Source organism: Geotrypetes seraphini, chromosome 2, assembly GCF_902459505.1.
Source record: "Geotrypetes seraphini chromosome 2, aGeoSer1.1, whole genome shotgun sequence".
Lineage (NCBI taxonomy): Eukaryota > Metazoa > Chordata > Amphibia > Gymnophiona > Dermophiidae > Geotrypetes > Geotrypetes seraphini.
The window spans coordinates 197,787,750-197,859,838 of NC_047085.1; the positions used below are offsets into that span (position 1 = coordinate 197,787,750).

The following is a 72,089-nucleotide window of genomic DNA, read 5'->3' on the forward strand; positions in this document are numbered from 1 at the left end:
CATTCTGGGCTCCTTTGGGAGGCTGGGCTAAATAATTGAATAAATCAATAAAATAAATCAACATCTTTGACTCTCCCCTACCCCCAGTCCAGCATTTCCTTGCAATCTCCTTATTCCATCCTTACATGTCCAGCATCTCCCCTCATCCTTCTTTCTACACACTAAAAAAATGGTCTAATACCTTTACTCTCCTCTCCCCTCCAAAGTAGGAAAGCATCTATATATCTCTTTCTCCTCCCTGTGCAGCATCGCTCCCTTTATCTCCCTATTCCCTCCTTCCCTATGTTCAGCTTCCCCCTCTTCTTTTCCCCCAGTAGTCCTTTCCTAACCTCCCCATGTGATCCAGCATCTCTTCCTTTTCTCATCCCCCTGATTTTTCCCTTTCTCTCAAACCTGTCTGTCTTGACTCCTAATTGCCACACCAATGTCTGCACTAAAAAGAAAAGCAATGCATCACAGTGACGCTTACTTAAATGTGCTGCCAGTATTTTCTGCGTCCTGCTAGTTGGGATCTCAAAGTCCAATCCAGTCGGGTTTTCAGGATTCCCCCAATGAATATGCATTGAAAGCAGTGCATGCACATAGATCTCATGTATATTCATTGGGGAAATCCTGAAAACCAGACTGGATTGCAGCGCTCAAGGAGGGACTTTGAGACCCCTGTAACAACAAACATTTCTTGTCCTCTTTTCCTTTGTCAGAGGAGGTGGAACCTGACAGAGACTTACAGCATGCTTCAGCAGGAGCCATGCATGAAGGCCTGAGGGAAGGAGGAGATTCTGGACAAAAAGGGAAGATAAGGGGAAGATGCTGAACTATGTGGGGAGGAGGCAGAAAGGAATGCCATTCTGCAGCATTCAGGAGAGCAATGCCCCTCCTTCCCTCCAAACTATGTCCATGATACATAACGTACCTGCATATAGGTATAAGTTATATTGTGACTCAGCCCATATTCAGTCTAACTCCACCCTACCACTGATGCTTCGTATATATGGGTCATGAAGTGGTATGCATCTTCCTTGTAGTGCACATACATTTATGCATGTATTCTTGAGGTAATTTTATAAGTGCCCTTATACCTTACATTTCTCTTTCTACACTTAAAACCTTCCTATTTAAAGATACATATGATCTATAATACACTGCCTTTGTGTTCTGTGGGAGATAGTTCAGAGAATGCTGCCATACTTATACACTTTCTACATTTTGCTTTCCTTTCTGTTGATATTTCCTATTCATATTGGTATTTCCTTTACATTTTCTTATTGACTAATTACTGTAAACGGCCCAGAAAAGCAATTGATCTTGTAAACTGTTAACCTCTAATCTCCAACTAAGAATGTTCCATTCAATTTATGGAATTTTTCTAATTCATTGTAAACTGCGTGGAACTTCACGGTCCTGCAGTATATAAACTGTTGTTATTATTATTATTGTTGTTATTATCAGATGTTCACTACTATACTCTGTAATTCATTGTCTGTACAGTTTCTCTTCATTGTAAACCGCCCAGAAGTCGCAAGATTGTTGGCGGTATATAAGAATAAAGTTATTATTATTATTATTATTAGTATATCAAATACTAATAAACTTGAAACTTAAATGCCAGTATTCTTGTTATAAAATTGCCTTTCACATAACTGAGAGTCCTGCCTATGCTCTGCTCATGTGTACATCCAACTATTGAATATGCCCTATGTAAGGTATATGCATATTTATAGAATAGCAGTTAGGTAGATTTCTGTATTTACACGCCTTTGTGCTCACATATGTGTTTATATGCTGGTCTTCTAATCATTTATGCTTAAGTGGATAATCAACATGAAATTTGTCATTGCTCGCTTTCAAGAATTACCTCCAGAAAGGGTACAGGGAAAGGAGAACATCATACTTGCAATAGTTGGAATAAAAGGATCACATGATTCAAAATGGAAGTTAAGATGCTTTTTAGTGTTGTTGATTGCAGAATTATTCATGACTGTTTCTATAAGCCTTTGGTTTTATTTTGTGGATATATTTCCTGAGGATTATTTGTCTGTTTAATTATGTTTTTTATAATTTTATGTATGTAAATCATGTAAACTGTTTAGTTTTAAATGGTATAGAAATTTAAAAAAAAAATTTTAAAAAAATGCTTTTAAAGAAGACATCAGGCACCCTTCACTTGCATTTTCATCTCTAAAGAAAGTTTATTTTGTGCAAGTCTTCCCTAAATAAATTTGTTAATAGCACACTTTGAGATTTATTTTAGATGGTAACTTTAATTAGATTTTTAATTTGAATATGTTTTAGTATTATTATTTTATTTGTGAATCATTATTGTGCTGTATTTGTATTTTATTATGGATGCGGTGTTGTGATCCCACTCAGATTTAGAGATGGTGCAGTATATAAATGTTTTTAAATAATTAAATTCCACCACGCATTTGTGGTTAAAACATAATCATTCTTATAAATCTTAGCAGACTTCAGCAATACCGCATAGGGCTTAATATCTGCCACTAAACATATGGCACCCACCTCTTCATTAGTCCATCTTTTGAACTTATATATTTAAACTGTACTTTTTTGATCTCCACAGTGTTAAATGTTTACTTATCTTTTGTCTCGGGGTGCTTTCACTGTGCCAGGGGGTTAATTACTCAAGTTTGTTTCACCCTAAAGGCTTTATCAAGGAACCCCTGCTAGAACAAAATATTTATCTCTTAAAGATCCAACAATTCACCTCTTTCTCTTCCATATCACAATTTTATCATTTTATTACCTGTTTAATACATCATAGTTTTTCGGCTAGCGTGCGCTAATCTTGTGCGTGCGCTAAAAACACTAGCGCACCTTCGTAATAGGAGCCCTATATTTTCACCTCAAATGCTGTGGTGGAATTATATGATTATTTGAAGTAGATGAAAACTTTTTACTGTGCGAGTGAGATTTTTATATAATTAAATACACATTTGCTGGAGAGGCCCTGCCGCCCCTTTTTACCTGTCTCATTTCCTTCTGCCAGTGAAAGTTGAAATGGGTTCAGAAAACTGTATAGAAGTAAATGGCTCTATGTGTCTAAGCTACAATATTAGAAAAGCAGCTGCGTCCACCTATATATTTGTGGCATGCACAGTTTTCAAGGGAGGTGTCCTGAAAAATAAGTATGTATTTTCAAATAGCGATACAAGCTTTTAGAGATTTGCCCGCTGGCATTTACATTGCTCCAACTCATGCCTATGTATCAGATAACTGCTTGTTTGGAATTAGGGGGAAATTCTATAAGAGAATCATAGTTGAAAAAAAATTTAATTGGGAGATAGGTATCTATTTTCTTAGGCGTAATTCTATAATAATAATAATAATAACTTAATTTTTCTATACCGCCAACACCCAAAAAGTTCTAGGCAGTTCACAGAATAAGAAGGACTGAACATTCCAGTAATAATACAAAGCACACAAAAAGACAGTACAATATTTCAATAATAAAAAGATAAAAGATAGCTACCTAGCAGCACCTAACACCAAAGTTTTCCAGCTCATCCACTTTGATCTGCAGAACAATTAGAGCTGCAAATTCCATCTATGAAAGAGCTGAGGCTAACAATGTTAAGGGATAGTATATTCCGTTGTATAGGGCCTAGGGAATGGAATAGTCTCCCTGAGTTCATGCATCAGCAACAGAATATACAGAAATTTAAAAGATTGCTTAAACGGCATCTTTTTTGCCAGATGAAATACAGGGTATGAGATTGTGTTGTTAATAAGGAAGAGATGTTGACAGTAAGGTGCTGGTCGCCTGTGTATTTTATTGTTTGTATTTTTGCTCTGTGTTGTTCATAGTGTTTTGTATTGTGTGTGTATTTATTGTTGATTTTGTATGTAATTTTGTAATTATGAAATTTATTGTCAATTTTGTTTGTAGTTTTATAACCCACGCTGGGTAAGGGCGGGATATAAATAAATAAACCAAACCAAACCAAAGTAGGCGTGTTTAGGAGTGGAGAAAGACTTAGGCACAGCTAGGTATGATTCTCTAAAGGACTTAGGTGCCTATAAAGTAGGCCTTAAAAACCCTGACCTACATTACAGGTGCCTAAGTTTAAGTTAGGTGCCGCTAAGCGCAATTCTGTAATGAGTGCCTAAGTATGACTTTTTAGGCACCAGACCTTTTTAGGCACCAGTTAGAGAATCTGGCCCTTAGGCTTCATTGGAGCGATGGAGAGGTGAGGGAATTGTGCTTAACTCTGCTGTTTCTTTTTCTTTTATCTTCAAATGGCTATACAAGGTATTAAATACATGGGTTTTCCTCACAGCTTTACAGGTATTTTATAAAAAGGTTCTGCATTCAGTGAGCCTCTTGTAAAATACACTTCACACTGTGAATGTGCAGATGGGGGGGAGGGGGGTCCTTATTCTTACCTCGATGACCTATGCGAAATCTAGCTTCAAGTAAAGAGCAGTCTTTCAACAAACACACCCCAAGCCTTTTATTAAATGTTTCTTTGCAGGTCCTGTGAGAGAGAAGCCTCTGGACTGTGTTGATGAAGTGCCAGAGTCTGCATACTTTGGATACGAAGAGTAAACAGCTATATTTTGGAGAAGTGCTTCTGGCATGTGCCGAGTTGTTGGGTTATTCATACAGCTCAAAGCTTTCAGTTTTCAGAACAGTTTGTTTGCTTGTCTTTTCTTTGGTGTGCTAAAGCAAACTTTTCACAAGGAAAGATAGCAAAAGAGAAAAGAAAACACTCTCTTTGCTGCCAGCCTAGGAACACCCTGTTCTCTGAAACAATGAGGGGGCATATTTCAAAGTATAGCAGCCTAAACATTTTTTCCTTACAAATAGAAAAGAAAATCTGTCTCAAATCACTTTAATTATCACCAGTCCATATATTAGGGAATGCAGAGCAAAAGCTGTTCCATTCAATGTTAGTACAGCTCGGAAAACTAGTCATCAACTAGATACAGTACAAAGAAAAGCAGACAGGGAACCAGAGCACAAGTCACACAGGAAGCAAGACAAAAAAAGCACAAGCGGCCTTCAAGTTCCGCACAATCAAACTCAGATTTATTAGACCTGACACAGGCTGTATTTCAGCATACTCGCCTGTGTCAGGGATCAATCGATATGTCAAACCAAAAAGAAACAGGCGTGCATACGATGTGCAACTGGTAAGTTATTGAGGACACTGTAGGTCCTCACACAAAGCTCCTGAATGCACATCAATCATACAGATCGAGCGAATTAATGGAAAAAACAGCGCCCTCCACCCAGCAAGCCTGAAATGATGCATGTGTGTACTGTAAAGAAATGTCCCGCGCATAGTTTCAGCTTTAGCGTGGTGAGGATGCCGTTTTTTTTTTCCATTGATTTGCTTGATCTGCATGATTGGTGCACATTCCTCAATAACTTACCAGTTGCACATCGTATGCACGCCTGTTTCTTTTGGTTTGACATATCATCAATTGACCCAGACGCAGGTGGGTATGCCGAAACACGGTTCATGTTGGGTCCATCAACTAGATACAACATTAACCCCCCTCCTTTACTAATGCGTAGCGTGAGTTTTAGTGCCAGCAGCAACGGTAACTGCTCCGACGCTCATAGAATTTCTATGAGTGTCGGAGCAGCTACTGCCACTGCCGGTGTTGAAAACTAATAAAGATTTATAAAAAAAAAAAAAAAAAAAGGCCCAGCAGCTTTTGCTCTTTTTGATATTACTTCTAGTCATGAGTGAAATTAGAATGCACTGCCTCCACAGCCTGCATATCCTGAAAATGTGACTGGCTACGGGGCTTGCAGAGCCAGGTTTGGGAACCACTGTCTTGTCCTCAAATCTAAGAGGAATTATGCAGATCCCACTCGGGAAATATTTTTAATCTCTTATGAAATAACACCAGATTATTTTTCTGTTTTGAGTTCTAAGAGTAATTAATTCCAGTACTTAGATCTCACAACAGTAAGAAGGTAAAAATGTTGACATCATTTATTGAGTCACAATAGTTGTCCTATACCTTTTCTTTTTATCTGACCTCCTTACACATCCAGGGTGGGAGGGAGGGAGTTGGGAAAACATTATAATTATTATTTATTATATCTATTTTACTGAAATTATACATGTGGTTTTATTTTCATTAGTTAAAGGGAGGAGGGGGTGGGGGTGAAAATGTTTGTTGTTGAAATATTTGTATATTTAAAGTGCTTTTGTTTGATTCGTTTATGTTTAAATTCACTGTATTGCACTGTTAATAATTGAAAACTAATAAAGATTTACAAAAAAAAAATAAAATAAAGAAGGTGAAAATGTATGCGTGAAGTCTATGCATGTACACATGTTTTATAAAATATGGGGGAACGTTGCTCCCCAACTCCACCCTAACTATCCCCTGGGAATGCCTAAGTGGCCAGTTTCATAAGAGCCTGGTTCCATGTGCAAAACTTACTTGACATCTGGAAAAAGTTTTATAAATGATCCCATCACACATTTGAAAAGTAAAGAACACAGCAGCAGCAAATGCAGCATAAGCCAGTAGTGGTCTGAGTAGATGCTTAATCTTCAGTGAAATAGGATAAAGTTAAATTAGCAAATGCTTGTGCTGGCTGTTTCTTGGTTAAAGAAGAATCTAAAAATATTGCTGTAATGAACGCATATAGACATTAAAAAGAAAAAGGGGGATAAAATTGACTCCTATGCAACTCCACACTCAAGAGTCCAGATGAAGATGATCCACATTCACCCAGTTCAGTGCTCTGTGATGTATCAGTGAGAAAAGATCTCAGCTAAGTCTATCAAGTCTCGTATATCTCCAAATGATGCCATTTATGTGGAAGGTCAAAAGCTGCTGCCAAAGTATTAACAGTGAGAAATAAGCTTGTTACTCTAGAGGTATGATTCTTGCCTAGGGTTTGAGAGGTCCTGGGTTCAAATCCCACACAAGCCCTCTTGGCCTTTTAACTACACTAAGGGCCTGATTCTCTAAATGAGCATCCCGCCATCTGGCAGCCAATTGGGACACACTTTTTTTTTCTAATTGTGCAAGGGAAGACGTCTATATTATAGGCGGCTGTAGCACATTTATGGAGACGCATAAGGATGCTTAAGCATGTGGTTTCACCCAGAAGTGGTCTTGGGCATGCTTAAGCGTCCCTACACATCTCCATAGGCGTGAGACAGACGCCTTATTTGTAGGCCTGCAAAATGCTGACCTACATTTAATGCATTAGTGCTTCTATACTTCAGTGCTTGAATAAATAAATAACTTATTGAAAGATTAATTATTTATTTATTCACGCACTGAAATATAGAAGCTCTAATGCACTAAAGCACTTTATATAAAACATAACGGTCTGATGAGGAGGCTAGTGCCACATAGTATTTGGCCACTCAAACCGATTGGCTAATACTGGCACTTCTGAAGACCAATGAATAAGTAAAAATTATAAATGAACATGTTATGAAGTACTGTTTGTGGAGAACACGAGTGATAGTATAACAGTACAAAGGACTGCTGTACATATTACTTATTCAGCCTACATTTAAGGCATCTGTTCAACAATGTAGAGATGATTCTGTATAGGCCGCTGATATGGGATTGACACATGGTTGGTGGCCGCTTCTTAGGCGGCTGCTGATATCAGCGTCCTTTACAGAATGGGCCCGAATATGCAAAGGGTTGCCTAAGTGTTCTAATTGGTTTTATGTGGTGCAATAATTGGTTGCACCATTCAAAACCAATTAAAACACATTTTTAAAAATTAGGCACCACTAAGCATTCTCTGGGACTGGCACCTGGGTCCATGGTGCCTAGCAGCTCCTTGTGACACTGCAGCTTGGCAGTGGGTATGTTTAGGGACGGCACCAGACTTCGGTGTCACTAGGCACCACTGGCTGTGATTCCACAAGGATCTTAGGTGCCAGAAATGTAGGCCTGTAAAACCCTGGTCTACATTGCTGGCGCCTAGGGTTCTTGCTAGATGCAATTCTGTAAATGGTGCCTGACATAAGAACATAAGAATTGCTTCTGCTGGGTCAGACCAGTGGTCCATCGTGCCCAGCAGTCCGCTCACGCGGCGGCCCTTAGGTTAAAGACCAGTGCCCTATTTGAGTCTAGCCTTACTTGCGTATGTTCTGTTCCAGTAGGAACTTATCCAACCTTGTCTTGAATCCCTGAAGTGTGCTTACCCCTATAACAGCCTCCAGAAGAGCATTTCAGGTTTCTACCACTCTCTGAGTTAAGAAGAACTTCCTTACGTTTGTACGGAATCTTTTCCCTTCTAACTTTAGCGAGTGCCTGTAAGGATGAGCCTGTGGGGGCTCATCCTAACAGTGCCCTCTCGCTCTCTTCACCTTGGAGAGGGTGAACAATCTCTCTGTCTGTACTAAGTCAATTCCCTTCAATATCTTGAATGTTTCGATCATGTCCCTTCTCAGTCTTCTCTTTTCAAGGGAGAAGAGGCCCAGTTTCTCTAGCCTCTCGTTGTAACGGCAACTACCCAATCCCATAACCATTTCTGTCGCCCTTCTCTGGACCTTTTGAGTAGTACTATGTCCTTTTTCATGTACGGCCAACCAGTTTTGGATGCAATATTCCAGGTGGGGGCATTCCATGGCCCAGTATAACAGCATGATAACGTTTTCAGATCTGACCATAAGTGACACGCAATATGCACTCATTTTCCAGGCACTAGCTATGCCAAGTGCCACTTATAGAATCAGATCCTAAAGTTAGTAGTGGGCCTTTTATCATCTGCATCTATTTTGGTCTGAAAGGAATTAACAAGGGCGATAAGCTGCGATGAGTAAGAGCAGGGCCGCCATCAGGGCAGTACTAGCAGCAGTGGCGTACCTAGGGGGGGGCGGGGCCGCCCCGGTACCAGCCCTAAGGGGGTGTTCCGGCCTTGCCGATTCAGTCCCCCGCCACCTCCCCGAAAGGACCGCTCGCCCCACTGACCTTCCTGCACCACCTGTGAAGCAGCCCAAAGCAGATCGCGAAGGTCAGCGTCAGCATCCTGCGCTGCTTCCTGCGCCGCGATCCCGCCCCTCCTCTGACGTCAGAGGAGGGGCGGGACGTGGCGCAGGAAGCAGCGCAGGGATCGCTGACGCTGACTTCGCTATCCTGCTGCGGCTGATCATAGGTGGTGCGGGGGAGGCCAGGGGGCGAGCGGTCCTTCGGGGTGGGTCGGGGCATCAGGCCTTTAGGGTGGGACGGGCGGGCAGGCAAGCAGGCTTTCAAGGGGGAGGGGGGTGACAGGCAGGCAGGCAGAGGAGGGGCGGGGACCGTGGAGCAGGAAGCAGCGCAGGGATCGCTGACGCTGACTTAAGCGATCCTGCTGCGGCTGTTCATAGGTGGTTGCGGGGAGGCCAGGGGGGCGAGCGGTTCCTTCGGGGTGGGTCGGGGCATCAGGCCTTCAGGGTGGGGGCGGCGGGCAAGGCAAGCAGGCTTTCAAGGGGGAGGGGGGTGACAGGCAGGCAGGCAGGCCTTCAAGGGGGGGACAGGGCCTTCGGGGGGGGGGGGTGCAGACCTTCAAGGGGTGCAGGCCTTCAAGGGGGGCAGGCAGGCCTTCAGGGGGGTGCAGGCCTTCGGGGGGGGTGTAGGCCTTTGGGGGGGGTGCAGACCTTCAAGGGGTGTGCAGGCCTTCAAGGGGGGAAAGGCAGGCAGGCCTTCAAGGGGGGGACAGGCCTACAAGGGGGGGGGACAGGCCTTCAAGGGGGAGACAGGCCTTCAAGGGGGGGGGAAAGGCAGGCAGGCAGGCTTTAAAGGGGGGGACAGACCTTCAAGGGGGGGACAGGCAGGCAGGCCTTCAATGGGGGGACAGGCCTACAAGGGGAAGGGACAGGCCTTCAAGGGGGGTGCAGGCCTTCAAGGTGGGGACAGGCAGACCTTTAAGGGGGGACAGGCCTTTGGGGGGGGACCATGATTTAGAAGTACACGGAGGGAAGGGGGTGTTCAAAGAGACATGCATATGCCAAACTTTGGGGGGGGAAGAAATAATGGGTCTGAAAATAGAGGAGAGGGAGAGAGATGATGGACCATGGGATTTAGGGAGGGAAGGAACAGAAAGGGAGAGAAATTGGACACAAGGGATGGTGTGGAGGAGGGATAGAGATACTGGATAGGAGGGTAATTAGGAAAAGAAACGGAGAGATGGTGGACTCTGGATGGTGGGGAAGGAGGGAGAGATGCCGGATGAAAGGGTATTTAAGAAAAGGTGGATCTGTGGAGGGAGATGAAAAAAAAGGAAAGATACCAGACTTCCTGGGAAGGGAAGGGAAATGGAAAGGGAGGACAGAGTTGGCAGATGGATGGTTAGCATGCAGAAAGAAGGAGACCCTGGCAAGCAAGTTATCAGAAGAAAACCAGAGCCTTGGACCAACAAGATTTGAAATATAACCAGACAACAAAAAGGTAGAAAAATTAATTTTATTTTCTGTTTTGTGATTATAACATGTCAGATTTGAAATGTGTATCCTGCCAGAGCTGGTGTTGGACTGCAAACGTGAGCTAGGATTTTTGCACATTTTTGCACTATATGGTGGGTGTATGAGGAGATTCACATTTCCTGCACAGCTAAGTCCATGTGAAGTTACCTTGTGCTGTATTTGACATCTAGCAAGGTCTCTGTTTGAAAGGAAAGATCTAAACTTAAAAATGAAGTGGCCAGAAGTTATGGTAAAAGCAGATAGTGTAGCTGGTTTTAAGAAAGATTTGGACAAATTCCTGGAGGAAAAGTCCATAATCTGTTATTAAGACATGGGGGAAGTGTCTGCTTGCCCTGGATTGGTAGCATGGAATGTTGCTACTCTTTGGGTTTTGACCAGGTATTAGTGTCCTGGATTGGCTACCATGAGAATGGGCTACTGGGCATGATGGACCATTGGTCTGACCCAGTTAGGCTATTCTTATGTTATGTTCTCATCTGTAGGGGCCTTTGTTTTCACTTCTTATTTTAATGTATTTTTTTTCTGGGAACTTATCAGTGTTTTTTATAATGGGAACAAAAATGGAAGAGAATTAATGTGTGTGGAATGGGGGGTAACTAATTTCTTCAGCTAAATAATTCAATCCACTTCAAACAGACATAGGAGAACTTGTGCACCATTCACACACCCTCCAACCAAAAACGTCAAAAGAAAAAAACTGTTCGACAACCTCCTAGCCATTCGAGCTGCAACACTCGACCCCCAACTCTACAACCAATTGATATCAACCACAGACTGCAAAACCTTCAAAAAGAAATAAAAACCCTTCTATTCAAAAAACACATAAAACCGAACTAACACAATCAGAACTGTCCCAAGCATCACCTGCAACTACTCCATATGTACTTCTAATGTCATGACAATTTAGACATAATTTATGTTATGTTATGTTTGGAATAATGGTTACATATATGAGGTTCAATAAAAGAAAATTTTCACTGCCTGTTTCTATTCTGACCATTTATTCCATTTCATGGTTATTGCAAAAAAAAAAAAAAAAAAAAAAACATTTTTTTACACGGGGGGGGGGGGGGGGGTGTGTCAAAAAATGATGGGCCCCGGGTGCCACATACCCTAGGTACGCCACTGACTAGCAGTCCTGCATTCAGGGGTCCGGAGCTGACAGGGGGCCTGGGCTCCCCTAGGGTCGCAAGCATAGTCTCCTCTCCTTCTTCTTACCTACCCTGCCGCAGCACACAGCCGAACGGAAGTCTTCCCGATGTCAGCACTGACGTCGGAGGGAGGGCTTAAGCAAAGCCCTCCCTTCCTCCAACGTCAGCGCTGACATCAGGAAGACTTCCGGTTGGCTGCTTGCGGCAGGGCTGGTAGGGAAAAGGCAGTCGTGTACCGAAGGGGGGGGGGCGGTCTGCCCCAGTGCAGCTATGGGGGGCAGTGTGCACAGCCGGTTAGGTCCCCTTAGCCTTGTGGCGCTTCCCCCGACCGACCGACAACAGGCCTGGCCGACAAACCTCCCTGCCCTGAAGCAGCGAATCTAAATTACCTTCTTACAGAAACTTCAATACTCCAGCTGCTGTAAGAAGGTAACTTAGATTCGTGACTACAGGGCAGGGAGGTTTGTCCGACTGGGCCTGTTCTGTTGTCGGTCGGGTGGGGAAGCGCCACAAAGGTAAGGGGCAGGGAGGGAAAAAGGGATTAAAGGTGGAGTGGAGAAGAAAAGACGCTTTAGGGAAATGGGTAAAACTGAGGGGGGAGAAGGCCGCTGAAAGCACTGGGGAAGACAAAGGGGTGGAGAAGGACGCTGAAAGGACATGGGGAAGACAAAGGGGTGGAGAAGGACGCTGAAAGGACATGGGGAAGATGGGAGGGGGGAGAAGGACGCTGAAAGCACATGGGGAAGACAGAGGGGGGAGAAGGACCCTGAAAGGACATGGGGAAGACAAAGGGGTGGAGAAGGACGCTGAAAGGACATGGGAAGATGGGGGGAGAAGGACGCTGAAAGGGCATGGGGAAGGACAGGGGGGAGAAGGACGCTGAAAGCACATGGGGAAGACAGAGGGGGAGAAGGACCCTGAAAGGACATGGGGAAGACAAAGGGGTGGAGAAGGATGCTGAAAGCACATGGGGAAGATGGGAGGGGGGGGAGAAGGACGCTGAAAGTACATTGGGAAGACAGAGGGGGGAGAAGGACCCTGAAAGGACATGGGGAAGACAGAGGGGGAGAAGGACACTGAAAGCAAATGTGGAACACAGAGGGGGGAGAAGGATGCTGACAGGACATGGGGAAGATGGGGGGGAGAAGGACCGCTGAAAGGAAATGGGGAAGAGAGAGTGGGGAGAGATGCTGACAGGGGAAGAAGACAGATGCCAGACTATGGGGGCAGCGGAGGGAAGAAGATGGGGTGCCAGACCAATTTGGGAGGGGGGAGGAAGGGAGAGGCACAGCAAATGGAAGACGCAGAAAGAAGAGAGACAGTGGATGGAAGGAATTAAATGAGAACATGAGGAAAGCAGAAACCAGGCAACAAAGGTAGGAAAAAAATTCTTTTTTTTTTGCTTCAGGATAAAGTAGTATATTAGTTGTGTTGATAAAAATTTATAAACATTAGAGGCTCTGGTAGAAACCCGTTTACAAAGTATGTATTCTTCCCAATTAATATTTCCAAATTAATAAAGTCTTTTTGCTTATTTTTAAATGGGTTTCTACTAGAGCCTTTAATTCAGTAGCACAATTAAATGAAATAACTATTTCTGTAGTTTATAGGGACGGGCGGGGACGGAGGGGATTCCTCGCGGGGACGGGTGGGGACGGAGGGATTCCTCGCGGGGACGGGTGGGAGTCCTCATGGGGACGGGTGGGATTTCTGTCCCCGTGCAATTTAAACATGCACCTTTCTTCCTCCATCCCATAACACACACAGCCTGGTGGTGATGATTATCAGATTGATTCATGAATATATAATGATGTTATGAGTGTGCACCTCTTCCTTCCCATCCTCCTTAGCATGTCACATACAGCATTGTTACATTACACTGTGTAATGTAACATGCTGTATGTGACATGCTGAGGAGGATGGGAAGGAAGAGGTGCACACATCATAACATCATTATATATTCATCATTAGCTGCATGTTAATGATGTTGCTCATATGCACTTATTTATCATCATAACATATACATCATCATTAATCATGCAGCTGTGGATGTGTAAGGACAGGCTGAGGAGGATTGGATGGGAAGGAAGGAAGGTGCACATATCAACATATCGTTACATTTTTAACATTCATGATGCTATCTATAGGCAAGCTGAGGAGGATGGGATCATACAGATGTGTATGTTCAGATTATGCGCTCAGATGTGTATGTTTAGATATGCGCTCACATATACAGTCAGATGTGTATGTTCAGATATGCGCTCAGATGTGTATGTTTAGATATGCGCTCAGATGTGTAGTTTTTTCTGATATATTTATTAAGCTTACAGTATTTATAAAAACCACATTTAATACTTGTTACAAAAAATATTGTGCAATTGTGATCTACTTCTGGCCTACAAAGGTCAAAAGAAATCCTTAACTGAGATTTTACATTCAAAAGTGAATTATAGCTACTAGCACTATTATTTATTAGTTATTTATTATGCAGATGTTTGTTAGTTTGTTATTAGTTCAGTATTAGACATATGTTAGTTTAGAATAGATAGGTATAGATTAGTTTAGTTTAGTTTAGGTTAGGTTAGGGCCCTGCTGAAAGAGTCTACCTTGACGTGGTTGCAGGCTTACAAATCTTTTGGTCAAAGAGTGCGGCGACAGAGAAAAGTATATGTGTATTCGGCCCATGGAAGAAGGGTGGGGTGGGGGGGAGAAGGTGTGCGTGGGGGGCCCAATAGGATTGCTCAGTAAGGGGCCCAGAAATTTTTGATGGCGGCCCTGAGTAAGAGAGCAACTGTGGTGGGCATGGAAGCCCAGGGCGAGGGCCTGGGTGGAGTTTCAATGGCTGCTTTACCCAAAGGGACCGATGAAGATTTCTTCTCAGGGCCAATAACAGGAGCTCAACACACCATGGCCATTTTTGAGCAGCAGGAGAATATGGGATTGCTGACCATTTACAGAGGTCAACGTTACCATATGAGTTTTGAAGATTATATCTATGTGCATATATACATGAGGATTATTGTGTGTATGGGCACTGACACAGTTGGATTTTTACAGAAGGAGATCCTGATGTAGGCACCACGGCAAAACATCGATTGATGACAGTGCTGCATGGTTCCATGATATAAGATAAGTAATACACTGTTTGTAGTGTTTGAATAACATTCATATGCCTTTGAAGTGTTCTAATCATATCTCTTGCATTGCATAGGTCTTTTTGTTTAGTGTCTTAACAAATGGGAGATTTTTTTTATGATGTGCTATTGACCCCATATTTGTACTGCCCGATCTCTGGAGGGTAGTGGAGGGGCTCTGAGGCTTCTTTGTTCCCATTTTGACTCCAGGCCCTGTGAATGTTGAGTGATATATGGTTATTAGTTTATATTCATTAGAATAAGCACTTGTACACTCTCAAAATTTGAATGTATAAGTAGATCATTGTGTCACATAGCATGGCTCTGTAGCATGGCTTTTCAGTTTATGTTGATTGATTGCTACAATTCTTGGGTTTGAGATTCTAGTCATTTAGGGCCAATAAACTCATCATACCATTAAGGGGGCAATTCTATACCCTGGTGCCTCGTTAGGTGCTTTGATGCCAGGCACTGAGTGCAAATTTTATAATGGCATCTCGGTGCTATGATTCTGTTATAGAATAAACTAAACTAAACTAAACCTTAAGTTTGTATACTGCATCATCTCCATAAAGATAGAGCTCGGCACGGTTTACAGGTAAATTCAATAAATGAGGGAAGGACATAATAAGAAATTAGAGGTTATGAAGAGGATAGCTAGCTTTACATTTTAAATACTAATGAAATACTAGAATACTAGTGAAAGTTAGCCTTGCCATGCCTGTGTGCTATGCAGTGTGCACAACACATAATATCCTGTAAGGCACGTATATATGGTTATCATATGTCTGGGAAAACCCAGACATGTCCTCTTTTTAGAGGACTGTCTGGGTGCCCAGAGGGATTTCCAAAACCCGGAAGTTTGTCTGGGTTTTGGAAATCCTGAGCTTGGAGGCCGCATCTCTAAGCCTTTCTGCATGCTTGGCTGTCACCGTGATAACGTCATATGCACGTGTGCACGCATGTGACATCATTGTGTCGACGTCCACGCATGCGCCAAGGCTTCCTAATGGAGCCTTCAAGCTCTGGGGGTGGGGGTTCGTGTGGAGCCAGATGTCCTCTTTTTTTCAAAGAGGAAATCTGGCAACCCTACACATATATAGTTAAGAGCTGTGCCTGTGCCCTGCCCATGTTCAACCCATGTGTATGCCCCTCTTTGCAGTTGTACACTTTACCTCAGGTTCTATAAGACACCCAAATTTGAGCAATGAAAATTGCACATGATTCTAAGATCTACATGCAAATAAATTAATGAGTCATTAACAATCAATTATTGATGTTAATTGACTCTAATTTGGATTTTCATGAGGATCTGGTTAAACACAATTCTTTAAACATCTGTGCCCAAATGCTCTCACATGCATCCCAAAAGCGAGGGTGGCTATGTGACAGGCATAGGTAAATAAGAAGAATTAAGAACATAAGAACATAAAAAGTGCCTCTGCTGGGTCAGACCAGAGGTCCATCGTGCCCAGCAGTCCACTCGTGCGGCGGCCCAACAGGTCCAGGACCTGTGTAGTAGTCCTTTATCTATACCCCTCTATCCCCTTTTCCTTCAGAAAATTATCCAATCTCTTCTTAAACCCTAATATTGTACTCTGTCCTATCACGCCCTCTGGAAGCGCATTCCAGGTGTCCACCACCCGTTGGGTGAAGAAAAACTTCCTAGCATTGGTTTTGAATCTGTCTCCTTTCAACTTTCCGAATGCCCTCTCATTCTTGTAGTTTTCGAAAGTTTGAAGAATCTGTCCTCTCTACTTTCTCTATGCCCTTCATTATGTGCAGTTTAGCAGAATTTGGGGACTGCATGTCCAAGTTGAGCACCAAGATTCACAAAATCATTAAAAAAATTTTTAATCCCCCACCGCCGGCCCTCCCCCCAACAACCCCCCTGACATGCGGCGACCCACAAATGGCAGGAGGGATGCCCACTCCCTCCTGCCATTGGCCCCCCTGCGCTGAACTGATATGGCAGGAGGGATGCCCACTCCTTTCTGCTGTCGGGACCCCCCCACCCCCGCTGGGACCCCCTTTACCTTTAAGTCAGGAGCAGGAGGGGTGCTCAGTCCCTCCTGCTCCTCCGCCATCCGCCATCAGCAATGTGGGCCTTAGGCACCTCCCCGGTGCATCATGTGATGCATGGGGAGAAGCCTAAGGCCCTGATTGGCTCAGGCGCTTCGGGCTCCTCTCTTGGGAGAGGCCTGAGGCATCTGAGCTAATCAGGGACTTCCTTAGGGAGGAGCCATGAAAAAATAAAAAAACAAAACAAAAAACCGGCAGAAGCCCAGACAGCAGTGACAGGAGGCTGCTTCTCCTGTCACTACTGTCAGGGCTCTGCGCTTGTCTCAATCGCTCACTGAGTGATTGAGTCAGTGAGTTTGAGTCAGTGAGATTGAGTCAGTGAGTTTGCATGCAAATGATATTACCTCCGTGCAATCATTTGCACGCAAACTTGATAGTGAATCAATCGCTTTTTGTAAATCGGCCAGAGAAAGGGCCTTTAAGAGGTATTGGGAGGAGTGCATTTAAGAGACCTCATTACTGGGGTGGGGATGTCAGGTGCCAGCTTCCCTCGTTATTGCCACTGTGCAGTCAAACATGATGGAGTCTTGGTTATAACCATGTATCAACCCTAAGTATTTCTGACAGTATTCAACTTACCAGTCAAGATGTCTTCACCTCCCCACTAAGCTGCACAACAACGTCATTTGCAGCACATGAAAATTAAGTGATCTACAACAATGGAGATTTCAAAGCTTCACCTGTCTTTTGCCATCTGTGGGACACAGACAGTAGAAATCTGTCCAGCATCAGCCTCATTTGCCCCAGCGCTGGAGTTGCTGAATCTTCACCAGTATTTTGCCATTGTTGTTAGGCATTGCAAAATCAAGGATACGAGCCTTACAGATAATGCAAAATACGGCAGCGAGATGGATTGCAGGGATATCGTGGTATGACCATATCTCCTCCGTATTAAAACAATTAGATTGGCTACCAGTATCACAGAGTATTGAATATAAAATACTGATGTCAATTCATCAAGTGGTTTATGGGGAAGCACCATGATTTTTGACACAAATTTTGCAGAAATACACTCTAACTCATACTTTACGATCACATATAACAGTGAGATCGTGCACGGTCCTTAGTTAGTTCAATAGCGGGCCCACAGCTTTGGAATGCCTTGCCAGGTTCTTTGAGGCTGTGTAACAATAAGATGGCTTTCTATTAATGCTTGTAGTGTTTTAGGTGTATGCGTTATTGAGGTTTTGGCAGCCAACTGTTTTCTGGATTTGATTAATTGCATTTTCTGTCTGAGTAACATAACTGCAGCTAACAGCCTGTTAAATTTATTAAGTTTGTGAACCTTTGATGTGGTTTATTTTACATGTAATCTGCTTAGGTTTTAAGCGGAATAAATGTTTTAAATTAAATGCATAAATATTATTTTTCTCCTACAATCCCTAAAAAAGTGAGCTTTTGGAATCTACTTTTGAGTTTTGTTATTTTATTTTCAATTTTGATATTTCTGCATCTTTTTTTCCTTTTCTTGATCACATAAAAATCTTTTAAAGACTTCAGAAGCATTATTGGGTGGTTGATTAATTAATAGGAGCCTCGGATTGACTAGGCCCTTATAAAGAAATTAATTGTCTGTAATGGATTCCCAAATTCCTTAGTTGTTCATTTTCTGATGGTTACGATAAGAATCACCAGGCCAAAAGATCACATGAATAACTGAGTCAAGAATCAATGGCACAAATTAGGTCATTACAAAAAAAATCTGAGTTTCATCAAGAAGTTTCACATTTATAGGTGTCTTAATTACAGCAGAAATGGGAGAATTAAATCGTTCCATAGAAATCAAGCAGTGATCTTTTGGCTGATTTCTTGTTAGACTTATATAGCACAGTTACTTACCGTAATAGGTGTTATCCAGGGACAGCAGGCAGATATTCTCACATGTGGGTGACGTCATCTACGGAGCGGACAGCTTTTCAAGCAAACTTGATTGAAGTTTCAAGCTTGCTATGCTGCACCACGCATGTGCATGCCTTCTCCCTCCACTAGAGGGCGCATCCCCACCTCGTGGTCCTCAGTTCCATAGCCAGCAAAGAAGCCATCCCCGGGAAGGAGGGCGGGTTGTGAGAATATCTGCCTGCTGTCACTGGATAACACCTGTTACGGTAAGTAACTGTGCTTTATCCCAGGACAAGCAGGCAGCATATTCTCACATGTGGGTGACCTCCAAGCCAACCAAAAAAGGGCAGGTGGGAGGATGGCAATTTAGGAAAACAGGTTACACAAAACCGACTGGCCAAACCGGCCGTCGCTCCTGGATAAAGTATCCAGACAGTAGTGGGAGGTGAAAGTATGAACCGAAGACCAAGTGGCAGCCTTACAGATGTCCTCAACAGGTGTAGACCGGAGGAAAGCAACAGAAGCTGCCATAGCCTGGACCTTATGCCCCGTGACTCGACCATGGAGTATGAGACCAGCCTGAGCGTAGCAAAAAGAGATACAAGCAGCCAACCAGTTGGACAAGGTGCGCTTGGAAACAGGACATACCAACTGATTAGGGTCAAAGGACAAAAACAATTGAGGGACCCTCCGATGCGACTGAGTGCGTTGAAGATAAAAAGCCAACGCCCTCTTACAGTCAAGCGTGTGAAGCGCCACCTCGCCAGGATGAGAGTGGGGCTTCGGAAAAAACACCGGAAGCTCAATGGACTGATTGAGGTGGAAATCAGACACAACCTTAGGCAAAAATTTAGGATGGGTGCGGAGAACCACCTTGTCATGATGGAACACAGTAAAAGGTGGATCCACAACCAAAGCTTACAGCTCACTAATCCGTCGAGCAGAAGTGAGCGCAAGCAGAAAGATCACCTTCCAAGTGAGAAACTTGAGATGAGATTTGTCAATAGGCTCGAAAGGAGGCTTCATCAGTTGAGCCAAAACCACATTAAGATCCCAAACTACAGGAGGAGGTTTCAGAGGAGGATGAACATTCAAAAGACACCTCATGAAACGAGTAACCAGAGGATGAAGGGAGAGAGACCTACCCTCGAGATCCCGATGGAAAGCAGCAATAGCACTGAGATGCACCCGAATGGACGTCGTCTTCAGCCCAGACTGGGATAAATGAAGCAAATATTCCAGGACCGAAGTCACCGGAACCGAGCTCGGATCCAGATGGTGCGAGGAACACCAGGATGAAAATCTGGTCCACTTCTGGGAATAGCAAAGCCGAGTCGAGACCTTGCGCGAGGCTTCCAAAACCTCCCTAACAGACTGAGAAACAGGAACCGAAGTCAAGGGGAAAGGAACCAAGCTGTCAGATGTAAGGACTGAAGATCGGGATGCAACATTGAACCCCGACTCTGAAACAGCAGAGAGGGAAAAACAGGCAGAAGCAGAGGCTCCCTGACACTGAGTTGAAGGAACAGGGAGAACCAGTGTTGACGAGGCCAATGAGGCACAATGAGAATCATAGTGGCTCTGGTCGATTTGAGATGCACCAACGTCCTCAAGATCAGAGGGAAAGGAGGAAACACATAAAGGAACCTCCCTCCCCAGTCGAGAAAAAAGGCATCGGCCTCGAGACGATCCGGGGAGTACATCCGAGAACAATAGAGAGGCAGTTTGTGAGTCTCCGGAGAGGCAAACAGATCCACCTGAGGAGTCCCCCAGCGGTCGAAGACCTCGTGCAGGACTCGGGAGTTGAGCGACCACTCGTGCGGCTGGAGAAGACGACTGTCGGCCAGACAGTTCCGCTCTCCTTGAATGTAAACCGCCCGAAGGAAGATGTTCTGAGAGACCGCCCACTCCCAAAGGCGTAGGGCCTCCTGGCACAGGGACCAAGAGCCCGTCCCCCCTTGCTTGTTCACATAGTACATTGCCACCTGGTTGTCCGTCCGCACTAGGACTATCTGATCGTGCAGCAGGTGGCAGAAAGCTCGAGCAGCCAGAAAAATGGCGCGAAGCTCCAAGACATTGATGTGACAAAGACGGTCCTCCGCCGACCACAGTCCTTGAGTCTGCAGACCGTAGTTAGGACCTTGCGATGCGGAGGGACGAGAAAGAGCAAACCCCTGGAAAGATTGGAAGAGTTGGTCCACCAACGGAGCGAGCGTCTCAAGGATGGAGTCACTGTCACAGGGGAGGAGACCGGATCCCGGTCCTGACGCAATTGTGAGGCCAACGTCCACTGAGGAAGCCTCAGGTGCAAGCGGGCAAACGGCGTGACATGAACTGTAGATGCCATGTGGCCCAGCAGAATCATCAGGCGCTGCGCCGATACTGAGGGCAGCAGCGATACCTGGCGACTGAGTCGAATCAGGGCCTCCAACCGTGGAGAAGGGAAGAATGAATGGAGGTGAACCGCGTCCAGCATGGCCCCGATGAACTGAAGGGATTGAGCAGGGCACAATTGAGACTTGGGAAAGTTCACTTCAAACCCCAGACGCTGAAGGAAGATGATAGTCTGTCGGGTTGCTAAGATAGCCCCCTCCCTGGAAGGAGCTTTGATCAGCCAATCGTCCAGGTAGGGAAAGACCTGGGATCGCAGGGCCGCCGCGACTACCACCATACACTTCGTGAAGACTCGAGGGGACGAAGCCAAGCCAAAGGGGAGGACCCGGTATTGAAGGTGCAACTCCCCCACCTGGAACCGTAGAAACTTGCGGAAGGCGGGATGCACCAGAACATGGTTATAAGCTTCCTTTAGGTCCAGGGAGCACATCCAGTCCCCTTCGTCCAGCAGCGGGTACAGGACCGGTAGAGACAGCATACGGAACTTCTCCCGGACAAGGAACTTGTTGAGCCTCTGGAGGTCCAAAATGGGGCGTAAGTCCCCGGTCTTTTTCGGGTCCAGAAAATAGCGGGAGTAAAAACCCTTCCCCCACTGGTCGGGGGGCACCCGCTCCACAGCCCGGAGACCCAACAAGGCCCTGGCCTCTGAAAGGAGCAGGGGGAGCTGCGACCTGTTTGAAGGACACACGCCGGGTGGACTTTCCGGTGGGATTTCCCTGAAGTTGAGGGAGTAACCCTCCGAGACGACTCGGAGCACCCAAGCATCGGAGGTGATGAGAGTCCAGGCCGGATAAAATGCCCTCAACCGACCCCCGATGGGCAGCGGGGTCGACGACAGTGCGGAGGGGGCCCGCCACCATCCGCTCAGAACGTCAAAAAGATGGCGCCGGCTTGGACGCCCCTTGCGCCTGAGGCTTCTGTTGTGGAGCCCTGGCTTGCTGAGGGGGCCACCTGGGAGGAGGCCTGGAGAAAGCCGGCGTGGACTTCTGCGGATAATGCCGCAGTGGAGGCCGGTACGGCTTCGGAGCTGACGACTTCGCCTTGGGGCGGACCAGGGAGGTGAAGGAGCGCTCATGTTCAGAAAGGCTTTTAGTAGTCGCCTCCAGGGACTCATCGAAGAGCTCCGAGCCCACGCAGGGCAAATTTGCCAGGCGCTCCTGCAGATTGGGGTCCATATCTACAATGCGCATCCACACTAGGCGGCGCATCGCCACCGCAAACGCGGAGACCCTTGATGTTAATTCAAAAGCGTCGTAGACAGCATGGAAAAGGAAAAGGCGCAGCTGGGACAGAGAATCCATGAGCTTGCCAAAGTCCCCCTTATGCGAATCGGGCATGACCCCGTGATAACGGGGCATGGACTTGACCAGATGGCGCAGGTACGAAGAGAATGTAAATGCGTAGTTAAGCACCCTATTCGCCATCATGGAATTCTGGTAGAGGCGACGCCCGAACTTATCCAGGGTACGCCCCTCACGCCCAGGCGGAACCGCTGCGGACACGCAAGAAGGCTGGGATTTCTTCAATGACGACTCCACCAGCAAAGACTGGTGGGACAACTGAGCCTTCTCGAAACCCTTACAGGGGACCGTTCGGTATTTCGATTCCATCTTTGAGGGGACAGCCGTAACCGCATAAGGGGAATCCAAATTCCGCAAGAAGGTCTGTTGCAGGACCTTGTTTAAGGGCAGACGTGGAGACTCCCGCGGAGGAGAGGGTAAATCCTGTATCTCCAAAAATTCTTTGGAGTACTGGGACCCTGTCAAAAGGTCCAGGTCCAAAGCCTTCCCCATATCCACCACAAACCTCGAAAACGAGGAGGGCCTCGAGGGAGGGGAAGGGGAGCGAGAGGCCCGCGCCGCCGAGGAGGACGGAGAAGCCTCGCGTGAATATCTGGGCTCACGACCTGTGCCAGCCTCTGACCCCCAGGAAGCCGCCCCGAGGGACCGCGTCGGGGTCGGAGACCTCCGAAGTCCCGAGGAGCCCCTCGGGGAAGTCCCCGGGGTACGGGGTACCGAAGCCTTCCTCCTCCTCCTCGGGGAGGAATCCCTCGATCCCTTCCCCGCAGGGGAATGGAACAGCCGTGGATTAGTCAGGCTGAGTTCTGAAACCTTCAGAGCCTCCGCCTCCCAGGTCGGCGAGGAACGACCACGCTGCCGAGGCGACCCACGAGGGCGCTTGGACTTACGGCGCTTTGCCCGAGGCCGACCCAAGGGCAAGGACCCGCGGGAGGACCTCGTCGAGGACTCGGAAGATGAAATCCTGCGAACCCGGCGCACCTTGTCCCGAGGTCACACGCTCCGCACAGGCTGGTCAATAGCCGAGGCCGAGGCCAAGGCTGGGGCCGAGGCAGGAACAACCACCGGGAACGAGGCCGGAGCTGAGGTCGGGGTCGCGATCGGGGCCGAGGACGGCTGCAGGTTGTCCAGGGCACAGGACAGCTCCGAGGAGATAAGCGCTCGGAGCATGTCCTGAAACACGGGGATGGCCATCATGGACGGCATGTCTGTGGCCAGCGGGTGCTCCCTCGAGGGTGACCTTGGCAGCGAGTATTCCCGCGGAGCACCCGACTTCGATGCCCGGGGCGGGGCCGAGGATGACCCACCCGCCCCCGTCGAGGAGCCCGAGGACGGCTTCTTAGAGGATCCTGGAGTAGAGGAAGGAAGCGGGGACTTACCCGGGGCCAACTTCGGCGTCGAAGACGCAGGCTTCGAAGATGAAGACATCCACGGCGAGGTCGAGGTTGCCGAGGCCGAGGTCAAGGCCGAGGCCGACGTCGAGGCCTTCCCCGCCGCGGGTTCCACAATAAAGAGCTCCGCCATGCGGGCGCGCCGGCGGCGGAGCGCTCGAGGTTGAAAAGTGGAGCACCTAGTGCAAGAGTCCGTCGGGTGATCCGCACCCAGGCAGACAAGGCACCACCGGTGGGGATCGGTGATGGAAAGCAACCGATCGCACCGGGTGCATTTTTTAAAGCCCGACAAGGGTCGGGACATGAACAAAAAACAAGGCCGCGAACGAACGAGGTCCCGCGGCTGCGGCTACCGGGAGCCCCCGGAGCCTGGAACAAAAACTTTTTTTTTTTTCCCGACGGATTTCAACAGCGCGATGAAAGCAAAAACAAAAAAAAGGCACAGCGACTAAGAAATAAACCTCAGCCGCAGTGGCAGAAGGCAATAAAGCACGGAGCAAAAACTCAACAGGGCTTCTGGCTCCGCGGAAAAAACAGAACTGAGGACCACGAGGTGGGGATGCGCCCTCTAGTGGAGGGAGAAGGCATGCACATGCATGGTGCAGCATAGCAAGCTTGAAACTTCAATCAAGTTTGCTTGAAAAGCTGTCCGCGTTGGGGCTCCGTAGATGACGTCACCCACATGTGAGAATATGCTGCCTGCTTGTCCTGGGATAATATGGATTATAACTGTTTATATTCCCTACTGTACTAATGGGGAAAGCTGTAACCTCATTATTTTTATTAAAACACATTTTCTCCACAATACAATCTTTAAGAAAAGGATAAAAATCTTGCAACATTCAATGTCAGTGATATCCAAGTCCATGTCAAAGTCTCTGCCAAGGGGCATGCTAAAGAGGGCATAAACGAGATGGGCAGTTTTATGAAAGCGCTGATTTACTATCGAAGTGGCTTTGAAAATTGCTCTGTGTGTTCATAAACAAGAGAAAGAATGTTTTCTTAGGCTTCCGCAGATGGCATCATAATTGATGCAGTTGTCCGGGTCTCAACGCATATGAGTAGGTAAAACCAAAGTTTCAGCCAGACGCAGCGAGACCCGGACAACTGCAACAATCAAGAGAAAGTATGGTACTAAGGGCTCCTTTTACAAAGGTGCTAAAATGCCCCCCGCGCTAGCCGCTAACGCCTCCTCTTGAGCAAGCGGTAGTTTTTCAGGTAGCGCACGCTAATCTGGTGCATGCGCTAAAAACGCTAGCGCACCTTTGTAAAAGGAGTCCTAATTTAGATTGTTAGAGCTTGGGGACAAGAATAGTCTCAGGACCCGATATTATAAAAAAAAACACAAAAAACCCCAAGGTGAGCCACTAGATTTGTGCTCCTAAATTTGTGCCCTATTTTCAGCCAAATGTATGAATTTTCAGCTGAAAATTCATCTTAAATTTGGAGCTTAAAAGTTATACTTACTAATATAGGACTGACACTCTTTTGCCTAATTTATGAGCTTTGGGCCAGATCCTGTAAATTTAAGTGCCGAAAAGATCCACACTAAGCTGGTATTTTACAAAGAACATATGTCCTTCATGCTTTATGCCTGTTGAAATATGGTATAAAGCTGGTGCCAAACTTAAGCACAGAAATGACATTATACTATAACATCATACTTACATCCCCTGATCTGCCTATGCTCCTCCCATAGTCACACCCTTGTTGAGTTGTGTGCTCTAAAATTCAGGCACAGATGTTATGGACTAATGACTAGGGCATATCCTATCATGGGTGTCTAATATCTGGCAGGGTGCCCGCCTTGGTGACAGTGGGAGTGTGTGGCACAGTGATTAGAGCTACAGCTTCAGCACCCTGAGGCTGTGGGTTCAAATCCCTCGCTGCTCCTTGTGACCCTGGGCAAGTCACTTAATCCCCTCATTGCCCCAAGTACACTAGATAGAGTTTGAGCTCACCGGGACAGATAGGGACACATGATAAAGTACCTAAATGTAAACCACTTAGGATATAGGTGGTATATAAATCTTATATAATAAAACGCTAGCCGCGCATGCGCACTCAGACCTGCGTGATCTATAATCCCTGATCCGTGATCTGTAGGTCCGTGGCCAGAGTGCATATGCGGCGGCTAGACAAAGCGGGAGAAACAGACTCGAGCGCTGTGGCCGACTCAGGATGGGAGGATGCGCCGCAGCAAAGTGCTGCACAGGTACTGGAGGGGGAGAGACATATCGCTTCTGCACATACCAGTACAAACCTCCCTCCAGCAATGGCAGCCGCAGCACGTTAAACAGGCTGCTTCGCGACTTTCTCCAGCAGTTGAGTCCCTCTGCCGCATCACCTATGATGTCATCAATGACGCGACAGAGAGACTCAACGGCAGAAGAAAGCTGTGAACCAGCCTGTTTAGCGTGCTGCGGCTGCCAACACTGGAGGGAGGTTTGTTATTAAAGTCATCTCGCCGGGAGGGTCGCAGAGTCAGCGGGGGTTGGGCTGGGAGGGGAGAGAAGCGTCTGCCTCGGGTGCTTCAGGCAGCAGCAGCGTTTACAATTCGCTGCTGTTGTGGCTTCAGGCCTTCCTCTCTGGCCGGTCCTGCCTACTTCCTGTTTTCATGAACACAGGACCCGCCAGAGAGGAATACCTGAAGCCAGCAAGAGCAATGAATTGTGAATGCTGCTGTTGCCTGATGAAGTAGTTGAAGGAGGAAAGTGAGCAGAAGGGGAGAGAATGGCTTGGAGGGAAGAACAGATGGCAGGGCATGGAGGGAAGGAGGAAGGTATGCCAGACCAAGGGAAAAGGAAAGAGGAGATGGAGAGAGGCCATATGGGACAGAGAGAGAGGGGGCGGACACTGGATGGAAAGAGAAGAGAGGGCAGTGAATGGAAGGGGCAACATAGAGGGTGAACAGTATTCTAGCACCCGTTAATGTAACGGGCTTAATGACTAGTAGTTAAATAAATAACTCATCATACGGTATAGTTTAAGAGATAAAGTAAACTGCAGACAAACAAACTCAAAGTCCTGCATTTCAAGCTGCTCATTTCAGTAAAATGAGAGCATTTCTGAAGAAAGAACCGATTGCCTGGGAGGATATAAGAGAAATGGAAAGACTGTGGTCTAAGCTGAAAAAAGCTATAAAAATGGCAACTCAACTCTAAGTAATTAAAGTTAATAAAAACAAGAGGAAAAGGAAACCATTATGGTTCTCAAAATAGGTGGCTGAAAAAAATAAAGGCAAAAGAGGCAGATTTTAAGGAATACAAAAGTGCGCAAGAAGAGAGGCACAGAAAAGAATGCCGGATAAAACAAAGTGAAAAGAGAACTATGACTGAGGAAAGCGCAGGTGGAAGAAAAACTGGCTAGAGTTATAAAAAGAGGAGACGTCTTTTGTCAGGTATATTGGAGAAAGAAGGAAGACTGGAAATGGAATCGTGAGACTGAAAGATGCTGAGAATCTCTATGTGGAAAGTGATGAAGAAAAAGCAGACATGCTAAATAAATACAGTGGAACCTGCTTAAGTGCAAGCTCTGCTTATATGATAACCCTGCTATTCAAATAATCAGAACATGTGCCTATATACTGCAGTGTATGGAAAACCTGCATAATCCTATTTCTAAATAGCTATAACACAAATAAACACTGTATAAAGCAGTAGCAGATAGATTGCAGAAATTAGATAGTTCAAAGTCTTGATATAGGGACACTGGATCATCTGATTTTCTATTGTCCTTTAATATTTAATTTTTGGAAATCCATATGGGATCAAATAACTACAATTTTGGAAATTCCATTATCATTAACATATGATATAGTAATGTTTGGAACGCTAATAATGCCTAAAAGTCCAATAAATGCAAACAAAAATAAATTGCTTTACATAATGACAGGAGATGCCATACAGTTAATTACAAAAAATTGGGAAAGATTAAATTATAGTTTTTGGTGGGCATCCTTATGTCAAACATAAAAATTAGAACGAATACAAGCAATACAGTCAGGGCAATATAAGGAATTTAGGATAATTTGGGACTCGTTGGCAAAATTTCGTAATGAATGAATATACACTTTTGAATATATACACCTTATCCTGTTAGCTATAACTGCACATCCAGGGAGGGGGGTGGGGGGGAAGATGATTACGATATGATTTTTGGATTGTGATGTGTACATATGCAAGTAATATTATTTGGTTTTCATGAGTGTGTTGTAATAGGGGGAGGGGAGGGGAAGAAAATAATTCTAGGTGGAAAAATTCTATAAAATATCAGTGCTGGTTTTATAACTAGTTTTGTATGTAATCCTATAAGCACTATTTTAGTTTCTTTAAAAATGAATACAGATTAAAAAAAAAAAAAAAAAGCAGTAGCAGAAAATTTTGTACTCATTCCTTTAAATCTGATGTTCTAATGTTCTATTCTACTTTGATGCAAAATAGCCCTGGATTTTTGCCTGCTTTCACATACTTAACAGCTTTGACTACACAACGTTCTCTACTACATAGAATGATGAGAAATCTGGGCAGCTAACGCTTTCCATCCATTGGCGCAGTCTTGAGTGTTTGTCATTTGATCTTCTGGGCCTAGCCAGCCAAGCAGATCTCGTCAATGTCTGGCATACGTGACACTCTGCAGTTGCATCCATTTCAGTGAACTGCTCGAATTCCTCCGTGGCTAAGCTGACTGACGGAGGCAGTAAATCGTCGAGATCATAGGCCTCTGTATCATCTGAGTCAGCATCCGGGTCGTCCTGTTCCTGATGTGCCACAAAGCCGGCCTTGCCGAAGCAGTTAACAATTGTCTGCTGCTTCATGTCTTTCCAAACCTGATGCAGCACATGACCTGCAATATTATTGCTTTTGGAAGCCTGTTTGCTGACAGATTCACCTCACTATTATCAATTTCAGCTATGATTTTTTTTTTTCCCAGTACATTGCGACGGTGGTGGGCCTTCAAATTTCATATGATGCCCCTGTCACAAAGCTGGACGCATGATGTTGTGTTCGGTGGCAGGAAACCTAGGGCTCCTTTTATCAAGCCGCGCTAGCGGGGTTAACGCGCACAACTTTTCATCACGCGCTAACCCCCGCGCTGGCCAAAAACTACCGCCTGCTCAAGAGGAGGTGGTAGCGGCTAACGCGTCCCGCGGTTTAGCACGCGCTATTAAGCGCGTTAAACCACTAGCGCGGCTTGATAAAAGGAGCCCCTAGTTTCATGTGCTGGAGAATTTTGTCAGCATCACTGGGATGAGCAGAACAGTTGTCAACAATAACCACCACATTTCTGCCCTGCCTCTTTGTGCCACAGTCAAAAGCAATTAGCCACTCACAAAAACTATTTGACATCATCCACGTGTTAGAGTTCACATTGTAGGAGACGTCGATATTCGCCGATCCCCGAAAACACCTTGGCGATTTGCTTTTCCAATGACAAGCAGTTTACACTTGTTGGTGCCCATCATGTTTGCACAAACCACCACTGTAACTCTCTATTAATAAATGTTACCCAAAAAGAGAAAAAACGTCTTCAGATAGTTCAGAATACGGCAATCAAATTAATACACAACCGCAAAAAATTTGACCATGTTACACCACTCTTGATCGAATCACAATGGCTCCCTATTACTCATCGCATTACGGTACTTTTAAAATCTTACTTTTAATTTTTAAAACATTGCTTACAAATGATCCCCAATTCATCAATAGATTACTCATTCCATATAGTACTTCACGCTCTTTAAGATCCACTGATCAAAAACTTCTAACAGTTCCATCACTAAAAGTCATTGGAACTCGTCGCACTGACATCTTCTTCTCTGTTATAGCCCCACAATTATGGAACCGTTTGCCCCAGTATCTTAGAGTAGAAAATGATCTGAAACAGTTTAAAAGCAGCTTAGAGTTTCCTTTTTAAAGATGCGTTTGATGTGTGAATTTAATTAAGGATTTTTATTAAAATTTTTCTTTTTTATCTTTTTATTTCCCTGTGATTTCCCTTACCTGATGTATTTTTCCATTTATGTTTTCTTTAATATATACGATTGTAGTTCTACCCTTTCTTTCCCCATGTGTCTGTTAGTTTGTATAACTTTATTTATTATACTGTATGATAATGTGTTAAATTTATGTATTCTTTTATAATTAATCTGTTGTACCTATTTTTTTTATCTGTAAATCGCTTAGCAATTTAAATTAAGCGATTCAACAAGTTAAAAATAAACTTGAAACTTGACCCGCATTTTTGCTGCCTGAAATTGACTCCTTATTGTGTCCCATCTGGCATTGCACAATAATAAATTCTAGTTTTGCAATTATATATCAGACTGGGCAGAACTTCAGAAATCCTGCAATCAGCAGCTGGTTCATCAGCGTCCTTCTTCTCACCGTATACTGTATATGCATGTAGATGATGCCAGTGTGAGTCTTCCATTGATAGAACCAATCAATTGTTGCCTTGAAATCTGGTTTGTTTAGGTTTTTAGCCAATACCTGGACTGTCTTCTGCAGAACTGGTCCACTAAGCAGCATGTCATGACCATGTGAATTAGGGAATCACACTTCCAATGCATTCTCAACATCAGCCGCTTTTCCAACGCATTTACGGGTCCGTTCGGGATTGTCATTACGTTGTCATTGTTTCATCATTTCTTCTTGATTTTTAGCCAGCCTAGAAACTTGCGACTGTGAAATGCCTAGTTTTGGAGCAATCTCATGCTTTTTCTTTAGCATGTTTACTTATTTAACTTTATCACTTACAGTTAAGTCTTTAAAATGTATGTTTTGTCTCCATTTTCAATATTTTTTTTCAAGAATTTTAAGCTACAATCAACATTTGCACACTAGCAATGACAGCAGCAGTAAGGCAGGAAGATGTTCGATGAATTTAGTTAATGGCCCTCCCCCTAGGGCAGGGGTGTCAAAGCCCCTCCTTGAGGGCCACAATCCGGTTGGGTTTTCATGATTTCCCCAATGAATATGCATGAAATCTATTAGCATACAATGAAAGCAGTGCATGAAAATAGATTTCATGCATATTCATTGGGGAAATCCTGAAAACCCAACTGGATTGTGGCCCTTGAGGAGGGACTTTGACACCCCTGCCCTAGGGTGTCATCTGTTGGTTATTCACCTGACAAATAGAAGCTGACAGATGAATGGTCAGACAGATGGCCATGAGTGAGGGGGCATGGGGTGGTCTATTGTAAACTAACAATAGCTCAGGCATGGGCAATTGCTATTAGAAGTGTTCTACTGTTTTATTTATTCAATTTTCTATACCGTTCTCCCAGGAGAGCTCAGAATGGTTTGCCTGAATTTATGCAGGTACTCAAACATTTATCCCTGTCTGTTCCAGCAGGCTCACAATCTATCTAATGTACTTGGGGTAATGGGGGGATTAAGTGACTTGCCCAGGGTCACAAGGAGCAGCGTGGGTTTGAACCCACAACCCCAGGGTGTTGAGGCTGTAGCTTTAACCACTGGACTACACATCTGGACTAGCATTTCCCACTAAAATCCTAATGTTGTTCATTCATAGAACCACATTCTATGCAATAAACCAGGATATCCTTGGCCACTTCAGTATGCTAATAGACAGACTTATTCAGTTAACTGGTATACAAATAAGCAGGCAGGCAGGAAGATACATTTGGACTTGGTTTTTGTGTTGGTATGTGATTAGGCAGATAATGAAATTAAGTGATATGGCCCTACCAGCACCTATGTTATGAGGAAAATGAAGTTTAAGAGTTCTTTTAAAAGAGATTTCCAGTTGCCTACTAGCACCTAAAATACCGGTGCCAAAATTGTGCCTCTGGAGGCACCTACCTATGCCTAACGCGTGGCTAATGCATGAAGTGGCATTAGTCACTGGTAAGCACCTCCATAGCTGTGATTCATATCAAAGGTACTGGAGGCACTGGAAATGTAGGCCAGGGTTTTCATTTCCAGTGCCTTCCTTTGCTGGAGGTGCTATTCTCTGAGTTTAAATGGTGCTGTCACATTGATAGACACACGATCGACGGCTACTTTTAATGTGGCCAACAACAACGTTGCCATTTACAGAATCTGGGCCTCTGCGATTAAGTCTAGAGAAAGACCTCAGAAAAACTCCAAAAATACAACAACAGCGGGAGAGATGTTCTATCTCTTCAGCTGTCAACCAACAACCCCATCCCCTCCAGTGGGAGAGATGCCCAAACTCTCTCGCTGCCCTAAAATCCCCACTGTGATGTGACCCGACCCCCTCCCCCTACAGTGGGAGGGATGCCCACATTCTTCCACTGCCTTAAAATCCGCATCGCGACCTGACCCCTTCCCCTGCAGCGGGAGAGATGCCCACTCTCCCCCGCTAGCAAGTGACCCCCTCCCCCATCTCCGCCATCCCCTCCCCTTACCTCAAATAAATAACCCAGAGGGACGCAGACTCCCTCCTCCCAGCTGCCTGCGTCATCTAAAATGGCCTCTTTTGGATTTGTTTAAAAAATCCATCGAGATGGGAAGATTACATAGGATTGGAAAAGAGTGAATGTGGTCCCTCTTCACAAAAATGATTACAGAGAAGAAGTTGGAAACTACAGACTGATAAGCCTCACTTCGGTGGTTAGAAAGGCTATGAAAGATCTGCTGAAGGAAAGATGGTGAACTACCTGGAATCCAATGGGTTACAAGATCCAAGGCAACATGGTTTCACCAAAGGGAAATCATGCCAAGCAAATCTGATCAATTTCTTTGACAAGATGACCAGAGAATTGGATAGGGGATGTGCACTAGATGCAGTCTACCTGGATTTCAGGAAAGCCTTTGACATGGTTCCTCATAGGATGCTCATTAACAAATATAGTGGGCTGAAGTTAAGACCCAAAGTGGTTACCTGGATTAGAAATTGGTTGACAGACAGATAACAGAGAGTGGTGGCGAATGGAATTTGCTTGGAGGAAAGAAAGGTGACTAGTGGTATGCCTCAAGGATCAATATTGGGGCCTGTTCTGTTTAATATATTTGTGAGTGATATATCTGAACGATTAGAAGGGAAAGTGTGTCTTTTTGCAGATGACATGAAGATTTGCAATAGAGCAGACATGCCAGAGGGAATAGAAAACATGAGAATGTTGGAAGATTATTACCTCTCTACTCCGTTCATAAGGCATTTGATTCTGATAAAATTGTTAACAGCGGGATATGTATTGGCCCGCTCTCTCTCCCCCCACCCCACCCACATCTAAACTCCCCTCCAATAACCACACCACTCACGTATATGGATAAATAGCCGCAGCTCTCTTTATTAACAAACAATTAATTTAACACTTACATAACAAAAACAGTTTCCCGAGCTACACCTTAAACCAATACCAATAATATTCGGCCCCCGACCCTGCCATGCCAGCAAGGGTCTGGGGGGTGGCATGTCCCAACATGCCCCTTAAACCAGAGTACCAGAACCCGGGCAGGGCTCCCTGCAGGCATCCCCGCTCATCTCCTGATGAGCTCTACCATACCGTAGCTCGGGATAACCGCCAACCTAAACTCTGCTACCTACCAAACCAGACAAATAGGGGGTGGGAGGGTGGGCAGGAAAAGCCGCCTCAAAGGAGCCAGGAAGACGCCGGGTCCTCCGAGGTCCCAGCTTTATAAACTCCGCCCCGCCGTTAGCTGCTCGTCTCTCCTATCAGGAGGCAGCCCCGCGGCGGGAAAAAACCCCCGCCTATCGCTAAGCTGCCTCCTGCTCTCCTACACCTCCCCCCCCCTCGTGCGGAGCGCTCGTCTCCATGGGAGGCTGTGCGGGCCCTCCATCCCTGCGTTACAGCCGCCCATCGAGACGAGACTCTCGGGCTCTCCTTTTTACAGTGTCGTCTGATCTTATTGCAGCATTTGATCTAGTTGATTTTTCTTGTCTATTGAGCAGGTTATTTGCCATCAGTTTAACAGATATAGTTTGGAATTGATTTGCATCTTTCTTAGAAGACCATTCATTTGTGGTTAACTTCCAATGGACTTCCTCTTTTCCCAAGAATTGAATCTATGGTGTAGCACAAGGATCCGTTCTATCACCTTATTCAATATTTTCTTAAGTCCATTAAGTGCTATCAATTGAAATGCTGGTATCTCTGCATACTATGCATGTGATATCTTATCATTGCACACTACTGATTCTCATTCTTCTGACATAACCTCATTACAAGACTGTCTCAGATCTGTTAATTCCTGGTTAACAGAACATTTTTTTGCTTTTAAATCCATCTACGACTGTAGCAAATTTCAAACCGTCTTCCACCTCCTTTGACCGCTTCTACACTATCTGGGACTCCTATTCAGGCGGTCCGTTCTTTCAGATATTTAGGCGTACTTCTTGACACCCAACTTACTTTCAAGATTCACATCTCAATTATAAAGAGTTCTTTTCTTATATTCTATAAATTTTGATCTGTGTGTAATCTTCTTTCTCTCTTTGCCCAACAAACAATTTTTTGTGCATTGCTACTTTCAGCACTTAACTATTGCAGCTCAGCTCTTAGGATCTTTCACAAATCTTTCTCAAGAGAATTCAAACTGCACAAAATACAGCAATCAGACGTCTCTATTGAGCATGAAGGCATGACCGTATCTCTCCTCTATTTATTCAACATTACTGGTTATCAATTTGATTTTGCATTCAATTCAAAATTCTAATATTAATTTATAAAACACTGTTCTCTAAGGCTCCTATGTATTTGTCTTCAGATGTTTTTTGAAGGAAGATGGCATGAATGGACAAGAAAGATATCATTCCAGAACGTAAGGCCCATATATTTAAAAAAACCCAAGAAGAAGAAGATACCAGTCTAATCCTGTATGGCATTTGTAACAAACTTCACCGAGATGAGTATAATACCCTACATGGCTCATAAGGGAGTAACATTAAAAAAAATAATACAAAATTGGACCCTCTGGATATAAAGCACAAAAAAGTAAGCATAAAATTTTAAACTGCACCCAACTGTCAATAGGCTACAAGTATAAATCAGACCCTTGCTGGCATGACGTCGACGGTTCGGACAAGAGTATCCAAAGAAGATACTGAGAGGGAAAAATGCTGGGAACAGGCAAGAGACGAACAACAGAAGCTGTTGACCAACAAAAAGGACAATCAGATAAAATTAGAGGAACAGGAGAGATCAGGAAATCAGGATGCAGACGAAAAAGATACACCAAAAAATAAGGAACAAAGGAACAGAAAAGATACACCAAAAAATAAGGAAGAAGGGAACAGAAATGAGGGACCGACAGCCCAAATAGGGGATGGTATGGGGAGCAAAACACATGTAAAACCAGCAGAGAAAAGAAAAGACCAGGGGACTTAAATTGCTTGTACGCTAATGCAAGGAGCCTAAAGTCCAAAATGGGAGAATTAGAAGCCATAGCCATAAAAGAAAACCTAGACATCATTGGAATCACGGAAACATGGTGGAACGAGGATAACCAATGGGACGTAGTGCTGCCAGGGTACAAACTCTATAGAAGAGACAGGACCAACAAGAAGGGTGGAGGAATAGCACTATACATAAAAGACACCATTCCCTCGACCGGAGTGGATATAGAACCAAAGGCAGAAGGACTGGAGTCATTATGGGTCAAATTACCAGGAAAAGGTGGCCTTGAAATAAGATTGGGTCTATACTATCGTCCACCTGGACAAACGGAAGCAAACGACAAAGATCTGGCGGCAGAACTGAGGCGGGAAGGCAACAACAGGAATGTGACAGTAATGGGAGATTTCAACTACCCCGGGATAAACTGGAGTATTGGAAACTCAAACTGTGCGAGGGAAACAGAATTCTTAGAGGCTGTGAGTGACTGCTTTATGGATCAGCTTGTCAAGGAACCAACAAGAGGAGATGCCACTCTTGACCTAATCCTCAACGGATTAGGGGGACCTGCAAAAGAAGTGGAAGTAGTAGGGCCAATAGGAAACAGTGATCACAACATGATCCAGTACAAATTAGGAGTAAGTACAACAAAAGGGAAAAGAACCACAGTGACAACGCTCAACTTCAAGAAAGGGAACTATGATGCTATGAGAGCAATGGTAAGAAGAAAAAAAAACAAAAAAAAAACTTAGAAACAGCTCAAGGAAAACAGAAACTGTAGAGCAAGCCTGGTCTCTATTCAAGGGCACAGTGCAAGAAGCACAACATATGTACATCTCCATATTTAGAAAAGGGTGCAAAAAAAACCGAACAAAAGACCCCGCATGGATAAACAATGAGGTGAAGAAAGCGATAGGAGACAAAAAAAAAAATCATTCCGGAAATGGAAAAAGGACCAGACTGGAGAAAACTGGGATGAACACAGGAAAGGCCAAAGAGAGTGTCACCAAGTGGTTAGGAGAGCGAGGCGAGACGGGACACCGAGAGCCAGCGAGAGCCAGCCCGAGCCGCGCCTCCGCCACACCGCAGTGAGCGCCGGAGCCATGAGTGACCAACAGCTGGACTGTGCCTTGGATTTAATGAGGCGTTTGCCTCCCCAACAAATTGAGAAAAATTTGAGTGACCTCATTGATTTGGTCCCCACCCTGTGCGAAGATCTTCTGTCCTCTGTTGACCAGCCACTGAAGATTGCCAGAGACAAAGTGGTAGGAAAAGATTATCTATTGTGTGACTACAACAGAGATGGAGATTCATATAGGTCACCATGGAGTAACAAGTATGACCCGCCTCTCGAAGATGGAGCTATGCCATCTGCCCGACTACGGAAACTGGAAGTTGAAGCCAATAATGCCTTTGATCAGTACCGAGACCTGTACTTTGAAGGGGGGGTATCTTCTGTGTACCTTTGGGATTTGGACCATGGCTTTGCGGGGGTTATACTGATCAAGAAAGCTGGTGATGGTTCAAAGAAAATTAAAGGCTGCTGGGACTCGATCCATGTTGTGGAAGTCCAGGAAAAGTCAAGTGGTCGCACTGCACATTACAAGCTAACGTCCACAGTAATGCTCTGGCTGCAGACCAACAAGACTGGATCAGGTACCATGAATCTTGGAGGCAGCCTCACTAGACAGATGGAGAAGGATGAGACCGTGAGTGATTCTTCGCCACACATAGCCAATATTGGAAGACTAGTAGAGGATATGGAAAATAAGATCCGAAGCACACTCAACGAGATCTATTTTGGGAAAACCAAGGACATTGTTAATGGACTGAGGTCCGTTCAGACGTTTGCAGACAAATCAAAACAAGACGCTCTTAAAAATGACCTGGTGGAAGCCTTGAAGAGAAAGCAGCAGAGTTAAAATGGTTTCCATTCAAATTGAAGACATGCCATGCACTCATTCTAATTTCTTAGACTTTATTTCTCCCCCCCCCCCTTCTCAGTTGCCTTTTTGTCATGACAGTCCATAAATAAGTTGAATGAATTGAAATGAAATGTCAGAGTCTGCATCAGGTTATCCATCCATTGCCATTGAGTCCTATTAATAAAATTGTAGAAACTTTAAAAAAAAAAAAAAAAAAAAAAAAAAAAAAGGAGAGCGAAAAGAGAATACGAAGAGAGACTGGCCAGGGAGGCAAAAAACTTCAAATCATTCTTCAGATATGTTAAGGGGAAGAAACCGGCGAGGGAGGAAGTAGGACCGTTGGATGATGGAGATAAAAAGGGAGTGATAAAGGAGCAAAAAGAGGTAGCTGACAGGTTAAACAAATTCTTCTCGTCAGTCTTCACAAGCGAGGACACATACAATGTACCGGAACCCGACGTGATCTTCCATGGTGATCAAGAAGAAAAACTGTCGGCAATAGAGGTGAGCCATGAGGATGTCCTCCAACAGATAGATAGATTGAAAAGCGACAAATCACCAGGCCCAGATGGAATCCACCCTAGGGTACTAAAAGAACTAAGAAATGAGATAGCGGAAATACTCCAACGAGTTTGCAACCTATCCTTGAAAACTGGAGAGATACCGGAGGACTGGAAGATAGCAAATGTTACACCTATCTTTAAAAAGGGGTCAAGAGGAGACCCGGGAAACTATAGGCCGGTAAGTTTGACATCGGTTCCAGGCAAGATGGTAGAAGCACTGATAAAGGACAGCATCTGTGAGCACATCGAAAAAAATGGGCTGATGAAAGCGAGCCAACATGGCTTCTGCAAGGGAAGATCGTGCCAAACAAACTTACTGCACTTCTTCGAGGGGGTAAACAGCCATTTGGACAAAGGGGAACCTGTAGACATCATCTACCTTGACTTCCAAAAGGCCTTTGACAAGGTACCCCATGAGCGGTTACTTAGGAAGCTGTGGAACCACGGGGTGGAAGGGGACGTACACAGATGGGTCAAACACTGGTTGGCAGGCAGGAGACAGAGGGTTGGAGTGAAGGGTCACTACTCGGGCTGGAGAAAAGTCACAAGTGGAGTTCCGCAGGGGTCTGTACTTGGACCGCTGCTGTTCAATGTATTTATTAATGATCTAGAAACGGGGACGAAATGTGAAGTTATAAAATTTGCGGATGACACTAAACTCTGTAGAAGGGTCAGAACTACGGAAGAGTGTGAGGCCCTACAAAGAGACCTAAGCAAACTGGAGGAGTGGGCAAATAAATGGCAGATGAAATTCAATGTAGGGAAATGCAAGGTCATGCATATAGGGAGAAAGAACCCGATGTTCAGCTACCAAATGGGGGGATTAGTATTAGAGGGAAGTAACCTTGAAAGAGATTTGGGTGTACTGGTGGATACAACAATGAAGTCAACGGCGCAATGCGCAGCAGCCGCGAAGAAGGCGAACAGAATGTTGGGTATTATTAAAAATGGTATTACGACCAGAACGAAAGAAGTCATCCTGCCGTTGTATCGGGCAATGGTGCGCCCGCACCTGGAGTACTGTGTTCAGTATTGGTCACCGCATCTTAAGAAGGATATGGCAATACTTGAGAGGGTCCAGAGGAGAGCGACACGAATGATTAAGGGTATGGAAAACCTTTCATACAATGAAAGATTGGAGAAGCTGGAGCTCTTCTCCCTGGAAAAGTGGAGACTCAGAGGAGACATGATAGAAACCTACAAGATCATGAAGGGCATAGAGAAAGTGGAGAGAGACAGATTCTTCAAACTTTCAAAACATAAAAGAACAAGAGGGCACTCGGAAAAATTAGAAGGGGATAGATTCAAAACAAATGCTAGGAAGTTTTTCTTTACTCAGCGGGTGGTGGACACCTGGAATGCGCTTCCAGAGGATGTAATAGGGCAGAGTACGGTACTGGGGTTTAAGAAAGGATTGGACAATTTCCTGTTGGAAAAGGGGATAGAGGGGTATAGATAGAGGATTATTACGCAGGTTCTGGACCTGTTGGGCCGCTGCGTGAGCGGACTGCTGGGCACGATGGACCTCAGGTCTGACCCGGCAGAGGCATTGCTTATGTGCTTAAAATAGGTGTAATGTATGCATTTCAAATGAGTGCAGCAAAAACCATGTTTGCTTTTCAGTTTCAAAGCACATAACTTTGTTATCCATTGATATTCTTTTAAAATCATGGCACTTTTCAGGGGTCTTCATACATCAGAATCTTTAATTAATAATCATTTTCTGGCCTTTTTGTATTGTTGGTCAGTTTCCATCGTTCTGCCACGTAAATGTACCGTAATCCCTCTTTCCCCCACCTTGATTTCTTTCCTTCTCTTCACCTCACCTCCCTTTAAGCTAACATCAGCAATCTTTCTACCAATGGCTCTCCCTCTGGTGAGATGCAGGTCAGTTATGGCAGGAAACACGGGAAGCTCATAATGTAAAAGTGAAATGTGTAAAGAGGTCTCTTCTTCACTTTGGTCTGCATTCGACGTCCTGCGGACGTGATGGCTTCGTGACTTTCTTCATGCATTAAGATGATTTTTCAGTGTTAACTTGACACACTCCTTTGAAATGGCCGCCCGCTGCTGCCAAAAAATCTATGATATATTCCCTGTGCCATCCTGAAAAACAAATTGAAATGTAGCACCTTCGATGAACTGTGGGAGTAAACAATTCAGCATGTGTTCTTGTTCATAAACAGTTTCATTTCATCTGAAATGCAGCATGATAGGGCATGACCTGAAAAACTATAGACATCTAGCATACCACAGACTGTTTTATAAAGTACAATAACTTCCTAGAATTCTTGGGGGCAGCACAGCCGGAGCCTTGCAAATCCTGTTTTCATTGCGTTGTTTCCTGCATGTGAATATAATCAGTCTAGCTCCTACTGTAACCATGGCACTCGTAAACAGCATTGAAGTCCTTGATAAGGAACCACTTGCTGTCAAAAATTTTCAAGGTTTTCTCGTAATGGCAACAATAAGGATTCAGAGGCTTGATTGCAGGTTTGGAATGTTTTGTCCTACCAAAAGCAAAAGTTTCCCAGAATGAGGGAAACAGGTAGGATAAGGATCACACGGAAGCTATTTGTAAATCTTTAAATTCTAAGAATATAGGGGAAGATGGGGAGCATACAGAAAAACAAAAGGGACCCTTTTTTGCTGGTTTAGGTTGATGGTAGGCCTGACAATCATTGAAGTGCTGCTTTTCAATACTGGCACGTGACTCATTCTGTAGTGGGTTGGCACAGCAGCCCAGATGGTGGAATACAGGGCTGTGCAACCGCAGCATGCTTTTAAAATATTTTTTCTGTTAATCTCTCAGAGTATGCTTGAGCAAACTGGGTAATGGGCACCCAACATAAACCTAACCTTCCACAGGACCCCACAAAGAAACAGGGCATGCTGAGGAGAATTTTCAGAGCAATTAACCTGAGTAAATAATGATTTACTTAGGTCATTGAGACTGCCCTCCTCAGAGCAGCTGAAGGCTAAAAGAAATTGAAAGACAGAGAATTTAATTTTGTTCAGAAAACTCACAAAATAGCACAAATAATTATACATATTTCAAAGTGTGTATAGAAATACATACCAACAATTTTCTTGGCTCCCTTCTAGCTGTACAAGTTCTTGCTTTAAGAGAATGTTTAATCACAGGTTTAAAGTAAACTCTATTATTGTATATTGCCTTTAAAAATTAGGTACAACACAAGCATCTACTGTATGTGTCTTGACTATGTAGGAGCATTTTTTTCCATAAAAAGTATACTTAACATGTGGGAAATGGTTCTTACTATAGAAACATGATGGCAGAAAAAGGCCAAATGGCCCATCCAGTCTGCCCATCCGCAGTAACCATTATCTATTCCTCTCTCTAAGAGATCCCATGTGCCTATCCCATGCTTTTTTGAATTCAGTCACAATCTCTGTCTCCACCACCTCTTCTGGAAGACTGTTCCATGCATCTACCACCCTTTCTGTATAAAATTCCTTGGGACTTTAAGGGCTCTTGTGCCATTCCGTAATTGATCCCTAACCAGTGAGGTTTATATTCGTTGTGGGATTAAGTGACTTGCCCAGGGTCACAAGGAGCAGTATGGGATTTGAACCCACAATCTCAGGGTGCTGAGGCTGTGGCTCTAACCAGCTTCAGATAATATGGCTATTCCTATAAACATACGGTAAACATAAAAATCCATTTCTATACCACAATACTATTAAGTTCAGTGCAGTTTACAAAAAAGAATAATTGTACAATAAGAACTGGAGATCAATATTATAGATTTAAGATCCTTATCCCATAGTGCTGCTTGGTACGAGTAAAGATGCTGATGATATTTCTTACATTGGCAACCTTTTATTGATGGAAAAAGAAATAGGGCATGTGTACTTCGGAAACACATATAATATGCAAAAGTGAATGAATCTACAAGATTTTTTTTTTTTTGTAATCATGTTTATTAGAAAGGGTAAAACCACAGGGCAACAGGCAAAACAGAAAAGCCAAAGGCGCAAATACAAATAAGCAGTAAAAAAATACAACAGAAAGACACTCTCTGCGTTTAGGTACCGGATCAAGACTGGTATCACGGAGCAACAAAGCAACAAAAGAAAAGGACCGACACCCCCCAGCAAGCTAAGATGCGAAGATAGCTAAAACAAAGAGGTAATAGAGGGGTGTCCCCCAGTACCACATAAAAGACATAGAGAAAGACAGCAAGCCCCATAATCCCCCTATGGGGGAAAGTGGAAATGAAAAGTACATTCCCTGTTACCCAGCCGACCCTTTACATTTTTGGATTTATAAAGCACACAAACATCCCAATCAACCCTCTAGCCATACATTAGACATACAGACACCCCACAAGCGGAAACACACACCCCATTCACTCACCCCTCTAACCCACCCCTGTAATGTGTGACCATGGGTAACTGCAGATACACCTTCCATAGTGCCAGATATGCCAACACCGCAGGATTGAACAAATGCTTGTAATAGCAGAGCTCAAAACAGGCCAATTCAGACATCTGTCCCAGCCAGCTTTCTTGGGGGATGTCCCCAGCCTGTGTCCAGTGATGCAATATAGTTCGTTTGACAGTCAAAAAGATCAAGTAGATAAATCGCCGCTGGGGCACTGAGAGGCCCTGAGCTTCCAGCAAAGACTGGTCCCCCAAAAGCAGCGTCTTATAATCCCACTCCAACTCAACCTGCAAAACCAATCGAAGCTGCGCAAAGGATGAGTTCCACAAAGTGAGTGAGGGACACTCCAAAAAGGAGTGTAAAAGTGTCCCCTGTGCCCCTTCACATTTGGTACATAAGGCATCATCCCAAAGGCCCATCCGGGCGCCCCTCGCCCTGGTAATATAAGCCCTGTGGAGAATCTTGAATTGAGTTTCCTGCCAAGCTGCGGACTTCACGAAGACCTGCAAGGTGTGAAAAAGCTCCTGGAAGGCTTCAGGTGTATAGTAGGCAGACAGATTGTCATTCCACGCAGCCCGCAACTGAGAAAGGAGACCGTTAGAGTTGGCCGTGCCGGCCACCCTATACCAGACAGATAAGGAATCCCCCGCAGCCGGAATACGAAATAGATACTCATCCAAAGGCCCACACAGCCACCCCGGCCCGTGTAGCTGCTGAAGGCTGCAGAAATAATGCTGGGTTTTTGAGCGTTCGGTACGTCCCAGCGCTCCCTGAAATGAGCAAACATGGAAAAGGAGCCCATGGCGCCATCAATCATCTCATGGAGGGTATGGGCCCCACGAGAAGCCCAAACTGCAAAGGGGCTACGTCTAATGCCCGGCAGGAAGTCAGCATTACCCATCAGTTGTAGAAATGGAGAGGCAAAGAGGATTCTATCCTGAGCCCGATGCCACCACCTCCACACCAAGCGAAAAGGTCTCAGAAACCGAAGTTTAGAAGGCAATCCTCCCCCCCCCCTAGTAGCACTAGGGGTATGCAAAAGGTTCAAGAACGTAAAAGAAGCACACCAAGCCGATAGCTACCCCGTGGGGGAAAACCAAGCAAAGCCCGAAATACCCTCATGGATAAAACGGAGAAGAGCCGCAACATTATACACTCTAACATCGTGGAGCCCTAGACCACCCCGCCCCCTAGGGAGGGTCAGCTTGGCATAACTGATGCGCGCCGAGTGATGGCGCCACAAAAATGTAGTAAAAACGGATCAAAGTTTGCCAATATCATGGTGTAAGATCCAGAAGGGCACAGTCTGCAGAGGATAGAGAAGTTTAGGTAAAAGTATCATCTTGATCAAAGCAGCCCGGCCGAGTAAAGACAAGGGAAGGTCCTTCCATGTGCGGCAAAGAAGTCTAATTTTGTCAATGGCATCCACAATGTTATGCTTGTAAAGAACCCGCGGGTCAGGATATAAGTAGATGCCAAGATACCGCATTGGTGTACGTACCGGGGGTATGGGTAAACAGGCGTGCCAGGGCTCCCAGGCAAGGCCCGTGAGGGGCATCAACTTAGACTTCTCACAATTCACCTTGAGGCCCGAGATGACCCCAAAATCCGTCACCAGGCGAAGAGCTACCGGTAAATGAAGAGGGGTCTGATCCATAAAAAGCAAGATGTCATCGGCGAACAGAGTAAGACGGCACTCGGTAGGCCCCACCTGGATCCCTCGCAGCTGAGGGCTTGCTCGGATCTTAATGGCCAAAGGCTCCAGGGCCAAAACAAACAAGAGCGAAGAAAGAGGATACCCTTGATAGGTTCCACGGCATAAGTCAAAGGAGGACGAAAGGCCGCCATTGATAATAAGACGGGCCTGGGGTTTGGTGTAAAGGCCCTCAATCCAGTGCACAAAATTCCCCGACATGCCGTACGCCAGGAGTACCCAGAATAAGTATTGCCAGGATATGCTTTCGAAGGCCTTTTCCATATCAAGACCAGCGATTGCAGAAGTGCCTCTGTCCCCACTGCGATCGTGCATTGCCGACAATGCCTTAAGTAGGTTCATAGAAGCATATCGGTGTGGAACAAACCCCACCTGGTCCTCTCCAATGAGCTGCGGTAAAAACACATTTAACCGAGCCGCCAAGATTGAGGCTAGTAACTTAACATCCTGGTTCAATAAGGAGATAGGTCGATAAGAGCCAACCTGGGTAGGGTCCTTTCCAGGTTTAAGGTGCAAAGTAATATGAGCCAAGTTGCTCCGGGGGCCCGTCGAACTATGAGATAAGTAATGGAAAAAGTCCCCCAGTGGCTGAGCTAAGAGATCAGATAAAAGTTTGTAATACTCAGGGTCATATCCATCTAGGCCTGACGTTTTAGCGAGATGCAGCTTCTTGATTCCCGGGGGAATCTCTTCAGCCGATATAGGCACATTCAACTGTGCTGCCTGAGTCTCCGAGAGCCGCGGAAGAGTAATAGCCTGGAAAAAATGATCCCTCTCCGCCTCAGTGAAATCTCGCCACGCATAGAGTGACCGATAAAACTCCACAAATTGATCCTGGATTTGAGACTCTTGAGTAAAACACGTTCCCTGCTTATTCCGTACCAGTCAGACAAGTTGTTTCTTCCGGAAAGGACTGACTAAATTTGCAAGGAGCTTGCCCGCCTTACTCCCCCACTGATATAGTCTGAACTTCTGATAGTAGATGTTGTGCCGGGCCTTCTGGTCAAGGATATCGCTGATTTGAAGATGAATAGACTTAAGTTGCTGAAGCTCAGCCTTGTCCAAACTGATGTAATGGCACCGATGCAGTGTTGTTAGCTTCCCCGAGAGGGTCATGAGTGCCTCATCCTGGTTCCGTCGCTTAGCAGTAACATACTGAATAATATGCCCACGCATGACCGCCTTAGAAGCTTCCCATAAAATTTCAGGATCCACCCCCGACGAATGATTGTAGGAGTTGTACTCAAGCCATTTAGCTCTAAGATAGGTGTGAAAGTCCTTGTCACCATATAGAGCTGCGGCAAAACGCCATGAGCGCTCCCCTTGCCGGTCCGTGACTCTCAACGTAAGTACCACCGCCGCATGATCCGAAAGCGACGTGTCTTTGATAGTGACGGTGTCAACCCTGGAAAAGAGAGAAGACGACACCAAAAGATAGTCCAGGCGTGAGTACATGGTGTGGGGATGAGAGAAAAATGTAAATTCTCGGTCAAATGGGTGCAGCGTTCTCCATGCATCCACCAACCCCAAATGACCACAGAGAAAATTCACCCCCCTCTGGTCGTGACTACGAGGCCGCGGCTTAGCAGGGGAACAATCCAAAGTGGGGTCAGCCGTGATATTAAAATCCTCGCCAACAACCAGCTGGTATGTAGGATATTGCGTCAATATGCCCAAAAGCCCGGAATAGAATTTGTGGCTATAAATGTTAGGGGCATAAAGATTACAAAAAAGGAAATGTGACCCCCACAGTTCTCCCAATAGGAGGACATAGCGGCCAGCTTTATCCTGAACTATCTTATGGATATTAAGAGGCAACTGTTTATGGACTAAAATGGCGACCCCCACGTCGCCTGCCATTGTAGGCCGAATAGCCCACTTCACCTACCCAATCCCTACGCTGCTTCTCATGTTCAGATGCAATAAGGTGAGTTTCCTGCAGGTAAGCAATATCAATGTGGTGCTGCTTAAGCCAGGTGAGTATCTTCTTATGTTTCACTGGTGAGTGGATACCATCCACATTGAAAGTGGCCACAGTCAAATTAACCATAACTACTAAGCATAAAAAGCCACCAGAGTGCCCAAAGGGCGAGCCAGTCGAAAGAAACTGGTGCCCGGGCCCCCCAGCTAGGCCCAGAGCCAGAAGATAATATGTGAAAAGCAAAAATGGAAGCAGTAGGTCCCAAAGTCGCACTCCTGTCCAAAGAACCATCCACCCCCCCCCCCGTTCCACCCCCCCCCACACACAGCGCTACACACAACCAGAACCACACCCACCTATCCCCACTCTTCACACATATACGCCCCTGCTCCCCCTCATTCACACACCTGCCCTCCCCAAACCTACCCTCCTGACCCAAGAACCAATCTGCAACCCTATCCCCGCGGATACCCCCATTGCCAGCCATACTAACCCTCCCTCTCCCCTATGGAATCCCACTCACCCAACCACCTTACCCCATGCAGAAACTACATAGACTGTCAGAAAACAAAAGAGCAAAGGGGAAAAAAGAAAGTGAACTGACAAATTGAAAATGAGGAGTACCAATAGCAAAAGTGAACAGCAAATGAAGGTACAGTATAATAACCACAAAACCAGTAAACAAGCACAAGGCACAGCCCAAAGCCCTCAACACACTAAAACCCTGAGGAGACAACTCACAAAGCTCTACCCAGGACCCCCAAACTAGATACTGTAACTGGGGCTCGAGAGTACACAAAATAGTCCAATCTGAAGGTGGCCCCCAGATCCGGTTACTGGGATCTAGAATAGTAAACACCCCGGGGGTGGGCTAAGTTGAGTAAGTCCAGAAACAGGCATCTCCCAGGCCAAAACCAAGGCAAGGGCCGCAAGTCCAGACATGAGAAGACATCCCAGTGCCGGGCCAGTAGCTGATCTAGCGGCCCCCAGAGCAAAATTCTCCAGTCCCATCTCCCTTATCCAGGAACATAGGGGACCAAACCCCAGGGAAATCCTCCCAAGTCCAAGTCCTGCATGACCAACCGGGCCAGGCATCCAGAACCAGAAGCAAACACCGCCAATGCACAATTCACGGCTTATACAGTTTGTCCATATAGGCACGAGCGTCCACAGCAGAGTGCAGCGGTATAGTTTTCCCCTCATGCCAAACCGTAGCTTAGCAGAGAAAACCAGAGCGAAGGAGATACCCTTGCGGTTCAGCACAGTGCAGTATGGGGACATTAACTTGCGCTGCGCAGCTACCCGCACTGAGTAATCATTGAACAGTAGAATCTTATGGCCTTCATAGTCCAGAGAGGGAACTTTGCGGTATGCCCGCAGTAGCGCTTCCTTTTCCTTCCAAGTGCAGAAACGGGCGATAGCTATCCTGGGGCGCTGATCTTCTGCCTGTCGAGCACCCACACGATGTGCCCGCTCGCAGCCATATTTGTTCTCGGTGGAGGAAAGGCCCATTGACTAAAGATGCGATAAAGATCCACATCTTTAACAGATTCCGGCAAACCAACAAGATGCAGATTGTTACGCCTGTTGCGATTTTCCTGTTCTTCCACCCGCTCCTGTAGATTCTGCGTCTCTTTCTGAAGTGCAAGGATCTGAGCTGCCATATCGTTGCTGCAGTCCTCTTGCGCTGATATGCATTGTTCTGCCTCAGTCAGCCTATGGCCCTGGGAGTCAAATTTTTCATTCAACTCATCCACAGCCAACTGCAGCTTGTTCAAGCTATCCGCCAGCGCCACCGTGACTGATTTAGTGATCTCTTGGATCCAGTCCCCAGCCGGTACGGTAAAGGAGGTAGGGACTGCAGCCATTTTAACCAACGGTGATTTTGGGTGATCCCGGAGTCCCCTCTGTGTCTTTGTTGGCATTCCGGGTAAGAACGCCCTGGACTGCCTCGAAAAGCCGTCTGCCCCAGGTATTCCTCTGCTATGTGCTGGAAATAGCAAAAACGGGGTGTTTAATGCTGAGAAATTGTCGTTTTTAAGAGAGGGTGAGTGGAGCTCCACGAGCACACGTCTGGCTAGGCAAACAGCATCACGTGACCCCTCATGAATCTACAAGATAGTTGGGTACTTGACCTGATAACAACTTAAAACAGATTCATCCAAACTTGAATTTCACACGAGCTTCAACAGGTAGCCAATGTAGTTCACAAAAAAAAAGAAGTAACATGATCAGACCTCTTCAAATTAAAAATCAGATGAACAGCAATATTCTGGATGATACATAATCTACGAAGATTTTTTTGAATACCAGCAAAGCAAACACTATTGCACTAGTTCAAGTGACTTAAAACTAATGATTGCACCAACAGTTTAAAAGATGAAACATCAAAGTAGCATAGCCAGGCAGCTGACTTAGGATGGGCAAGAAAGCAAAGTAGGTGGGCCAAAAATGTTATCTCTACCCTCCCCAACTAAAGCAAATCCAATTTTACTTTCTGCTCTCCCTGGCACACCCAAGGGGAAATGGCATACCTGTGCTGACAGGGATTCCAAAGCCACATGAAGACCTCCTCCACGCATAAAGAACCAAAATGCCAATTAGAGCAGCAAGTTGGTCCCAGGAATAGGCTAGGGTCAGTGCAGTATAGAAAGGGACCCAGGTGTATATCGTACTCTAACTAGTACAGTTGTAGTGAAAATTGTGAGCTTTCCAAAACCCACAAAATATGAACTCTACCTATAAATAGGTGACACCTGCAGATCTGAGGGCTTTTGAACTTATGTACAGTTAGGTACAGTAGGCTTTTAGGTGTTCATGTAGAACTCATAATACAAAATAAGGGTGTTAAGGTAGGATTTGTACCTGGGTCCCTTTATGTGATGTCTGCTGCCCTAACCACTAGGTTGTCCCTCTGCTCTGTAGGGGTCTCTTTGTGGCCAGTTTAACAAGAATGGTGCCACACAGTCATCCCTATGACTTATTTTTGTGTGTTTTTCTCTAGGACTTTTTATTTTTATTTTTTTTTATATATATCTTAAGAAATATGCACTGAACACAGAAACATCCGGAAAATAGCAATTTTCAAAACAAAAAAATATAGACATTTTTCAGGTTTGAAAATTGTTATGCTCAGGATGAGAATTGTAGACATTTTCTGTAAAAACATCTACAATTGGAATTGGATGACATATCGAAAATGCCCTCCACGTGAAATGTCAGTATATTCCTCACAGGATTGTCTCACTTCTAGCTTTATGACCAGGGCAAAATCAGTTACGGCTACTATATTTGTAGACTTATAACCACTCTTTTACTGATATACAGTATACAGGTTTATTGAACAGAACTGTGTATTTTTACTGTCAGTGCTTGTGTACTCTAGTTCTGGTACATAATAACTATACAAACAGTGCTTTACTGCCATACAATATCTGCACTACCTACCTACTCAGTCTACCACCCCATGTTAATATCTTATCAGTATAATTTATGACACCCATAATTTAACAGCCATTATTCAAGCCATTGTTTTCACACTAAGTCTAATCTATCGAGTCCTAGAATTTCTTACATTTTTATTTTATCTGTGCTAGGAAAATACACAAAGAAATGGCTGAAAACTAGAGATCAGTATTCAGTGGCATATAAAGATAACAGGATGACTTATCTGCTTCCCTTAATGATGGATTTTCAACCAACCTGTTCATTTAAGTAGTTCAGCTGAAGATGTGATAAGTATTCCACTTAAGGGGCCCATTTTTTTTTTCTACCTTAAACACAAAGGTTAGGGTGTGGTAAATGCAGATCCTGTGCAGTAAATGTAAGAAGTACTGCTTATCATCATTTATGAACAGGGCCATAATGTGGCGGGCAATTAGGGAAGGGCTGGTCAGAGGGAATATTTAGCGGTATTACTCGATTAAGCGATATTGAATATTCAAGCATGGCCAGCTCAGCAGGGTTTAGCTGGGCAAAAGCCTTTCCCAACTAGTTAAACCTTTTAAAATATTGACCCCCCTAGATACGTACTGTATGTTATGCCAAATATATGCTTTCGATGGTATATATATGACTAGAACACCGGCATTTACAAGCATACAGGCTGTTTAATTTTAGATAGCTCCTTATAAAATTACCTCCTACACAGATACCCACATTATTTGCTAAAACATAAAGTTTGGTACAAAGCCAAAAATACTACTTGCAGAAGCACAAACCTCATTTACTTCATATCGTTGACTGAACCTCTGACCTGATTCTATTACCCTTGACAGCAGCTGCTACCCAATCTGATCTCCATACTCAATGAGTAGGATCACCTCTGGCAGTACCACCCACCCAAAAACAGTCTCCCTTGAAAGGAACCTCGTGATGAGGTCCCCAGGGTTTCATTCTCCTATTTTCTTCCCCTTGTAAGCTGCTGCCTCATATCACAACCCCCTCCAAGCCCTTCCTCTAAATCATAATCCAAGCTCCTTCCCTAGGTGAAAGCCCCTTCCCAATGTCCCTAGCTTCCTAGACTAGAGGGTAAGCGAAAGGGAGAATAAATGGTAAAAATCATATATGGGTGGATATAGAGGCAGGGAAGAGAAAAATGAGAAAAGAAACATGAAAATAAAAGATCAGTGCCATGCAGAAGGAAAGGAAGAATAAGTGAGAGAAGAAATGGAAAAGCAACCACCCTCAGGACTTACCCGTGATATCCCTAGTCATCTAGTAGAATACAGTGAGAGTGGACTTCCTATACTCCTGCTCCATCTGGCTCTGGGTTTCAAAATGGCACCAATGACCTCTAGTAGTACTATCACTAGGAATCAAATGTCGTTATAAGAGAAATTGCTGCTACTGTGAAAGGCTGACCCCTAGCAGTAGTATCATGAAACTAACACTATTTATTGATTGATTGATTGATTACAGCATTTTCTAATCTGCACATTCTGCAACAAATACATCAACAAATATTAACACATAACATTATACTCCAATCCGAAAGCCTGTTTAAACTAGGGGACATTGACATCATTTTGAAACCAGGAGCCAGCAGGGGTGGGAGTGGAGAAGGACCACCCCTGTCCTTTTCATTAGACAATCAAGGATAGTCCTAGGTAAGTCATCAGGGTGATTGAGGGGATCAGGAGTTGGGCAAGAGCCATGTTGGAGATAATGGGGAGGGGTTTTGTGCCGGGGGAGGGCCTTAGATGAGGGTTATGATTCAGAGGGGCTTTGAGAGGTGTCATGTCAAGAGGGAATGGGTGATGATGATACAGCCTTTGCAGCCTTTGGGGGATTCTGATCTAGGGGTTATGTCCAGCCTTCTTGGTGAAGGGGGGAGGTCAGTGCTCCTCCCTTACAGAGCCATGGCATGACTATTGGTAGTGTAGCTATACCTAGCACCATATCTTTAGGTGGCATTTGGTGTAGCTGCACTGATATCAGTCATAACAGCTAATGTGTAGCACTGACTTCCACATTGGCAGCTTCTCCTCTTTTAAGATCCTTTTATAATCCATGACCCTCTTCCACCTGTGTTAAGCAGGTATCATGGGATTATTACTGCACTGGCTGATTCTAGTATGCAGCAGCCATTAGCGCAGGTCTGCGCAGGAAGAACTTGTGCTAGCTGCTTAATGCAACTTAGAAAGACCCTCAAGAGGGATATAACTCTGTTGGAGAAAGTGCAGAGGCGAACCACGAAACTTGTCAAAGGAATGGAGCATTTGAGCTACAAAGAATGACTCAGGAAACTGGGACTGTTCACCCTCGAGAAGAGAAGACTGAGAGGCGATTTGATAGAGACTTTTAAAATATTAAAAGGATTTGATAAAATAGACCAAGAAGAAGTATTGCTAACATTTTCAGATGTGACACGGACAAGAGGTCATAGCCTGAAATTGAGTGGCAGCAGGTTCAGGACAAATGCCAGGAAGTTCTGTTTCACACAGCGCGTAGTGGGTGCTTGGAATGCACTCCCGGAGGAGGTTGTGGCAGAGACTACTGTACTGGGATTCAAGCGCAAGTTGGATGCACACCTTCGTGCATATCATATTGAGGGATACGGTAAAGTCGGGACTCCAAAAGGAAGTACCTAAATGGGCCCCCGCGTGTGCGGAGCACCGGACTAGATGGACCTCGGTCTGATCCGGTGAAGGCGTTTCTTATGTTCTTATGTTCTTAAGTTGGGATGGCAACTTATAACATCCTAGTTAGTGGTGACATAACTTTTGGTGTCCCAGCAAAAGGACTCCTAACTGACCCTTCTCCTTTTACATAGGTAACTTCTAGTTAGACAATTTTGGAGATGTCATAATTAAAAAAAATTCTAGTGGAAAATCAGCAATAGCTTTAAATTTTGTGTAACATGATATTTACCTACCTGGAACTTTTAATAAATAATGCAAAAATACAGATATAGAGAAGGAAAGAAAATCTGTTTAAGTGCTCTGATAACTGATTTTATGTGTTTGCATTGGATATTAATGCCTTCAGTGCCCCAGTTATCAATTTGTCTTATTTACTTACCCATATTGACACTAATACCTTAGTTTCATTTTCTCATTCACAGGTTATCAACATAGTGTCGTCATAGTGATAATCTAATATTGAAAATAAAGCAAAAACAAGACTACAAGTTTGAACTCATTTACATGATTTGGTAGGATCAGACAGAGAACTTACTTGCAGCTGAACTACCAAATGTCAAGAATCTCATAAGATATGGCTTGTATTTGAGAGACATCAGTGATCAAGACAGATAAAATTACAGCAGTGATACAGGGGCGTACCTAGGGTATGTGACACCCGAGGCCAATCATTTTTCACCCCCCCCCCACCCAAGTATCATCTTTCCCTGCCCTTCACCCTGTGTCAAACATTTTTCCCTCTCTCTTCTCCATGCATGTCTCCCGTCCCTTCACCATATGCAGGATTTCTCCCTCTCACCCTTTTCAACCTCTTTGTTGAATCTTTCCCTTCCTCTTCTGCAGCCCATGTCCAACAATTCTTCCTCCTTCCTGTCCCCTTGTGTAACAGCTTTCCATCCCTCCCTCCCGTTCCAGTTTTAGACATCCCGGGGGTGCCAGGACAGAAATTAAGGAAGGGACTTCTCTTCTACCTGCCTGTCTCCCATTTTTCCCATCCCAGCGAGTCTATGTATTGTCTGTAGTGGGAGCGACTTTTATTTTATGAGCGATTCTCAGCACAATAGCATGTAAATTATATGCACGCTATTTGTGTGAATAATTGCTGGTAAAGAGCGAGAGAGACTGTGCCTGGTGCTTGTTCAAAAAAGCAATTGCTAAGCACTGTTCCTCCTATCAAAGCTTCTCTCCCTGCTACGAACAACTGAGTCCTGCCAGCTCAGCTGATTAACCAGCAGGGAGAGCAGCAGAAAGACGAGTCCCCCATCCTACTATACCTACCTGTCTACCACCCCCCAATAACCCTTATGATTACAGGTGTCACCTATATAGTAGTACAGTATGCTTTGGGTAAGTTTTGTGGCCTCACACTTTCAACCATAAATGTAGTGGGTAGGGTGGGATATGGGCCTAAATCCCCCTCGCTGTGGTTTACTACATCACAAACCAGGCTACTCCAGATAGCTGCTTGCTGCTCTACTAGAATGTCCCATAATATCTGCAACTGTCATAGAAGCTGGTATGTACTGTTTCTTTCACATCTTTGGGAGTGGGAGATGGTTAGTGACCACAGAGAGAGTGTGGGGGGGCCATGCTTTCAACCCTCCAGTGGTCATTTGTTCAGTTTGGGTACCTTTTTGGCACTTAGAAGGTTTGAATAGAGGTCTAACTCCGCATGTCCAAATGATGCTGTGGACATCTTGAAAAAAGGCTTGATTATCCCTGTAAGACGTCCAAGTGCTAAGCCCACTCAAAACACACCTTTTAAACACCCCTTTAACATGTAGATGTCCTAAAGCAGTGTTCTTCAACCACCGGTCCATGGACCAGTGCCGGTCCACAGAAATTTCCTGCTGGTCCACAGGACCAGCACGTGCATCAGGCCCAAAACAGTGTTCTTCAACCGCCAGTCCACGGTGCAATCGATGCGGCGTTATCTTCGAGCCAGCTCCCTCTTCCTAACTGATTCAGTGCACAAAGCCACGGGCAGTGGCTCCTACGGGAATCCTGCGCCTGAACCGGAAGCCTTCTCTCTGATGTTGCAACATCAGAGGGAAGGCTTCCATATGAGGCACGGGACGTGCAAGGTACAATTAGTACTATTATGGGGGCGGGGTCTGGGGTGGAGATTGGGTAGAGATGGGCGGGGTCTGGCCCACAACTTAGCCCCGTGTTCCTCAACCGCTGGTCCATGGACCGATGCCAGTCCACAGAATAATTCTTTTATTTCTGCCGGTCCATAGGTGTAAAAAGGTTGAAAAACACTGTCCTAAAGGGTGAAAGCCCTACATGACGTCTAAAAACTTAGGGCTCCTTTTACGAAGGTGTGCTAGGGCCTTAACGCATGCTAAATTGCCATGCGCGTGAGCATGTGGTAGATTTTTGGCTAGCGTGCGCTAAAAATGCTAGCGCATCTTTGTAAAAGGAGCCCTTAGTTTTGAAAATCGGCACTTGAACGTTTTGTGCCATTTTTTGGACATCTGCATTTTTAGAAAATAGAAACATGATGGCAGATAAAGGCCAAATGGCCCATCCAGTCTGCCCTTTCATAATAACCCCAAAGTAGTAAAATGAGCCCCCATAAAAGTAAAAATGTTTTTTTAGTTATATTGTTTGTTTATTTATCCCCCGCCCTTATCCAGGGTGCGTACAAAATAACGCAGTACATTTAACATAATAATAATATGTAATGTAATGTAATTTATTTCTTATATACCGCTACATCCGTTAGGTTCTAAGCGGTTTACAGAAAATATACATTAAGATTAGAAATAAGAAAGGTACTTGAAAAATTCCCTTACTGTCCCGAAGGCTCACAATCTAACTAAAGTACCTGGAGGGTAATAGAGAAGTGAAAAGTAGAGTTAGAGGAAAAATAAAAATAACAAGACAGCATTGATCTAAATACTTTGGAAGGTAGAAGAGAGGAGAGAAAGGAATAGAAGCAGAAGGGGGAGCCGTTGAACAGTAGAATTCTGGAGAAATTTAAATGATAGAAATAGAACAAAACAAAGACAAAAGGCAAAACAATAGATAAGATTAAAGATAAATCATAAGCTGGAAAGAAAAACAAAATAAAACTTTGTCTTCAATCCACGGTTTCAGCGTCAGTGATGAAGTGGAGCAAGTAAGTTTAGGAGGAGCGATTGACGTTTCCAGAAAGGGCTTCTTCAGGGAAGAGACTTGGCAGACAGTCCCAGGATGCCTATGTCTCCTCCCCTGCGATGTTCTCCCATCCATGCATTCCCTCCCAGACACACTGCCCGTGCCCCAGCCGCTCCAAGGAGGCCCACGATGAATGCAGGATTCTCTCCTCTGCGGGAAAGCCGCCCGGAGCCGACAGTCGATCTTCTTAGCGGATTGCATGGGGGGAAGAGTTCACACTCTTGGTAGGATCGGGTCTGTGTGCTCTCGGTGGTTGTGGCTGGTCTCGTTGCTGCTTAGGTGTAAAAGCAGTTGATGTCCACTGCTGCTGATATTTAAAAGCAGGCAGATTGATCTCTCCAATGGACTGCAGGGGGAGGAGTTCACACTCCTGGCAGGATCGGGTCTGTGGGCTCTTGGTGGTTGCGGTAGGTCTCGCTGCTGCTTGTATGTAAAAGCAGTTGTTTTTCTACTGCTGCTGATATTTAAAGCAGGTAGATTGATCTCTTAAACGGGATATAGGGGGAGGAGCTCATATGCCTGGTTGGATCGGGGCAAGGGCTCCTATTATAGGCTGCTTAGGTGTAAAAGCAGTTGATCTCCTACTTCTGATAATATTTAAAAGCAAGCATATTGATTTTTCCAACGGAATGCTGGGGGAAGAGCTTACTTGTTTGGCTGGATCAGGGCAAAGGGCTCTCGGTAGTGGTGGCTGGTCCTGTTGCTGCTTAGGTGTAAAAAAACAGTTGATCTTCCTAGTGGACTGCAGGGGGAGGTGGAGCTCACACTCTTGGCTGGATCGGGTCTGTGTGCTCTTGGTAGTTTAGTTTAGTTTAGTAATAACTTTAATAATAATAACTTTATTTTTCTATACCGCCATAGTCAGGTGACTTCTAGGCGGTTTACACTGTAAGAGGGCTGGACATTCAGCGAATAACAAGGCCACAATACAATACAATAAGTCAACATACAATACAAGACAAAACAATACAATACAATACGATACGGTGAGTGTATGCAACACAGTACAATATAATACAACGAGTCTAAATATAATACAATACAATAAGTCTAAAGACAACACCATACATAAGTCTAAATACAGTATCGTACAATGAGTCTGAATATAATACAATAGTGAGGAGGGGAAAGTTACAGATTGGGGTTCAATGGGTAATGAGTAACTGAGTATTTCTTTAGAACTTCCATTTGAATTTGGAGTACTATGGATAGCGAATATCTGAATACATGAGGGGCATCTTGAGAGAAGGAAAGAAAGGCGTTTAAAGGGAGGGGAGTCCTAGTGCGGGAGGGGACGATACTTGTGGTATTGCGGTATACAAAATAAAGTTATTATTATTAAAGTTATTACTAAACTAAACTAAACCTTAAACTAGGGGTCTAATATTAATATACATAATATACAGTTTACCGATTACAATTTTCCATAGTTCTCCTTACAGTGCAAGGTTTTCAGTACCAGTTTTAACCTAATTTGACATACAGGTTAGATTTGCCATAGTTACAGTGCAAGATTTTACAATCCAAGTTTTCCTTATGTGACACATACAGGTTCTGGTACCAATATACATTTCTTTGTAGTCCTTTGGTCAAGGGCAGGGGGTTAGGTGAAAAGGTATATCTTTATTGCTTTTCTAAAGTTGAGGAGTCCTTTAAGGGATCTGATCTGCGGGGGCATTCAATTCCAGTGGCTTGCACAAATTTACAGATTACTTAAATAAACACACTATAAAACAAATTACACACTTACATACAGAAAGTCCGATTACATGTGGCATACATGTCGCTTCAACGACGAACATCATTATAACCTAGAAAACTGGCTGAACCCTAAAATACATCAAAATATGAAAACTGCATCTTAAAAGCTAAAAAAAATTAGTAAAGAATCAGTTGGACAGCTAGATGACAGAGGTAAAAGGGGCACTCAGAGAAGACAAGACCATAGTGGAGAGATTAAATGAATTTTTTGCATCAGTCTTCACCGAGGAAGATGTGGGGGAGATACCAGTGCCAGAAATGGTATTTAGTGCTGATGAGTCAGAGAAACTGAAATAAATCTCTGTAACACTGGAAGATGTAATGGTCAATTTGACAAACTGAACAGTAGCAAATCACCTGAACCTGATGGTATACATCCCAGAGGACTGATAGAATATCCAGCATGGTACTGGAAGACTGGAAGGTGGTCAATGAAACACCAATTTTTAAAAAAGGCTCCAGAGGTGATCTAGAAAATTATAGACTGGTTAGTCTGACACTGGGACCGGGCAAAATGGTAAAGACTGTTATAAAAAAACAAATTTACAGAGCTCATATATAAGCATGGATTAATGAGGCAAACCCCCTCTTTTGCTAAGGTGCGCTAACCGATTAGCATGCGCTAATCAGATTAATGCATGCTAAACGCCAACACGTGTCTATAGGAGTCTATAGACATGTTAGCGTTTATCGCATGCTAATTCTATTAACGCGTGCTAATTGGTTAGCGCATGTAAGTAAAAGAGGGGGAAAGTCAACATGGATTTATTGAAGGAAAATCTTGCCTCATCAATCTACATTTCTTCGAAGGGGTGAATAAACATGTGAATAAAGGTGAGCCAGTTGTGTCTTCAAGGGCCTGATGCTAGCATTCAAATCTTTGCATGACCATGGCACCAGGCTACGTAATGGCTGAACTTCCTCCATATTGTAACCACAGGGCAGCCCAAGACCGGGCTCTACAGCGCTCCTAGCTGCTAGACATAAAAAGTACACCAGCGTGTGACCCGGACTGGAGTCACCCTGCAGGAACTGGAATGAACAAAAGGAACTCAAAATCACAACACAGCCACAGTTGCACAAATGTTCATAATGCAAGTTTACTAAAAAATAAAGGTAAGGATATTCCAAACAAAGTAGAAAGTACTGATAGCAAAGTCTCATCAAAACTCCAAAAAGAACACAAAAAAAACAACTTAGATAACAGTTCAGGGTTTTCCTTTTTTCCAAACACTAGTCCATAATTCCCCTGAGGACTTGCTCTCCTCAGAGCTAGTTTGCCTCAGGATTCTCACTGCCTGCTTTCCAGCAGGTGTAAATGCACAAAATCCAGTTCTCTGCTCTGGTACCCTCAAAGATCACAGTTCCCAAAGCAGAAGCCTCCAGCAGCTTTAAAAGCACTGCTGGGCGGTGGAGAGTGTCCAAGGTTTGCCTTTCCAAAAGCTTTAAAATACAGCCTTCAAATTCCCTCCCTGGGTGTATGCAAACCTCTCCCCAAAAGGACACTTTCAGCTTCTTCAATGCCACCAAAAATTGCAGAGTTTCAAAACAAAGTCCAAAACATAACTCACAGTCTTAGGATTCTTTCTGGCACGTGGTGATTAAGCCCACTTCCATTGGCTCAAGAAATTCTCCAAACTCCTGTGGCAATACTCCTTCCAGTTCCATAGGAGTTTCTTCATCTGATATTGGCAGATCCAGGGAGTCACCAGCTTCTACAACCTCCATAGGTGTACAGCTATTATCCCTGCTTGGTCTGGGAGGGTCATCGGGAGAGCGAGTCCTCAACTTCCTCCCTAGCTTGCTTAACTGCCTGTTCCAAGCTGCTGGCTTTTCAAGTTAGGGGCCACGCCCTGATCTAACTGAGTCAGCCTGAAACTGCACGGCTCTTGGGCTCCCCTGGTGGTGACCTGGATAACGAATACCTTGAGAGTTCTTAGTTCTCCCGGCTCCCCCTGGTGGATAACCGGGCTTCCCGGCCCCTGACTCCGGAGGGTTAATAAGACCCAGGAAATCATCATAGTGACCAGGTCGGGCCTTGGGTATTCCCTTCCTGGACTTAAACTCCCCTTTCCTGCCGGCCCTGACCGGGACCTTGGTAGGCACGGCATCCATCTGGTCACAATATGTGCCGAACCGGTCCCTCCACTCCCAGTATGAAATATGCCTCAAAGCGCCCCCAGGTCGTGCCCTTCAACTGTAAACGATAGTCCTAATCCCACTTCATACCAAGCCACTGGAATTGAATGCCCCCGCAGATCAGATCCCTTAAAGGACTCCTCAACTTTAGAAAAGCAATAAAGATATACCTTTTCACCTAACCCCCTGCCCTTGACCAAAGGACTACAAAGAAATGTATATTGGTACCAGAACCTGTATGTGTCACATAAGGAAAACTTGGATTGTAAAATCTTGCACTGTAACTATGGCAAATCTAACCTGTATGTCAAATTAGGTTAAAACTGGTACTGAAAACCTTGCACTGTAAGGAGAACTATGGAAAATTGTAATCGGTAAACTGTATATTATGTATATTAATATTAGACCCCTAGTTTAAGGTTTAGTTTAGTTTAGTTTAGTTTAGTAATAACTTTAATAATAATAACTTTATTTTTGTATACCGCAATACCACAAGTAGTTCAGAGCGGTTTACAGAGGAAGAGACTGTATACAGACAGCAATGTTACAGAAAAAGACTTTCAAATTACATTAGCAAGTCAAGAGTAGTCAAGGTTTATCCGGAAGCATTTCAGAGATACAACAAATCAGGAAAGGAGTCAGAGAAATGTTTTAATTGATTGGTTAATTGATTACCCAATAATCCAAGTATGAGTGAACCTGCTGCCACCACCATCAGGTGCGAGGTGTGTTGCCAACTTGAATGGAAGTGCCGATAATTGAAAATGCTCTTCCAGCACATGGAACCTGAGGAACTTCCTGGACACAGGGGCAAACATTGATCCAGAATGACAGCCACAGGCAAAACATCAATCCAGAATGATGGCCACGGCACTGAATGTCTGAACAGGGAATTACGAAGGGATGAGATTCATGGTGGGGAAGAAGATTAAGAAGAGGATAAGCAGTGTAAAAACGCTACAGCAAGCGTGGTCCCTTTTTAGTATGTGTCAAGTTAGGATAAAAACTTGTATCGTAAACTTGTACTGAAATTATGTATGTTTAAACTGTAACCCATTCTGAGCTCTTTGGGGGACAACGGGATAGAAACCGAATTAAATAAATAAATAAATTGTGTATTTGGATTTTCAAAAGGCATATATATTACTTAATTTCTACATATTTCAACTGTGAGTTGATGTAGGTAAGACTCACTTTCAGCAGTTTTTGAAGACAAGTTTAGATTCAGCATGCAACACTGCATAATTTGGTCACTAGTAGTTTGTAAAATTTGAAAAAAATAAAAATCTTCCCCGCAAATTGACACGCCATATTGCCTCAGAATGCCTCTGCTCCTGTCTCCTCCTAAATGCCTAGCTTTTTTTTGGACATTCTCTAGCTAAACGTTGCACATTGGCTAGCACAAAATCTGGATTCTTTAAACGACACCCAATATCGCATGTGATTTAATGATCCATTAACAATCAATTAATGACAATTAGTACTAATTTAGATTTGGAGTGGACACAGATCTGACTGTGCACGATTCTTTACAGAACCATGCATAAAAATAAGAATAAAATTACTTGCTGTTAGTTTTCAAGGACCAATCACATGAAAGAATGATGCTTATCTGGGTGGTTGTATCCTTAAGCACACAGACACTCATAACATTGAATCTTGCATACTTGACGTACATATCATCTATTCTAGTGTATACTTATGAAGGGAGTTTTTAAAAATAAAGTAAAATTCTGGAATCTCTTCAGAGCACACCACTGTGCTGTGGCACACAGTTTGAAAGACATTGAGCTAGAGCCTCAGCACCCTCAGCTTGTGGGTTCAAACTCACACTGCTCCTTGTGACCCTGGGCAAGTCACCTAATCTCCCCCATTGGCCCAAGTACATTAGACAGATTGTGATCCCACCAGGACATACAGGGAAAAATGTTCAAGTACCTGAATAAACTTGTGAGCTCCTCTGAGAGAGCAGTATGGAAAAATAAATAAATAAATTTACAGAGTCTAGCCTAAAATGTTAAGGGCTTATTGAATTAAGATCCAATGCCAATTGTACAAGTCCTTTTTGAACAGTGAGCCCCCAGATTTTTATTTTGAGCAAGTCTTTAAAGTCATGATTCCACCACTTGTAAAAGCTTCACCTTTGATGGAGACAAATTTGAAATACTCTCCAACTGAGCTGCCATTTTCAACAAAGTGCCTTAAGCTGTGTAGTCTTCTCTTTACCTTGAAAAATAAAAAGCTAGTGGAAACTTCCAGAAACATCCAGTAAAAGGCCAATACTTGGATTTTTAAAGAAATAATTTTACCTAGGCCATATTGACCCTGATTCCACCACAAATAATGTCAGAAATTACTAGCACATTTGTAATACATTGAACAGCTGGCCCTGGAACCTGCTGAGGCATTTCAAGCCGTGGATTCTAATGGGGGAGTATTGCCTTAGAATGACATGAAATGGGTTGTATGTGTGATGGATATACTACTTGTAAAATTTTCAAACGTAGACAGCACTAATCTCATACTTTCTTTGACCTGACCTGTATCCAATTCCAGATTTTATTTATCAGGCAGAAGGGCTTTTGCGTGTGTCGAAATCTGTCAGGATCCCACCTTAAGATAAGCTGCATGGCAATTAGCGATACGGCTCGCAAATACTGTAGTTCTTTATTATTTGCATTTTATGTCTTTACCAGGGAGGGAAGGTAAAAAGCTATTTGAAGGCAAATTAAAGTTTTATAATTGCTCTGCCGTGCTGAGAGAATAATTCCTGAAGGTAGTGCTAGCAGACTTCAGCAAATCTCAGCATGTCAGAGCTACTCAGGGAAATACCTGGATTTGTTTACATAGAAATAAATCTCATCCTCCCTCTCTGGTTTTGAATGTGTTGGTGCTGGTACAAGCTGGAGCTGGTACACTTGACCCCCTCTTTACTCTTGCTCTTCTTCAAGGGCATGATTTCCCTTGATCTACTTTTTTCTTTTAGTATAAAGTAATAGAAATTTGCTTACCTAAGCTAAACTGCTGCTTCAAATAACCTATTTGAAGGATGATCTGCAGTGCTTTTAAAGTGCTGCATAACATTAAGAAAGAAAATGCATATACCTGGTTAATACAGTCACTGTATGTAGAAATGAATTTTGAGTACTGAAGCAGGTGATCAGTGACTTAGAGGTGACAGAAAATTTGTGTGTTTCTCAAGTCAGTTCTGGAGTACCTCCTTGCCAGTTAAGTTTTCACGGTATCCCCAATGAATAAGCATGGAAAGATTTGTATACAATAGAGGCAATGTATGCAAACCAATTTCATGTCTATTAATTGTGGATATCCTGAAAACCTGACTGGCAAGAGGTACTCCAAGACCGACTTGAGAAGCACTGGTACAGATGAAAAGAGAAACATTGAAATATGTTATAGATCAAGGGCGTCAAACTGCAGTCCTGGAGGTCTGCAATACAGTCTAATTTTCTGGAGATCCCTAATGGATCTGCAAGTGATATATTTGCATGCTGTGCCCCTAGTGCAGCCCACATTGGTTTGCAGCCCTTCAGAACTGCAGTGTGACACCCCTTTTATAGGCTATGGGGCTCATAATAATTTTAAAAAAAAAGTCTTAAAAGTGGCCTAAATGGGTACTTGGACGATCAAAAAACCTGATTGTCCAAGTACCCTTAACCAAAGCTGGTTTTAGATGTATCTAGAACCAGCTTAGGCCTTTGTTTAGGTTGGCCCACCTCCCACCCTTTCCCCTGCCTCTAAACGCAGAGGAGTTTTAAGATGAGGGGAAAGGGCAGGAGGTGGGCCGACCTAAACATAGTCGTACAGCAGGTATAACCAAAGGTTTAGGCAGGTTGCCTAGTCGGCACTTATACGTTTTGACTTAGACCAAGTTAAAATAGGTATAAGTGCCAAAAAAGGGGCCGCTGAGCTGATGGTGGCTGCCGCGATCAGCTCAGCAGCCCCGGCAACCTGCCTACCCCCCCCCCCCCAGCAACGATCGCGGCAGGAGAGATGGCTCATCTCTATTGCCGCGATAGTGAACTCCCACCCCCCCAGAATCGTGGCACTTTGGGGTGAGGATCACGGCAGGGGAAATGCCCAGCCGCGATCCTTACCCCGAAATGCCGCGGTTGGTGGGGATCGCTATCGCTACAGGAGAGATGAGCTATATCTCCTACCGTGATCCACCCCCCCCCCCCCCGACAGGACCGGGGCAGGAGGTAGCCCAAGCTCTCCTGCCCTGGAGACCAGCACCCTCCCTGACACGATCGGGGCAGGAGGGAGCCCAAGGCCTCCTGCCCCGATGACCCCCATATCTTCCCACTAAAATATGGGCAGGAGGATCCCAGGCCCTCCTGCTCTGATGCAGCCCCCCACATCTGGCCCCCCAAACCCTTGATTGTCCCCCCAAACACCCCCTCCACCAGCCGTCCATCTGGCAGGCCCGCCATCCTCAGCATTGCGGCCCTTAGGGTCTGATTGGCCCAGGCGCCTCAAGCCCTGCCCACAGGTGAGGCCTTAGGCACCTGGGCCAATCAGATTATGCCCAGTTGCCTTAGGCCCCTCCTGTGGGTGGGGGCTTAGGCACATGGGCTGGGTTGGACCATGTGCCTAAGGCCCTGCCCATAGGAGGGGCCTATGGCAACTGTGCCTATTCCGGTTGGCCCAGGCGCCTAAGGCCCCACCTGTGGGCAGGGCTTGAGGTACCTGGGCCAATCAGGCTCTAAGGCCCGCCATTCTGAGGATGGCGGGCCTGCCGGACGTACAGGCTTGGGATCCATCCATCCGGCCAACGTTCTTAAGGTACGGGGGGTATCGGGGTGGGTTTGCAGGGTCGGCAGGGGGTCTCATGGGTTAGCAAGGGGGGTTTTGGGGGGCTGATCAAGGGTTCGGGAGGGGCTGGACATGGGGGGCTGCATCAGGGCAGAAGGGCCTGGGATCCCTCCTGCCCGTATTTTAGTGGGGGTGGGGGGTATGGGGTCGCAGGGGCAGGAGAGCTTGGCCCTCCTGCTTCGATGTTGTGGGGGAGGATGCCGGTCTCTGGGGCAGGAGGGCTGGAGAATGCTGGAGAATGTGGTGAAATCAGCAGGGGTTTTTTTTTTTTTAATTCTTTATTAATTTTTAAATCAAATACAAAGTGCAATAGAATATACAAACACAATAGAATATACAAACACAATAGAATATACAAACAGCACTTATATCTAACAAATAATAATATAACTACATTCTACTCCCCCCCCCACTTCCCTCCTTCTCACCCTCCCTGGATGTATGAGAAACTCCTTTAGAAATTAAAGGCTTAAACTAGTGATCAGTTTTTACAAATTCCGCTATTGGACCCCAAGTCTTTTTAAATTTTTTATAATGTCCGAGTTGTTCCAAATTCATTCGCTCATATCTATAAAATTGGCACAGGGTTTCCCATTAAAAGTTGAAGTTTAGTCTGTCCCAGTTTTTCCAATTTTTTTGTAATTAACTGCATAGCTACCCCTGCCATAATAAGAAGTAATCTGTTCTTGCTTGCATTTAACTGGACTCTTAGGTTGTAATAAAGTCTCGACATTGGGATAGAAGTTTCCAATATCCTATTAATTTTACCCCATATAGACTTCCAAAAGTTGAGTACCAAGGGACAATAAAACAACAGGTGATTCAGTGTCTCTACTTCAAGATGACAGTGTCAGCATCTATTAGACTTTGAACTATCCAACTTTTGTAAACGAACAGGGGTCCAAAAAATTCTATATAACAGAAAAAAACAAGTCTGTCTCATAAAAGCTCATTCTCCAAGTCCAAATCTGTGGCCATTGAGTAGCAAAAATCTGCTGTTTTATCTCAATGCTCGAAATGTCTTTTAGGCTTGTTTTAGGTTTTTTATTCAAATATTCAGATATTAATTTGTACCACTTGGCGGCCTGGTGCCCTTGCCAATCTGTCTGGAAACATAGGCCCGGCAAGCTATACTAATTTTTTAAATTTCACCCATCAGGGAACCCTTTCTGAATGGCTTGTTTCAACTGCAGCCACTTATAACCTTGAGATTTTGAGATGCCAAATGATTGTTGCAATTGTAATAGATTTACCATTCTCTCATTCTGAATTACATCATCTAAAGCAGTGATTCCCAACCCTGTCCTGGAGGAACACCAGGCCAATCGGGTTTTCAGGCTAGCCCTAATGAATATGCATGAGAGAGATTTGCATATGATGGAAGTGATAGGCATGCAAATTTGCTTCATGCATATTCATTAGGGCTAGCCTGAAAACCCAATTGGCCTGGTGTTCCTTCAGGACAGGGTTGGGAACCACTGATCTAAAGTACGTATGCTTACCTGCAACCAATGTTTCCAGAGGATTTTAGACTCACCAATTTGTATCTTGGAGTTTAACCATAGAGACTGACACGTGGATTGTTTATTGGACTAGGTGTTAAATTATTAATAAATTTTAATGTATTCCAGGTGGAAAGAAAAATACTATTGTTCTTATATATTCTAGGCAGCTACTCAAAATATGGTTACGATGTAATGAGATGACTCTCTAATATCAGCCAATCTGGTAGATTATCCACGAGTTCAGGAAGGATCCAATACATACCCTGACACAAAATGAAGGCTTGATGGTACCTATAAAATTTTTGAAAATTTACCCTCTCTCCCCCCACTCGCCAATTGTGATTTTTGCAGATACTAAGGCTATTCTAGCAGTTTTAGCCAGACAAATAAATTTTGTAAGAATCCCATTTAATTTCTTATAAAAGGAACTTTGAAAATAAACTGGTAAAATACTCATTTGATAACAAACCACAGGCAAAATCATCATTTTGATGGTTTGGACTCTCCCCCACCAAGAAAGATGTAGTGAGTTCCAATGCTCACATATTTCTTTGACTTTCAGCAATAAAGATTTTTCATTTACTGTCATTGTGTCTTCCAATGTTTTTTGAATCATGCCCAAATATTTTATTCCCTCTTCCTTCCAAGGGAATGGATCAATTAAACCTTTTACACAATACACATTTAATGGAAGAACCTCTGATTTTCTCCAATTTATTTTGTAACCAGAAAATTTTCCAAATCGATCAATCAATTTCAGTAAATGTGGGATGGTAGATTCAGGATTCATCAAATGAAGCAATATATCATCTGCATAGGCCGAAACCTTGTATTCTCGACCTGCATATGGAATTCCCTGTATCTCCTTTGCCTGCTGAATGGCCAACAACAAGGGTTCCAAAACAATATCAAAAAGCAAAGGAGATAAGGGACATCCTTGTCTAACTCCCCTCTTCAGACAAAAACGCTCTGAGAATGTATTATTAATATATAATCTGGCAGAAGGGAAACTATACAAGGTTTGAATCATTTGAATAAATCCAGAACCTATTCCAAACCAATCCATTGCTTGATACATAAAAGTCCATTCAACATGATCAAAGGCCTTCTCTGCAACCAAAGAGACAGAGAAGGCCGAATCATCCATTGTTTTTGCTAAATTTAGCATATGAAATGCCAATCTGGTGTTATTTGCAGAATGTCTTTGAACAACAAAACCCATTTGATACATTCCAATTATGTAAGGGAGAGCCTTAGCCAACCTTAGAGCCAATAGTTTAGCCAGAATTTTTCCATCCACATTAATTAAAGAAATAGGCCTGTAGTTTGAAACCAACATGGGATCTCTGTTTGGCTTAGGCAAAACAATTGTTAAAGCTTCTGCCATAGTACCTGATATCTGACCCTTCATCAGTTGTCGAATATTGCCCACAAAAGACAGATGGATGTGCTGACGCGGCACTGTGTGGAGCAGTGTCATGTGCTGGAAGAGTTCCGGTGTTTTGTGTTGGATCACACACCCGTGACGCAATGGAGGGGTGATGTGAAAACTAAACTTTACCAGAGTGAGCAATGGTTCATTTTCTTTTTGGACACTATCTGGCCTAAAGGATTGAATCAAAGGATTGAATGGTGTGTGTTTTATTAGAGGTTTTTCCTGGGATTTTTTCTTTTCTTTGAGTGGAAATGGATCTAACCAGAAGTGATGTCAGGGGGACCATGGCTGTAAATCCAGGCATCAGTGTGGAGCATTCAGAGCTGGAGGGAGTGAGAACATTGGATATTTCCCTGATGCAGCCATTAGGTGGCGAAACAAGAGCCTTGATGATATAACTGCTTTTCTTCACTACAGCGTTGTGGATTAGCTGAGATGCAACTTCAACATGAACAGCTGTGGGCCCGATTGCAAAGGTCTGTGAGCAAGGATACCAGCTAGTGAAGATAAGTGAAGCATTTTTTCCTGTTCTTCTTTTGTTTCCCTTTGCACAGTGGTGTTGGTTAACCCATTTTGAAAATAGCATTTTGCACTTTGTGGAGTTTTTGCCAATGAGACAGAAGCTGACTAGCATATAACCCGTTGGGCTGCCATCTGATATTGAAAGCATTTTTTAATGCAGTTGAAGCTTTTTTCTCCACTATTAGTAAATGTGCTTCAGTGGGCTAATAACCACTAGGCTAGTAACATTGAGTATATTTTTGAGATTTTAATGTCTTTATCATATCTCCGCACCTTTTCTTCTCCTCTAGGATATACATCTTTAGCCTAAAATCTTAAAGGCCTAAACCCGATGTAAGTGTCTTTATTTGGGACTTTCCAAATATGTGAGGCCTATTGGAAACCATATCAAACTCAGGATATGATTACATTTATTCATCAAAGGTGACAAATTCAATTTTATATGGTAATTATTTAAACCCTAAGGAAAGATGAATTGTCCCTTATGTCAACCAGTAGTATATTTTCTGCTTCCCTCATGGCTTTGCGAAATCATATTTGTTTTCTATGTCAATTTGAGTAAGAAAGCTTGGGAATTTTTCTTCAAGAATGAGATTCCTCTGAATTTCATAAATGGTTCTAGAGAATAGGAGTTTACTGGTATCAACTACACAATTAGCGATCTTTGCTAGTAGATTTTTGTGAATTAGTTTATGTCTAATGGAAGACTATACTGTACATCAATACTAGAATGACTATATTCACCCATCCCCAATATTCAGCACTGTTTAACCAGCTAACTGGTACTCTTGCCTTCATCAGAGAGCAAGCTACTTGACAAATGGCAAGGCCCCTTATGAAGCGGTTTAGAAAGTAAGACCAAGAAACTACAAGTTGACTCAACCAGTTAAGTGGAAGGAAGCAAAAATCTTCCATGTGATATAAATTAAAGAAGTGAACTCCTATAACTGTGGCATTGGTCCAGGAGGAGGGCTTTGGATCTGAGAGCCCATCACAGTTCGAATCACTTTGAGCCACTTTTGGAGGCCAAATTGCAGCCATTTAGAAAATAGATTTGGAGCAACAGGTTCACCAGAATATGGATGTCTTTTCTAATATTCCAGGCTGAACATATCTCTTATCCCATGACATTATCAAGGACCCAGGATCCATAATAGATTCCAGAGGCCTAGTGACAGGCTATGTATGGTTAAAGAAGTGGATGTCATAGAAGAATCTATGTGGGTGTCGAGAAGTCCAGTTTATTTCAACTGGACCTGACCAAGAGGTATTACTTTCTGAATATCTATGCTGAATATCCAGGTATACCTTCGACTGCCACCGTTATTCTAATAAGTTTCTGGACAACTTAGGTTACATATTTTTGCATAGAAAAATGTAATGCCCTGCTGGCTACATGTGAAAAGGGCACAAAGATCTTCCATAATGATTACAGGGCAGGAGACAAGAAGGTTAGGCAATGGGGAAGGCAGTAAGAAGCCATGGTATGGAGGGGGAGTACAAAGGCAAGGAGATAAGGAACCAGGAATGAGAGGTAGAATGTAAAGGAGAGGAAGGAGAGAGATGATGGATGAGAAAGGAGATAGAAGATCATAGTGGGGGAAAGGTGGTTCAGAATGGAGTGTAAGAGAGATAGGGATGTGGGAGAAATGCATAAGAAAAATGTAGGGATAGGGGCAATAAATGGAGAAGGAGACCATGGGGAAGGTAAAATAGGAACAAGATAGGTAAGACAGCATGAGGAAGATGAGAGGAGAAAAGGCAGACAGAAGGGAGACTGAATGAGGAGAAAGATATATAAAGTTATGAAGGAAAAATAAGAGAATTGAAGGACAGTGGTGGGGAGAAATGAGAGAAGGCGGGAAGGTGTAGAAGAGGAAGAAGGAAGAGGAGACAAGATAAATGGTGAAAGGAGAGGGAAGGCAGTATGTGAGAGGTGAAGGAGGAAGTGTGAGTTTTGGGAGATGAGGGATGTGTCTCACTACACTACTGCAAGGGGCATCCTTCCATATAAGGTGATAAGTGCTGTATTGGTGGAGTTATTAGATGGCCAGGGTGGGGTATTGAGTGTGGATGTGCTAGGGGGAGAGGGGCATCATTATAGTGACAGTAGCTGCACTAATGGACTGATGCTGATCCCCCAAAACCTCACGGTTATTAGCAGTATATAAGAATTAAATTAAATTAAGTGCATCAGAGCTATCAGCAGTTGTGACAGCATGCAATTTGCAATAGTGGTCCACGTGTTAGCTGTCACAGCAGACCATATCATTCCATCCCAGCCATGCTTAGCACAGACTTTTTTTTACCATGCTGGCCTGCTTCATAGTGCAGTTGACATTAGCACAGGACTCTGCTAATGTCTACTACATGGTAAACCCCACGTTAAATGATCAATGCAGCTTAGTTAATAGGCCCTATAGCAGGGGTGTCAAAGTCCATCCTCGAAGACCGCAATCCAGTCGGGTTTTCAGGATTTCCCCAATGAATATGTATGAGATTTGTTTGAATGCACTGCTTTCATTGTATGCTAATAGATCTCATGCATATTCATTGGGAAAATCCTGAAAACCCGACTGGATTGTGGCCCTCGAGGAGGGACTTTGACACCCCTGCCCTATAGGAAGAAAATAAAACATAAGATGAAGACATACCAAGTTTTGAAACTATTTTGTTGAAAGTTGATCCTTTCTGTCATTTTGACTTTCTTTCTTCTTGAGCTCAAAACTAAACAGGCAAACTATGCCCATGACTGTGGTATTTCTAAAAGAGTTTTTGTGTGTTAAGAATTAAGGTTAAGGGGAGGCCCTTTGACTAAAGCTTAGTGCATGCTAATGGAATTATCATGCGCTAAATGCTAAGGGCACAGGTATAAAATGGGCTTCTTAGCATTTAGCGTGCACTGAGCTTTAGTAAAAGAGCCCCTTAGAGTACAGTAAGAAAATAACTAACTTATAATGAAAACCCTTTCCATTTTTTAAACTGCATTGCTTTGTAAATCTGATAGGTATGATGAAGCGCTCCTATGTCAAGCGGCAAGATGCAAAAAAATTAATCACTAGGCACACCCAGCTGTAGTTCCCAGCAATTAATAAAGAAATGTGACAACAAAGTATCTTCTCCAAATACCTGTTCAAAGTTCATTCAAGTGGGCGTTTTAATTGTTCTGCTACTGTAGGTCTTGTGGGTTTGATTACATCATAGAAGCCAATCTGGAATGCACATATTCTCGCTCACACCCACATTCTTTTCTATTTAAACAGCAAGGACTTGTGGATACATTTGCCAAGCTTGTATTTGCACATGCACTGTAATTTTTCCACAGAATAAAATATCATTGTTTACCTGGACACAGATAAGATATTAGAATGTGAACAAATATTTTGGGATGTAAAGAGAGTGTGGCACAGTGGTTGGAGCTATGGCCTCAGCACCCTGAGGATGCGGGTTCAAACCCTGTGACTCTGTGACCCTGGGCAAGTCACTTAATCCTCCACTGCCCCAGGTACATTAGATAGATTGTGAGACCACAGGACAGATAGGGAAAATGCTTGAAGCACCTGGATGTAAACCGCTTTAACTGTGGTTATAAAACTACAGAAAGATAGTATGCAAGTCCTTTTCCCTAAAATGTGCAATATTTCCATAACAGAGCTTGCTAGACAAAGAACAGCTGCAATTATACTGTAAGCAGTTAATTTTAATACTCTTCTCATGCTAAAGCAAAATACATATGTGACTCGCATAGAAACTCATGCATGTTCAAAGAAAATGATTATTGCCTGCAAAAGTCAGGACTAGATCTGTGTGAGATTTTGATTGTCTTGGTAGGTACTTGCTAAAGAATTAGATGATTCAAGGCAGTGGCATAGTGAGGGTGCGCCCCCTGCACCCTCCTCTCTGGACCCACCTCTGCTCCTTCCCTGCCCCCCAAACCATACGCGTGCCCTCCCTTCTCCCCCCCCCCCAATACCTCTTTATATCTTTGCCAGAACAAGCAACTTCTATGGCCTGCTGCTTGCACCGATGTTGTCTTTCTCTCTAATGTCACTTCCTTGCCCCCGCCGACTCGGAAGTGATTTCAGAGGTGAGTCAGGCTGGCGTGAGCAGCATTCTGGAGAATTTGCTCACGTTGGCAAAGATTTAAATAGGTACAGGGAGGGTGGAAGGGAGGGCGCAAGCTAGAGAGCTGCACGGGAACGGGGATGACGGGAATCCCGCGGGACCCGCGGGGATCCCGCGGGTTCCCCCTTTGGGTCACGGGGATCCCGTGGGGACGCCCCCTAGGGTCGCGGGGATCCCGTGGGGACGCCTCCGAGGGTCGCGGGGTTCCTGCGGGGTTGGATCGCAGCGGGGTTGGTCGAGCCGCGAGGGTAGTCTCCTTCTCCTTACCTGCCCTGTCGCAGCACACATCCGAACGGAAATCTTCCCGATGTCAGCGCTGACGTCGGAGGGAGGGCTTAAGCAAAGCCCTCCCTTCCTCCGACGTCAGCGCTGACATCAGGAAGACTTCCGGTCGGCTGTGTGCGGCAGGGCAGGTAGGAAGAAGGCAATGGCGTACGAAAGAGGGGGGAGGGGGCGGACCGCCCCGGAGAATGTGCACAGCCGGTCAGATCCCCCGATCGACCGACAACAGGCCCGGCCGACAAATCTCCCTGCCCTGTAGCCGCAAATCTAAATTACCTCTTACAGCAGCTTCACTACTCCAGCTGCTGTAAGAAGGTAATTTAGATTCGCGGCTACAGGACAGGGAGATTTGTCCGACCGGGCCTGTTCTGTTGTCGGTCGGGTGCAAAAGCGCCACAAAGGTGGAGGCAGGGAGGGAGGAAAGGTGGAGTGGAGAAGAAAAGACGCTTAAGGGGGGAGAAGGCCGCTGAAAGTACTGGGGAAGACAAAGGGGTGGAAAAGAACGCTGAAAGGACATGGGGTAAACGGGAGAAAGGGGGGGGGAAGGTCCCTGAAAGCACTGGGGAAGACAAAGGGGTGGAGAATGCCACT

At 44.5% G+C, this 72,089-nt stretch overlaps 1 protein-coding gene across 1 annotated transcript; it reads left to right on the forward strand.

Annotated features, from left to right (window-relative positions):
- Positions 1–36,083: 36,083 nt before the first annotated feature.
- LOC117353731 (F-actin-capping protein subunit beta) lies at positions 36,084–37,183 on the forward strand. The gene has a single exon (XM_033929982.1). The coding sequence runs from the start codon at positions 36,164–36,166 to the stop codon at positions 36,980–36,982; it is 819 nt and encodes a 272-aa protein (XP_033785873.1). The 5' UTR covers positions 36,084–36,163; the 3' UTR covers positions 36,983–37,183.
- Positions 37,184–72,089: the final 34,906 nt, after the last annotated feature.

Coding starts and splice junctions, on each gene's coding strand:
- LOC117353731 (XM_033929982.1), top strand. CDS start 36,164: ATGAGTGACCAACAGCTGGACTGTGCCTTGGATTTAATGAGGCGTTTG.